Genomic DNA, 72,089 nt, shown 5'->3' with positions numbered 1-72,089 from the left:
GTAAGCTGTTAGTAGCCCATGTGCCTCACCCTATTAATTTGGTCCCTTTTTGCTTCATAATTTAGCCTACTGTTCTGACTTGGTGGTGCACATGTAACCTATAGCCTGTTTTAGAGAAATGTCATCGTCAAATATTGTAAGAGCTTTTATGTCAGAGTCGTGTGTTTAGGTGGCAGGGAAGTCAGGCGCAGGAGAATCAAACTGAGTGTAATGGAGTTATTAAATAACAATAAATGAAACATACTCCAAACACTAAATGTAACAATAAACAAAGTGGGTACGAAGACCCGTCGCGCACCAATACAAAAACAACACAACACTGAATAACGAACAATCTCTGACAAAGACTTGAGGGGAAACAGAGGGTTAAATACACAACATGTAATGAATGGGATTGAAACCAGGTGTGTGGGAAGACAAGACAAAACCAATGGAAAATGAAAAATGGATCAATGATGGCTAGAAGACCGGTGACGTCGACCGCCGAGCACCGACCGAACAAGGCAAGGCTTCGACTTCGGCAGAAGTCGTGACAGTACCCCCCCTGAAGCGCGGCTCCAGCTGCGCGTCGACACCGGCCTCGGGGACAACCCGGAGGGTGAGCTGCAGGGCGATCCGGATGGAGACGGTGGAATTCTTGCAGCATGGAAGGATCTAATACGTCCTCAACCGGAACCCAGCATCTCTCCTCAGCATCTCTCCGTACCCCTCCCAGTCCACGAGGTACTGAAGGCCCCTCGCCCGACGTCTCGAATCCAAGATGGATCGAACGGAGTACGTCGGGACCCCTCGATGTCCAGAGGGGGCGGAGTAACATCCCGCACTTCAGCCTCTTGGAGCGGGCCAGCCACCAAAAGCCTGAGGAGAGACACATGGAACGAGGGGTTAATACGGTAATTAGTGGGTATATGTAACCTATAACATACCTCGTTCACTCTCCTCAGGACTTTAAACGGCCCCACAAACCGCGGACCCAGCTTCCGGCAGGGCAGGCGGAGGGGCAGGTTTCGGGTCGAGAGCCAGACCCTGTCCCCAGGTGCGAACACCGGGGCCTCACTGCGGTGACTGTCTGAGCCAACTTTCTGGTGAAGTATGGTGCGCTGAAGGTTGACGTGGGCGGCCTCCCAGGTTTCCTCCGCGCGCCGGAACCAATTGTCCACCGCAGGAGCCTCGGTCTGACTTTGATGCCAAGGAGCCAGAACCGGCTGATACCCTAATGCACATTGAAAGGGATAAAGGTTAGTGGAGGAGTGGCATAGCAAGTTCTGGGCATCCTGGTTAACTCTCTCCACCTGCCCATTACTCTCGGGGTGAAAACCTGAGGTAAGGCTGACCGAGAACCCCAGACGTTCCATGAACGCCTTCCAGACCCTTGATGTGAACTGAGGACCCCGATAAGACACTATATCCTCAGGCACCCCATAGTGCCGGAAAACGTGTGTAAACAGGACCTCCGCAGTTTGTAAGGCCGTAGGGAGACCGGGCAAAGGGAGGAGACGACAGGACTTAGAAAAACGATCCACAACGACCAGGATCGTGGTGTTACCCTGTGAAGGTGGAAGATCAGTTAAACAATGCACCAACTGATGCGACCACGGCCGTTGTGGAACGGGTAAGAGTTGTAACTTACCTCTGTGCAGGTGTCTAGGAGCCTTGCACTGGGCGCACACTGAGCAGGAGGAAACGTAAATCCTCACATCCTTAACTAAAGTGGGCCACCAGTACCTCCCATCAAGACAGCGCACTGTCCGACCTATCCCAGGATGACCAGAGGAGGGTGACGTGTGGGCCCAATAGATCAGTCGGTCGCGGACAGCAGACGGAATGTACAGACGCCCAGCTGGACACTGAGGGGGAGAGGGCTCTGCACGTGATGCCCGCTCAATGTCCGCGTCCAGCTCCCACACTACCGGCACCACCAAACAAGAAGCTGGGAGTATGGGAGTGGGATCCATGGACCGCTCCTCTGTGTCATAACGTTCTGGGAGTCTGGTCTGTAAGAGAGGGTAAACACAAAATGAGTGAAAAACATGGCCCACCTTGCCTGACGAGGATTCAGTCTCCTCGCTTCCCGGATGTTCTCCAGATTGCGATGGTCAGTCCAGATGAGAAAAGGGTGTTTAGCCCCCTCAAGCCAATGTCTCCACGCCTTCAAGGCTTTTACGACAGCTAACAGTTCCCGGTCCCCCACATCTTAGTTTTGCTCCGCCGGGCTGAGCTTCTTCAAAAAGAAGGCACAGGGGCGGGTCTTCAGTGGCATATCTGAGCGCTGAGAGAGCACTGCTCCTATCCCAGCTTCGAATGCGTCCACCTCCATTATGAATGGCAAAGAGGGATCCGGATGAGCCAACACAGGAACCGAGGTAAAGAGCATTCAGGTGCCTAAAAGCCCTATTCGCTTCAGCCGACCACTGCAAGCTCACCGGGCCCCCCTTTAGCAGTGAGGTAATGGGAGCAGCAACCTGACCAAAACCCAGGATTAACCTCCGGTAGTAGTTGGCAAACCCTAAGAATCGCTGCACCTCCTTTACCATGGTGGGAGTCGGCCAATTACTCACGGCTGCAATGCGGTAGCTCTCCATCTCCACTCCTGACGTGGAAATCCGATGCCATAGGAAGGAGACAGATTGTTGGAAGAACAAGCATTTCTGCACTTTGCACACCAGGGACACATGCTGGGCACGTGTAGCGGAGTATATCAGGATATCATCGATATACACCACTACACCCTGCCAGTGCAGGTCTCTGAAAATCTTGTCTACAAATGATTGGAAGACTGATGGAGCATTCATCAACCCATATGGCATGACGAGGTACTCATAATGACCTGAGGTGGTGCTAAATGCCGTCTTCCACTCATCTCCCTTCCGAAAACGCACCAGATTGTACGCACTCCTGAGATCCAGTTTAGTGAAGAAGTGCGCCCCGTGCATTGACTCAATCGCTGTAGTGATAAGGTCTAGCGGGAAACTATCTCACCGTGATTTGATTGAGACCTCGATAATCAATGCACGGGCGCAAACCGCCATCCTTCTTCTTCACAAAAAAGAAACTCGAGGAGACGGGTGAAATGGAGGGCTGAATGTACCCCTGACGCAGGGATTCGGAGACATACTGTATGTCTCCATAGCCACCTTCTCCGCTTGCGACAGGGGATACACGTGACTTATGGGAAATGCAGCGTCTACCAGGAGATCTATCGCACAATCCCCCCGTCGATGGGGTGGTAATTGAGTCGCCTTCTTTTTACAGAAGGTGAGAGCCAAATCGGCATATTCTGGGGGAATGCGCACGGTGGAGACCTGGTCAGGACTTTCCACCGTAGTAGCACCAATGGAAACTCTAAACACCTACCTGAGCACTCTCGCGACCACCCCGCGAGAGCCCTCTGTGGCCAAGAAACAGTGGGGTTATGACAAGCTAACCAGGGTAGGCCTAGCACCACAGAATACGCAGGAGAATCAATAAGGAAAATACTAATATTTTCCTTGTGACCCCCCTGCGTTACCATACACAAAGGAGAAGTGGCCTCCCTGATAAACCCTGACCCTAATGGTCGACTATCTAAGGCATGAACAGGGAAAGGCATATCCACAGGAACGATGGGGATCCCTAAACTATGAGCTAAACTTTTATTAATGAAAATCCCAGCCGCGCCTGAATCTACTAGCGCCTTCTACTGGGAACGCGGGGAAAATTCAGGAAAAGTGACAGAGACAAACATATGTGCAACAGAGGGCTCTGGATGAGAATGGTGCCTACTCGCCTGGGGTGACGCCAGAGTGCCCTGCCTGCTGCCTTGATTCCCAGAGGAACCAACCCGGCACCGACCAGCAGTGTGACCTCTGCGACCACATATGGTGCTCGAGCGGATTGCGGATTGCCTCTTATCCGCTCGTCGTCCTCCTATGCCATAGTTTGTACATCTCAATTGTCAGTAGAAACCAAAACATTTTTAAGCAAGTCAGCCATATCAGCTATGTTTTTTTTAAAGGCAGTAAATGAGGCTGAGTTAACTGTTCTGCTGCCAGACAAGGCTCCGCTGACAGCCATGTGTAGTGGTTGTAAGGTGTTGGGACTGCTGTTGGGACAGCTTTATGTAGGCCATCACAGTTTGTGGGCACTGTTTGTCACCTTTATAGTCCAATTGATGGATTGTTTTGTGTTGTGTTGTGTAATGGCTTTGCTGGCTGGCATGCATATAAAAAAAAGACCTGCCACTGACCAAATGTGTCTTTGTTTTCCAGTCCAACAGGAGTGCATCCTTTAGACTGTCCAGTGCATGGACATCTTAGGCCAGTGTGAGCTTGCCCCACCAAGATTTACATCCTAAAATCACCACTGCATACAAGTTTTGCTCAAAGTAGCCAACTAAAGTAATGTAGTTAACTTTATCATGGGCACAGTGGGAATTTAAATCTGTGAGGTTCAAATTATATCTTACCCCTGTGTCTTACTTGCTGAAGGCCCCAGTCATCCCTGTCTGTACATTACATTGTTGAAAAACAAGTGAACAAGGAATAAAGATCATACAAACAATAGTTATATTACATTCAAGTTATATTACATTCAAGTTTTGCTCAAAGCAGCCAAAAGTCATTTAGTTCATGTAGATTCAATCACAAAGGCTGGTCTGAATTCACATTGTATTTTATCATGGGTACAGTGGGAATTTATATCTGAGATGTTTAAATTATGTCTTATCACCAGAGTGAGAGAGTACAGTACATCACCGCCAGCAGATCTCCCTGCTGAGGGTGTCGTTGATCATGCACGGCTTCTCGTGGGGTGAGCCTGATGTTCCGTATGTCACGCCTCATGTCTAAAACAAGGGAACATAAAGTCAAGATTTTGATGCATCTACAAATTCAGTGTTTTACACAATATTGTATCATATTTGATGAGTTACTGACCTGTCCGTCCACAGGCTCGATGTGCTGTAGTCTCCAAATCAAATCAAAAATCGAATCAAATTATGTTTGTCACATACGCCGGGTGGCCATTTGATGAATTGTTCAGCAGTATTATGGCTTGGGGGTAAGAGCCTTTTGGACCTCGACTTGGCACTCTGGTACCGCTTGCTGTGCGTTAGCAAAGGGAACAGTCTATGACTTGGGTGACTGGAGTCTTTGACAATTTTTGGGCCTTCCTCCGACACCGCCTGGTATAACTGGATGCTCGATTCACACTGGCCTAAGATGTCCATGTACTGGATGGTCTGAGGGATGCACTCCTGTTGGACTGGAAAACAAAGACACATTTGGTCAGTAGTAGGTCTTTTTCAATGCTGTATCATCATCTTTATCTGGACAGAAAACACACTGATTATCATAACATACGCACACCTTGGACAATGTGACAAGTGGTCCCTCAACACCCAATGTTAAATCATTGGAACCATACACAAACATACTCTGCAGATAAATATACACATGAATTGTTGTATCACATTTGATGAGTTACTGACCTGTCTGTCCACAGGCTCGATCTGCTGTAGTCTCTACAACTGGACGCTTGCGCTCAGATCATACTGGTACAGGATGTCATCACACTGGCACAGGATATCCATGCACCGGATGGTCTGAGGAATGCACTGGTAGGTATTTTTCAATGCTGTATCATCATCTTTATCTGGACAGAAAATGCATTGTTTATCATAACACAAACCCACCTCGGACAACGTGGCAAGTGGTCCCTCAACATGCCTCAAAGTTTGTTCTTGTTTCCCAATCAACAGTCTGGATCTTCCTCTTCTGCCATGGTGGATGAGCTTCCTTTTCTGGTAAAAATAGGGCCATTTCTCTTTCCCAACGGAAAATAGCAGCAGCAGACCCAGACTGTTGTCACTGGGCTTCCAGTCCGCCCATCTGAAAGACAAAAAAAGTACATTTTACTAGCTAGCTAGGTTCATTACTAAAACGATAACATCTGTTTTTAAATACTATAGTCATTTTAAAATAGACTGGGCTTTGGTCTATCTGCAGATCTAAAACCCTACTATGTGGATGGGACATTTCTGATGGGATGGAGGACTATTTTACTGAGTCAAATGTCTTTTCATGCATATGTATTTAGTGAATAAAGGTGATTCTGATTTAACTGCCGAAAATTCTGTTATCAAAGTAATTTCCTTTATGTAAAATTTCACTAATGTTTTAAAACTTTGTGTCCTGCTAAACACGCCTGTGGTCCACCCGTCCACCATGGCAACATGCACTCCCTGCACGTATTACTTACCGTCATTGACAACCACAAAGTATTTCTGGCCAATAGTCACATCAAATAGAATTTGGCCACACCCCTTCTTGTGCAGCTGGCAGCGAGCCAGTAGAAACCGTAAGTACTGTACACAATACACAAGTATATTTATCACCACTCTGTTACCATCTGGCAAACGGTATTGGAGTATCGGGTCTCGGACCAACAGCCCCCGAGACAGCTTCTACCACAAGGCGATCAGACATCAGACTGTTGAACACCTAACCCTAGCTGTCTATCAGCTCAGACCTGCACCTTAGAGACTATTTGCACTGACTCTCCACACATCCATCTCTCTTACACACACACACACACACACACACACACACACACACACACACACACGCGCGCGCTTACATAAACACACAATAGACACTGCACGATTCAACTGCACGAGGGTCATTCCATGAAGAGTGCCTTTTGCCCCTTTGATATTTGAAGTAGAAATTGCCTACCAATATTGAATTTAAAGCCTCTTTTATGAAACAAAGTGTCCTTTAATATAGAACACATGGAGAATTAAATATAAATTATACTTGCTAAAGTGCCAAGATTCAGCATTTTGACATCCCTCTATGTACCCTCTGTGACTTATAGGAAGATTTTAACTCACTTAATCCCAAAATTTGTCCAAGTTTTCGCCAGAATTGTAAAGCAATACAGTACTTCTTACAAAAACAAGTAGTGATGAGGTCAATCTCTCGTCTACTTTGAGCCATGAGAGATTTACATGCATATTATTAATGTTAGCGCTCAGTATACATTTAAGGGCCAGCCGTGCTGACCTGTTCTGAGCCAATTTTCCTAAACCCTCTTTGTGGCACCTGACCACATGACTGAACAGTAGTCCAGGTGTGACAAAACTAGGGCCTGTCGGACCTGACTTGTTGATAGTGCTGTTAAGAAGGCAGAGCTGCGCTTTATTATGGACAGACTTCTCCCCATCTTTGTTACTGTTGCATCAACATGTTTTGACCATGACAGTTTACAATCCAGAGTTACTCCAAGCAGTTTAGTCACCTCAACTTGCTCGATTTCCACATCATTCATTTCAAGATTTAGTTGAGGTTTAGGGTTTTGTGAATGATTAGTCCCAAATACAATGCTTTTAGTTTTTGAAATATTTAGGACTAACTTGTTTCTTGCCACCCATTCTGAAACTAACTGCTACTCTTTAAGTGTTGCAGTAATTTAACTCGCTGTAGTAGCTGATCTGTAATGTGTTGAGTCATCCGCATACTGTACATAGACACAATGGCTTTACTGAAAGCCAGTGGCATGCCATTAATTAGTAAAGACTGAATAAAGTAAGGGGTCTAGACAGCTGCCCTGGGGAATTCCTGATTCTATCTGGATTATGTTGGATATGCACCCTCTGTGTTCTGTTAGAGAGGTAACTCTTTATCCACAATATAGCAGAGTGTGTAAAGCCACAACACATACGTTTTTCCAGCAGTAGAATATGATCAATAATGTCAAAAGCTGCACTGAAGTCTAACAAAACAGCTCCCACAATCTTTTTATCATAAATTTCTCTCAGCCAATCATCCGTCATTTGTGTAAGTGCCGTGCATGTTTAATGTCCATTCCTATAAGAGTGCTGAAAGTCTGATGTCAATTTGTTTACTGAAAATAGCATTGTATCTGGTCACACACATTTTTTTCAAAAGTTTACTAAGTTGGTAACAGGCTGATTAGTCGGCTATTTGAGCCAGTAAAAGGGGCTTTACCATTATTGAGTAGGGGAATTACTTTTTCTTCCCTCCAGGCCTGAGGGCACACACTTTCTTGTAGGCTTAGATTGAAGATATGGCAAATAGGAGTGGCAATATTGTCCACTATTATCCTCAGTATTTTTCCATCCAAGTTGCCAGACCCAGGTGGCTTGTCATTGTTGGTAGACAACAGCTAACATGTATTGGATCAATAATTTGTTCACTTCCACACACACTTTTCGGAATCCAAAATTACAATGCTTGTCTTTCATAATTTGGTCAGTTATACTTTTTAAATTTTAATTGAACTTTTATTTAACTAGGCAAGTCTTGGATGGGTAATGTCAGCATTTGTTGCTGGCATGTCATGCCTAAATTTGCTAATCTTGCCGATGAAAAAATCATTAAAGTAGTTGTCAATATCAGTTGGTTTTGTGATGAATAAGCCATCTGATTCAATGAATGATGGAGCTGAGTTTGCCTTTTTGCCCAAAATTGTATTTAAGGTACTCCAAAGCTTTTTACTATCATTCTTTATATCAGGTCAGCTGGTTCTACTCTATTTGGCCATTTTCTGGTGTTTTGTGGAGGGAAACTGAGCGGGTCAAGCATAACAAGTCGACCATCTTATCCATAGACAGGCTAGAAATGATATAACATGTATTTATTTTTTGTGAAGCTTGCATTCAATTGCCCCTCCCTGTTGCACATAACAAGCTTCCATTCCCACGTCACCAGCGGATTCATGGCTGATTTAAGATGAAATCGTCAACCCTGTTACGTTCAACCCTGTGACTTTATTTGGCACGTAAACAGGCACTTACTATAGTATTCTTTTAAATTTTATTTAATCTCTTGAGACAGGTAAACATGTTTTTTATGAAGTGGAACGTGCTCTTTTTGACAGAATGTTAAAATTAGGCGAAATCAAGCGTTTTTTGGGACCAAGTTACACTTCTAAAAAGGCACCCATCTCTTACACACAAGGTCACCTACACACACACACAGATTATTGCAATTTCAAATCAAATCAAAGTTTATTTGTCACGTGTGCTGAATACAACAGGTGTAGTAGACCTACAACAGTGAAATGCTTACTTACAAGCCCCTAACCAATAATGCAAAAAAGGTATTAGGTGAACAATTTGCACATCATCCTGTAAATGTCTTTATTAGTACATCTATCTATACATGCACAATTCATATTGTATCTTATAGTGTAGTCTAGTTTTTTGCTTGGTGTTCATTGTGTACATACTGTATGTGGTTTGTGTAAATTCTGCGTCTATATATCCTGTCTCTATATTCTGTTTATTGTGTGCATGTTCTTTTTTATCGTGGCAGCACCATTTCACAGTCAAATTTCTTTACATGCACATGTATCTGGCGAATAAAGGTGATTCTGTTTTAACTTCCGTAAATTCTGTTATCCAGGTAAATTACCACCTTCCATCTTGGTTATGAACGCAGCATTAGTGAGCCACGTGGTGAAAGTCAAAATTAAAAACAACTGTTAGTGTTAAAAGTGGATCTCAAGTAAGTAGCCACAAATGAAAGGGGTTGTTATCGCAATATTTACCTGAAGTTCTCTTCTCTAAGGTTATCTACATTTCAAAAGACTGCAATGCATGATTCTGCAGCTAAACTTTCTAGCCCAAGTCTAGCTACAGTAGTTAGCCCCATGAAAGGGTGGGTCCCTGGCGGCAACAAGTTAACAATCTTCCAGCGAAGTAAACCTACCACCACTGGTGTTATGGACGTCTCCGTCTGTTGTGTTGGCAAGGTAAGGTCAAAACTAAAATATTATTGCTTTTGGAAACCCCTATGAAATATTGTAATATTCAAATCCGTTTCTGTACGCTGTAAGTCTTCGGAAGGTAGCGTGGCCGAGTGGTCTAAGGCGCTGGATTTAGGCTCCAGTCATTTCGATGGCGTGGGTTCGAATCCCACCGCTGCCAAAACATTTTGATTAAACGTCAGGTCTTAATTATCTCTACACTACACAGAACAATGTATTAGAGTAGGGCTGTCAAACAATATACAAAAAATTAAGAGTTAGTTGCAGGATTTGCTGTGATTAATCACAATTCATTTTCTCAAATTGAACTGTAAATTAAGATTTTTTTTATACAAAAAGCATTACAAGAATATTGAAGTCTAAATTGATAAAGCACACACATCCAAATATCAACTTGTTTTGACATCGCATTGTTGTTTTCAAGGCTTATGTATTTTGAATGCTTTCAGTGTATTTTGAACGCTTTCAGACAATACGATTAAAACAAATGAGTGCACTAAAATTGACTACAGCTCAGTGTTCAACACCATAGTTTCCTCAAAGCTCATCACTAAGCTAAGGACCCTGGGACTAAACACTGCAACTGAATCCTGGACTTCCTGATGGGGCGCACCAAGGTGGTAAGGGTAGGCAACAACCCATATGCCACGCTAATCCTCAATACTGTGGCCCCTCAGGGGTGTGTACTTAGTCCCCTCCTGTACTCCCTGTTCACCAACGACTGCATGGCCGAACACGACTCCAACATCATCATTAAGTTTCCTGACGACACAACAGTGGTAGTCCTGGTCACCGACAACGACGAGACAGCCTATAGGAGGAGGTCAGAGACCAGGCAGTGTGGTGCCAGGAAAAACAACCTTTCCCTCAATGTGAGCAAGACAAAGGAGCTGATTGTGGACTATATGAAAAGGAGGGCCGAACAGACCCCATTACCATCGATGGGGCTGTAGTGGAGCAGGTTGAGAGTTTCAAGTTCCTTGGTGTCCACATCACCAACTAACTATCATGGTCCAAACACATCAAGACACTTGTAAAGAGGGTACGACAACACATTTGCAGGAGACTGAAAAGATTCGGCATGGGTCCCCAGATCCTCAAACAGTTTGGTTGCATCACCACCTAGTATGGCAACTGCTCAGCATCCGACCATAAGGCGCTACAGGTGGTAGTGCGTACGGTCCAGTACATCACTGGGATCAAGCTTCCTGCCATCCAGGACCTATATACTAGGCGGGGTCGGAGGAAGACCCAAAAAATTGTCAAAGACTCCAGTCACCCAAGTCATAGCCTGTCCCCCCCCCCCCCCCCCCCATTTGTTTTTACACTGCTGCTACTCTCTGTTTATTATCTAAGCAGTCACTTTACCCCTACCAACATGTACAAATTACCTCAAATAACCTGTACACCTGCACATTTTTTAAATGTAAACTTTATTTGACTAGGCAAGTCAGTTAAGAACAAATTATTATTTACAATGACGGCCTACCAAAAGGCCTCCTGCTGGGATTAAAAAATATATTTTTTATATAGGACAAAACACATCACAACAAGAGAGACAACACTACATAAAGAGAGACCTAAGACAACACAGCATGGTAACAACACAACATGACAACAACATGGTAGCAGCACAACATGGTAGCAGCACAAAACATGGTACAAACATTTATTGGGAGCAGACAGCAGCAAGAAGGTAGAGACAACAATACATCACGGAAAGCAGCCACAACTGTCACTGAGTGTCCATGATTGAGTCTTTGAATGAAGAGATTGAGATAAAAAAAACTGTCCAGTTTGAGTGTTTGTTGCAGCTCGTTCCAGTCACTAGCTGCAGCGAACTGAAAAGACGAGCGACCCAGGGATGTGTGTGCTCTGGGGAGAATGTGACTGGCAGAACTTGCAGGAATGAGGCCGAAGCGGGTTTTATAAATAAGCATCAACCGGTGGGTCTTGCGACGGGTATACAGAGATGACTCGGTACCGGTACCCCCTGTATATAGCCTCGTTATTGTATACAGTCTCGTTACTTCTTTTTACTTTAGTTTATTTAGTAAATATTTTCTTAACTCTTTCTTGAACTGCATTGTTGGTTAAGGGCTTGTAAAGTAAGCACTTCATGGTAAGGTCTACCACCTGTTGTATTCGGCCCATGTGACAAAAACAATTTGATTTGAACTCTGACAGCCCTAATTACGAGTTAGAAAAGCTTGGTAATTCAGGTGAACTCTAAAACATGTCTGTTGCATAGACTGGTGACTAGTGGTGAAACTACAATAGCCATGACAAAGACCTTTACTTTACTGCCATCTTGTGGTGTTGCATAGTCATTACAAAGAGGAGTCCACTCAAGGGCATTGTTGACAATTCCGTAATTTATTAGTTAGAATGCTTACTGCTAAGAAATAAGTCTGTATCTGGAACATTATTTTGTGGTATTTAAATTTGCCGCAAATGGCTTCCAGTGAATCCCTCTAAATAAGAGATCCATGATCATGGGTGGCCAACCTGCAGCTTGCCATGGCTAGGTCACATCTACAGTTGAAGTCAGAAGTTTACATACACCTTAGTCAACTACATTTAAACACAGTTTTCACAATTCCTGACATTTAATCCTCGTAAAAAAATTCCCTGTCTTAGGTCAGTTAGGATCACCACTAGTTTAAGGATGTGAAAAGTCAGAATAATAAGAGAGAGAATTATTTATTTCAGTTTTAATTTCTTTCATCACATTGCCAGTGGGTCATAAGTTTACATATACTTAATTAGTATTTGGTAGCATTGCCTCTAAATTATTTAACTTGTTGCTCTTGAGCAGTGGTCTCCAACCGGTCAATCAAATCAAATGTTATTTGTCACATGCGCCGAATACAACAGACCTTACAGTGAAATGCTTGCTTACAAGCCCTTAACCAACAATGCAGTTAAGAAAATACAAAAAGAAGTCAGAAACAAAAGTAACAAATAATAAAAGAGCAGCAGTAACATAACAATAGTGAGGCTATATACAGGGGGTACCGGTACAGAGTCAATGTGCAGGGGCACTGGTTATTAAAGTGATTATGCATGGACAATAACAGAGAGTAGCAGCAGTGTGTGGGGCGGTCAATGCATATCATCTGGGTAGCCATTTGATTAGATGTTCAGGAGTCTTATGACTTGGGGGTAGAAGCTGTTTAGAAGCCTCTTGGACCAAGACTTGGTGCTCCGGTACCACATGCCGTGCGGTACCAAGGGAACAGTCTATGACTAGGGTGGCTGGAGTCTTTGACTATTTTTAGGGCCTTCTTCTGACACTGGTATAGAGGGGCTGGATGGCAGGAAGCTTGGCCCCGGTGATGTACTGGGCCGTGCGCACTACCCTCTGTAGTGCCTTGTGGTCGAAGGCCGAGCAGTTGCCATACCAGGCAGTGATGCAACCCATCAGGATGCTCTCGATGGTGCAGCTATAGAACCTTTTGACGATTTGAGGACCCATGCCAAAGCTTTTCAGTCTGCTTAGGGGGAATAGGTTTTGTCGTGCCCTCTTCTACTGTCTTGGTGTGCTTGGACCATGATAGTTTGTTGGTGATGTGGACGCCAAGGAATTTGAAGCTTTCAACTTGCTCAGTCCTTCTCCTGTAGTCCACAATCATCTCCTTTGTCTTGATCACGTTGAGGGAGAGGTTGTTGTCCTGGGCACAGGGACTATGGTGGTCTGCTTGAAACATGTTGGTATTACAGACTCAGACAGGGAGAGGTTGAAAAGGTCAGTGAAGACATGTACTGACATGGACGTGTACTGCGAGTGCATGCTCGCAGTACACGTCCTGGTAATCCGTCTGGCCTTGTGAATGTTGACCTGTTTAAAGGTCTTACTCACATCGGCTGCGGAGAGCGTGATCACACAGTCGTCCGGAACAGCTGACGCTCTCATACATGTTTCAGTGTTATTTGCCTCAAAGCGAGCATAGAAGTTATTTAGCTCGTCTGGTAGTCTCGTGTCACTGGGCAGCTCTCAGCTGTGCTTCCCTTTGTAGTCTGTAATAGTTTGCAAGCCCTGTCACATCCGACGAGCATCGGAGCCAGTGTAGTACGATTCGATCTTAGTCCTGTATTGAAGCTTTGCCTGTTTGATGGTTTGTTGGAGGGCATAGCAGGATTTCTTATAAGCTTCCGGGTTAGAGTCCCACTCCTTGAAAGCGGCAGCTCTACCCTTTAGCTCAGTGCGGATGTTGCCTGTAATACAGGGCTTCTGGTTGGGTTATGTACGTACAGTCACTGTGGGGATGACATCATCAATGCACTTATTGATAAAGCCAGCGACTGATGTGGTGTACTCCTCAATGCCATCGGAAGAATCCCGGAACATATTCCAGTCTGTGCTAGCAAAACAGTCCTTTAGTTTAGCATCTCCTTCATCTGACCAATTTTATTGACCAAGTTTTTGCTTATAAGCAGAAATCAGGAGGATAGTATTATGGTCAGATTTGCCAAATGGAGAGTGAAGGAGAGGTTTGTACGAGTCTGTGTGTGGGGAGTAAAGGTGGTCTAGAATAGTTTCCCCCCTCTGGTTGCACATTTAACATGCTGATAGAAATGAGGTTTCCCTGCATTAAAGTCCCCGGCCTTTAGGAGCGCCACTTCTGGATGAGCGTTTTCCTGTTTGCTTATGTCGGTGTACAGCTCATTGAGTGCGGTCTTAATGGTCTGTGGTCTTAATCGGTCTGTGGTGGTATGTAGACAGCTACGAAAAATACAGATGAAAACTCTCTAGGTAGATAGAGTATCTCATGATAAGCTGTAGACCACACTACCTCAGGCGAGGAAAAACCTTGAGACTTCTTTAGATATCGTGCGCCAGCTGTTGTTTACAAATATACATAGACCGCCACCCCTTGTCTTATCAGAGGCTGCTGTTCTATCCTGCCGATACAGTGTATAACCTGCCAGCTGTATGTTATTAACGTCGCTGTTCAGCTACTACTCTGCGAAACATAAGATATTACAGTTTTTAATGTCCTGTTGGTAGCATATAGTTCGTGCTTTTAGTTCGTCCCATTTATTTTCCAGTGATTGTACATTGCCTAACAGTATGGATGGCAAAGGCAGATTAGCCACTCGTCGCCTGATCCTCCCAAGGCACCCCAATCTCCTTCCGTGAAATCTCAGTCTGTTTCTCCTGTGAATGACGGAGATGAGGGCTTGTTCGGGTGTCTGGAGTAAATCCCTCCCGTCCGACTCCATTAATGAAACATTATTTGTCCAATTCAAGGTGAGTAATCGCTGTTCTGATGTCCAGAAGCTATTTTCGGTTATAAGATATGGTAGCAGCAACATTATGTACAAAATAAGTTACAAACAATGCGAGAAAACAAACAAAATAGCACGGTTGGTTAAAAAATAATTCAAACAGGGCCATGTCAGTGGAATCAGATCACAGTTTCACATTAATGTATTATGCAGTGTGTGCGTCTCATGCACTTCACTGCAGAATGTTTATTAGACTGTTTCACATACTTGTATTATTGTTCGGCCAGAGCTTTGAACAGTGAAAGATCATATAAGACTTGTAAAATAATCTGATCATAATGATGAGCACTTTCGCAAAAGTCAGATCTTCATAAGGTATTGTTATGCAACTCCATATGCTTGCTAAAACTCACCCATCATCTAATCTACTCAGATGACTGGCAGGCCTGAGTATTGGAAAGGAATCAGAAATAACCAGTAGGTGGCGCCACAGACCATGCATTTCACTCCACAAGCCCACAACACAGAAAGAGTTTATTGCCATGATTCAACTTCTCTTCAATGCAAGGCAAGACTGGAAAAACATCTATGCCATAGCTACATTATTCCCAAAGCAGTTGACATCTCATTCAGTCGTGTGGTTAGATGTGAGTATATATTTGATAACTGGTCATCAAGTTGTTGCTATCGTGTGGTTAGATGTGAGTATATATTTGATATTGGTCATCAAGTTGTTGCTATATGGAAGTAACGATTTGCCTTTTTAGCTGAGAGGAGGGTTTTCCGGTCAAAGTTTCCGTTGTGAGTCGGAAGTGGTGCACCACTAAAGCCAAAGGCTTTTAACCTCGTTAAAAACAATAATAGCGACAGTGATGAGTAGCTAATGAGAGAACGCATTAATTAAATCTTTAACATCACGACAAAGAGCAAGATACCTCGATATTACCACCGCGTGACTAGACTGACAGGTAGCTGCTAGCATCAGATGCTAAGCTAGCTATTTCTTGTAGCTAACATTAGCTGTCTGGAGCCGGGAGGTGGACTTGTCTAGTTTTACTGTTGATAGATTCGCTTAAACCACTTTTATTTTGCTGTTGTGGAGGTATTGGATTTCGTTATTCAATAGTTCTGCGTTGGACAATTTTCAGGTGAGCGCCCACTGCGTAGTTAACTAGCCTAGATACCGAGCCAATATGTCCACATTGGCACAATGACAATATGGGCCCAATGCGGGCAAAAATATTGGCCACATTTAGGCTTTCCACATTGGGCCGATGTGCCTTCGCTCATCGGCTCCACATTTGCCCCAAAGACATTGGGTCAGTGTGGGGGTGAGGGTAGCCCTCACTTTGCCTTGAAAATGTGCCCACGTTGGCAGGATGTGGTCCCAATGCGGGTTAACCCCATGAAGGCTGCCCACATTGAGCCGATGCGCCTTTGCTCATAGGCTCCACATTGGCCCCAAGGGCAGCCCTCACTTTTCCTGAAACGAGCCCACCCTCTTTGATCGGCTGCCTGTTACATTGTATCAGAAAGACAACAATGTTGTCATCATATATATATATATATATATATATATATCATTATCAGAGAAACTTAGTTGTCATATCTCATGCACTTATTGAACTTCTTTTTTTTACGGTCTTCGTCTTCGTCATTGACAATGTACAAGGTCTTTTTTTCTTTTAAAAATTCACTAGGAAGATTGCACAAAAATAAATATAGAGCTATAAGGTTCTATCTGAAAAATAAATGATTCCTAGATAATTGTCTTAAGTTCCAAACACTCATTGGTTTGAATGGTGTCTGCAATATTTTTTTCTCTTCACTTTAACATATTTGCAAACCACACCACTAACAATTCTAATGAGCCCCCACCTCTACATTTATGAAGAAGCTGGGCTTGGTGTGGGTTAACCTGTGTTGGACTGGTGTGGGAAAGCCATGTTGGGCTTGTTGTGGGTTGGGCTTGTTGTGGGTTAGCCCGTGTTGGGCTTGTTGTAGGTTAGCCCATGTTGGGCTTGTTGTGGGTTAGCCCGTGTCTACCAAATACTCACATGAGGTCATGTTTGCTGGGTAGATATTGTATTGTTGTCAAAGGGTATTGTGTAACAAGCTGTTAGCTATCAGCCATATGAGCCAATGACAGCTGTCGTGACATCTGTGGTTAGCCAAATCCACAGTTGGCTATTACGCTATCTAATCATACACATTGCCCTTGATATCGACATGTTAACAGCTATTGGGCCAAACGAGAGTATCTCTTCATCATGTTGCACCATACAGCTACATGCATAGCTACCTAAATAGTTAGCTAGTTTGTATTCATGTCATGAATGATCTGCATCATGCCGTGGTGAGTTTGCATACAATGATTGATGGATAGTTGCTAGGCCTATTTGTAGCAATGTGCTTGGACTAATGAAAATCTCTTTCCCTTCTTTTCTTTCAGCACTTTTCCCAGCTGTGTGCTGAAATGGAAAAACCATCCCATTTGTTTTCAAGGATTTAGCGGAACGGTTAAGTTCACATTTCTCGTTACAACATCCAGTCCATCACTCATCTCTTGTTGTCACAATATAGCTTAGCTAGATCTCCATTTACCTTCCATTGATGACTGTAACTCATAGATTTATCATGTCATACGTCATCACTGTGCATTTGTCCTCTGTGACAAGCTGACAATCAAGTGTAGCTGTTTTTCACTTCTAAGATGCAAAACCCACATTACAGCCAGGTGGGAGGTTTCCTGCTGTGTTTCTTTGTGAACGTGTTCAGAGCACATCTGCACAGACTAGTGTAGACGTGCAGTGGGAGGAATGCCAGTGAACTCACTGTCCCTCCCCATGCTATTATGTCAGCACAATGCACTACATGTTTCAACACCCTCATACAGGAGAGGTGCTGGGAAGGAATAACTTGGCTGCTCAAGGATTGTCATCAACTACATCGTGACATTGCCTTCACCTCCAAAATGTGACTGTTCTAATAATGCGTTGTTATTATGACAACTCCATATTCATTGTTATAAATGAAACAATTTATCCTCCGTAGGAAAAGTATTGAAATCATAGAAATATATAGATCATATTTACATTTGAGTCATTTAGCAGACGCTCTTATCCAGTGCATACATTTTCTTGTTTTCTTGTACTGGTCCCTTGTGGAGATCAAACCCACAACCCTGCCGTTACAACATACATTCCCATTCAAGTTGACATTTGACAGTGGGGGGACAAGCGGCCATCTTTTTGGAAGTTGGAAGTTAATTAAAAGTACATTTAATTGGTTTAGCAGCTTAATTGCAGTGTTCTGAAGGGATAGGTCCATTTTATAAGTTATATTTCTATGATTGAAGTGACGCCTACCCTGTATTCAAGAGTATGCGACGTCTCAACCGATGATGGGCACAAATCAAGCTTTATTTATACAGCACATTTCAGACATGGAATGCAACACAATGTGCTTCACAGGGAAAAAAACAAAATTAAAAACAGAAATATTTACTACAGAACAAACAGAGGATAAATAAACAAAAACTGACTGACTAAAAAGCACCCAAAGGAAAAGCAAAGCTAAAAAGGTGTGTTTTTAAGATTTATTTTAAATATGTCCACAGTTTTGGCCCCCCTCGGGTTCTCTGGCAGGCTATTCCAGAGGCTGGTGGAATTATAACTATCGGCTGCCTCTCCATGCCTCTTTTTCCCAGGCTTTGGGAGAGTTAAAGGCCAGTGCCAGAAGATCTGAGGGACCTACTGGGTACATAACTTTAAACCATGTCTGACATGTATTGAGGTGCACAATTGTGGATTGATTTAAAAACCAATAGAATAATCTTAAAACGAATTCTTAAACTCACAGGCAGCCAGTGCAAAGACCTTAAAACTGGTGCTCTCCATCTGGCCTTAGTCAGTACCTGTGCTGCTGCATTCTGTATGTTTTGCAGTTGACCAATGGCTTTCCTAGATGGACCAGACAGGAAACCATTACAGTAGTCAAGCCTGCTTGTAATAAATGCATGGATGTGTCTCTGTATCTGCCTGAGAGAAAAACGGCCGCACCGTGACAATATTCCTCAGGTAGTAAAAAGCTATGTTGGTCACATTCCTAATGTGTGATTAATCGAGTTCAGAATTCAAACTAACACCTAGGTATTATTCTTGTTTTTAGTTGTAATTTTTTTATTTATTATCATTGGTGCGGGTGGGTGTTAAGGAGTATGGTTTGGCGGGTCATCCATCCATCCACAATCCATCCACCTGACAGGTGTGGCATATCAAGAAGCTGATTAAACAGCATGATTAACACAGGTGCACCTTGTGCTGAGGACAATTAAAGGCCACTAAAATGTGCAGTTTTGTCACACAATGCCACAGATGTCTCAAGTTTTAAGCGAACATGCAATTGGCAGGAATGTCCAATGTAACTGAATGTTCATTTCTCTGCATATGCTGCCTCCAATGTCATTTTAGAGAATTTGACAGTACGTCTGGGGGGGTTCTAAGGAGTATTTCTGTCTAATAGGAGATTCCCCCCTTTTGTGGGGGAAAAACTCATTCTGATTGGCTGGGCCTTTCTACCGTCATGTGAAATCCGAAGATTATGGCCCAATGAATTTATTGAATTATTCTATTGATTTCCGTCTTTGAATTGTAACTGAGTAAAGTCTTTATTGGTGTATGTTGCGTTTTATGTTTTTGTTCAGTATAGTTCTCAAGGGCAATGGACAATAGTTCAGAGAAATCAGTAAATGAAGTGGGGCAGTGCTTTGGTGGCCTATACAGCGTTATGATGCTCAAGACCCAAAGTCGCCAAACAAAAAGTCCTTACAGCTGAGAGCATTAGTAAAAAAACAAACACCTCAGATTATGTCAAATAGGTTCTAAGCTATAACATTTGTGCATTTTTAAAAATAAATGAATAAATCATAGAATACTTTCACAACCATGTTTGTAAGCTTTGAAATAATAGCATTCCACAGTTTCTCTTTTTCAGTGATGAATATGGGTCAAATAGGAGCACCGCTATCTCGTTTCTGACCACTAGTGCTGACCGTTTAGTGCTTTTGGATGTCGTTTCGATTATTTAAAAAATAGTAACGGTTTTCCATATTTTTATTTTACATTTAAATGCACTATGCATTATGTGGGTTGAATGCTGTAACAATACAGCATTTTTAAAAGTCCCACGATGGTAGTGATTGCCCATTCACTGCTTGTCACTTATTAACCATCATTTATTCTAGGGCTGTCCCCGACAAAATAAAATCTTGGTTGACCGAAAGTCATCTGTTATTTGATTGGTTTAAACTCATTTTTCCATATACAGTACCAGTCAAATATATATATATATATTTTAATTTACATTGTGATGAATAGCTTTGTGACACACACCATGTTAGCCTAGTTGGGTTATACTACTGAATTATGACTCACATCCTCTACTGTATTGTGACATCACCAGCTGCACTAAAGTGTGGCCTACAATGAATCTTTCAATGACCTGTCTTGTTCTCCCACATAACTTAATTCTCTCCTAAGTTGACCTGTTTCACTGACTTTTTGAAGCTGTTTCTGCCTGTCAGAGGTCTCCTTCATGATAGCCTCAATTAGATCGGTGGGGAAACGACAGGGTGAGGCTGCCGCTGATGTCGTGATAAGATGAGGGTAGGGGTCTACAGTTATGCAACAGGAGATTGGATGATTAGATCAGACTTAATGTGCTGTAATAAATCATAATAAAGGTCGATTACATTTTGTTGTGGTAAATTCGGTGGAAATGGCTTGTGGTGTGACGGATCTGGAGGATGAAACTGAGTGTTTCTCTGTAGAAACCCTGTTGAGATTGATCAGACTATGTTTTTCGGTCCAGGTTTTTCAGTTGGGGTGTGTCGTCCGAGAGGAGACTGGACATCCTCTGGCTGCTGGAACACTCAGAACCACCACAGAAATCCTCTCTGCCCGCATGAGTATTATGGTTTTTCTAGAGCCAGTGCCAGGGAATCGCTCCTTACGGCCACATCAACACTTAGCTGAGAACCAGAGAGTACTGTATGCTGCCACACCTAGACAGTCATGGAGAGAGATGGATAGAGGGAGACGGCTAGGTATGGGAGACAGACAGATAGTAGGTTGAGATGTAGGCTAGGTAGTGAGACAGACCAAAAACATATCAGCAATAGCCTGAGCTGAACACAGAAATGGAGAGATTGATAGTGAAATGAATGGTGTGAGGGCAAGAATGAGATTGGGAGAGATCCTTAGACAACACAGCCTTATTGTTGGCCTGCTCTGTTGTAATGGCATTTCCTGCTGCACTCCATGGGTAGAGAAAACAAACAGAATTAAAGCTGCAAGCAGCATGGCCGGGGTTCATGACTTTGGGTCCCACGGGGTGCAGGGGTGACTTTGGGTCACACGGGGTGCAGGGGATGACCTTACAAAGTTAGCATGTTCAATCGCTTGTTTTAGCACAACCATGTGGCCAATTGGCATGGTATTGCTTGAGCGGATGTGGCCCTTGGGCCTTTACCATGCTAAATTGCACAAACAAAATAGAAAATAAAACAGACCGTCAATTTAGTGAATACTGTTGGTGGTTTAATATAAGGGTTTCTGCAATATAACTTCAGACTTTTACCACTTTTTCATTTTACTACGTCAGTATTTATTTGTTGTCAGTGTTTTGCCATAAAACTGGTGGCAGTTGTGAAAAATGTCAATAGTTAGATAGGGTTGCAGAGTTAATTAGGCTATTTTTCTCTTCAACCATATGTTCCATATACTAGAAACTCATGGACACAAAAAAATTAACACTGTGTAATAATATAAAAAAAATATTCAGGTATAAATGACTAAAGTTATTATGCATTGCCATAGATTTTCTGTTAATTACCAAAATTACTGAAGATTCCGGTGAAGGAAAACACAAAATGCCTATTCCTCCAGATAGTTGACACTATAATCCTTAGCCTGCAGATATGCATTCCTAAATTGTGTTCTGTCTGCGTCTGAATTCCAAAGTTTCACAAGAGATGCTCAGTGTTCCATTAGCGTGTTCCAGCCTGTTCCATGTTCTACCTCCCAGCCCTGAGCAACCGAGAGGGAGAGTAGGCTACATCTATCTACCCTAACACTCTGCCACTGTGTCTGCGTCAGTGGTTAGCAAAGAACAGGCCTCAGGGGAATCGAGTGTCTAGTTTATGTCAGCTGTCAGTTGAAGGACGACTTCAGATATTGAGTCACGGTTCTGGTTGCAAGTTTCTATAGACCGGGTCACGATAAAGGAGTTTGTGCAACATTTGTCCTGGACAGCCTCTGAGTTTTGTTCTAGCCCCGCTGTAATAAACACCTGATTTTAAACTAAGTGGTTTATATTGAAATCCATTATTAGCTGATAAGCTTAATCCAGTAGGCTTGGGCGGCATCCAGATTGTCATACCTTCATACCGACCTTGTGCCATACCGGGATATTTGAGATACCGGCACTGATCACAAAACCCCACCCAGCCTTTGTAATCCAAAAGTTAGCAATGTTAACAAGTACATGTCAAATCCCATAGAGAATGCTAACTAAATGCTAATGAGTGTATTGCGAACATTTTATACAATCTCTGACCTAAACTATATGCAAGAAGGATATCCTAGTTCATAAAGTCATCCAAGTTACTCAAAAATGCTACTCCGTTTGGCACAAAACAGATATTAGACAGCAAGGCTCTTGATCCAGGCGGGGTTTCACTGCTTTTACCAAGCAAAGCTTGATTTTGGAAAAGCTAACCACTTTGCTAGATAGCTAACTAGCTACTAAATTAGCTAAACAAATGCAAATTTAACTTAATAGTTATAAGATACCTAGCTGGCAAATATTTAGTTGTGAATTCTATACTGTAAGTAGATCACCTGGCGGGTGCTGCACAACAGTGAGTGACTCACAAGGCTACGGTCTCGTAGTTGTGTGCTTGTAAACAAACACAATGTGACTGGGAACTATCGTTAAGCTTCATAATGAAAGTTGTGACAGGTAAAATGAAGAACGCGTTCTTCTTTACTTACTAACTTATTGCGCAAGTTGACTGCAGGTGTTTACTGTAAAAGTAGCTACAAATATAAAAATGTATTTAAAACATTTCAATGGTATTGACTGTATTGAAAAACCATTCCGTGGCAATTTCCAAATACCCCGGTATACTGCCCAAGCCTAGAATCAAGTGTGTTATTGCAGGGGTGGATTAAAAGCCTATGCACCATTTCTCTTGGACCGGAGTACCCCACCCCTGTTGAAACCATCATTTCTGCATGCGACAATTTGCAAACCAAAGAAAACAAAGACTGACATTGTTTTTCTTTTCTTTTTTAAAATAATTGTATACCTCACAGGTATCTCTGTCACCCTGGCGACGCTGGGGCCACAGGGTGGGGCGGAGCTAAGTCCTGGCATCATGGTGGTTGCCGTGGCACCCGGCTCAGCCTCCAGCCCACAGAGCGAAGCAGTGACCAATGAGCTTCAGGAGTTGACTCTGCAGCCCATCTCCAACGACATGCCTGTGCGAGAGAGGAAGAACGGTGAGTTGGTGTCGAGGATCCCCCGTATGGATCCCCCGTACGAGGATCCCCCGTATGATCCTCCTCTTTCATCAACTATCAGACATACCATACCGTATCAAGGTAAAATAAATGACATCTTGAATATTGTACTTTCTGTTACGCTGTGTGCACTGAACTAACATGCATGATTGTGGCTAATACTCCGATTTTCAGATGAGAGGAATTAAACGGCCTATAATGCACACCACCGTGTCGCTCAACTCAACAGTGTGTAGCCTACTGTAGCTGCTAGCAAAGTAATTCAAAGCCTATACTTTATCACTCCGGATGTGATAACTTTCCAGTGCTACTGTTTTTGCCATGTAATGTTGTTATTAAAACAATATCAGACAACCCCAGGGTAGAATAGTTCACCGACAGAGCATTTGGAAAGTATTCAGACCCCTTGACTTTTTCCACGTTGTTACGTTATACCCCTATTCTAAAATGGATTAAGTATTTTTTTTCTTCCTCATCAATCTATAATGACAAAGCAAAAACTGGTTTTTAGAAATGTTTGCAAATCTATATATATATATTTTTAAATGCTGAAATTAGGGATGCACGATATATCGGTGAACATATCGGAATCGGACGATATTAGATAAAAATGCCAACATCAGTATCGGCCGATGTCTAGTTTAACGGCGATGTGCAAAACCGATGTCAAAGCTGCCGTGCATACCTATATAAAGTAGGTACATGATGTAATGATGCCACGTAAAATTTTGCGCTACACGTGCAACACAGCATTCTTAACCTAGCCCACACAATGTCTGCTGTGTGACTCGAGCAGTCAAGTCGAGCAGTCATTTGAAAGGGTAAGAAAATTTCAGCGAGACAACTCAAAAGGCGAAATCCATTAAAGCCAAGATAATGAAATTCATTGCCCTTGACAATCAACCGTTCTCTGTCTTGGGTGATGTTGGCTTTCACCGACTGGTCGAGCACTGGTGCATACTACCAAGTGCGCTATTTTTAAAATGTTGCCCTACCGGAGTTACACAGTGATAGCTTCACTGCTATTAGCATCATGACATACATGCTATGGAATGCCGTTTGGGTCTTTACGTGTCAAAAAATATACAGTTGCACTGTCAAAGCTGTAGAAAAAGTCTGCAAACAAGCAAACCCCGGACACGATGTGTTTACAATACCGCGTTGGTAATAAAGCATTATTTCTTCGACCGCAACTTCTGGGGTAGCTAGCTTTAGCTTGGTACCTAGCTAGCGCCAATACAACCAGCCTGAAAACAATGACCAGTAGAAACTGCAGTCATTTTCATTATTCTTAGCAATGATTTAGGAGTCTTTGTGAGTAAGTATTAGCTAGGTAGCCACTTGTTGTTCACCTAATGAAATTGAACTTCATGAAAATAAATAGCTAGCCAGCTACTTAATCCTGTTGCCCAAAGCTAACGTTATAAGCAGCCAGCTAGCTTCATCTGGCTAGTGAGGCTTGACCGGACCGGGTTATGTGTTGTGAAGCTAGCCACAATAAGGATTAGCATAATAGTCGAATTTGCGATTTGCCTTCAAAATAAAAGTATGTCATTGACAGTGATGCATTCTACTATTGTGGCTAATCTTTATTGTGGCTAGCTTCACACAGATGGGTCCGACCACCATTAATCAAATAAGAACTGTCTTATAAATTAGGGGTATTTTAATGACACCTAGCTGTATAGTTAGCTAGCTAACTATAGCTACTGAAACAGATTGTTGTTTTGCTGCGTTTTTGGGGAAGAACATTGTTTGCATCCATGAGCTAGCTAGCTTTTTTTTATGACCAGCACTGTAGGTGCGCGAGACAACTTTACCAGCATCATAGCATACTTATTGATGAATCATTGTGACATAGAAAATACGAGTGATAGTGTAATCAATGTGTAATAACTATGTAAAAAAGTTATGAACGCGTTAAATTATTATGTGACGTGCAGTCATATGCAGGTCCTGATTGGTCAACAAGCTTATTTAACACGTCAAATAGTGGTTTTTTTTGACACGCGTAGACACAAATGGCATTCCATAGAAATCCTGGTTGAGAATGAAACGACTGAACAAATGAACAACGAAACAGCACAGCAAGTTAGTAAAATAAATAGGTTTTGATTATGTTTTACTGGTAATGGGGACATGCGTAAATGCCAACAAAATAACTTTTTGGTCATTGTGGTGTGGGTAACCTTTTCTTTAACTAGGCAAGTCAGTTAAGAACAAATTCTTATTTACAATGACGGCCTGGACGACCCTGGGCCAATTGTACGCCGCCCTATGGGACTCCCAATCACGGCTGGATGTGATACAGCCTGGATTCGAACCAGGGACTGTTGTTACGCCTCTTGCACTGAGATGCAGTGCCTTAGACCGCTGCATCCGTTTGTGTGTGTGTTAACTATTTAACTGTACTAGAATGATTAAAAGGCCGCTCAAATTGTAAATATCGGTATCGTCTTTTTTTGGCAAGGAAAATATCAGATATCGGTTTCGGCAAAAAATGTCATATCGGTGCATCACTAGCATGAAAAGCAGGAGTTCGGTATGAGGTCTGTACAGCTCTCCCAGCCATATACAGTGGCCAGTTTATGTCTCCACAGGAGAGGGTTCAGAGAGATGGCGATTAGGGGGTCAGATGAGGGTGAAGGAGATGTAGAATGTCATAGAGGAGGGGGGAGTGAAGGATCATTGCTGATGCTGAGACAGTAATACTGTTCATGATAATGGAGTTGATGTATTTATGTGGAACTGCTGTTATCTTGAACAGGTCCTTCTTCTAAAATATGCCTAGATTGTATCTCAATGAGACATGATCAGCTTAATGTACGGAGAGTGAAACTGAAGGTGCAGCGAGTTTGCTTAACAAGATTTGCTTAAGAGCCAGATGGGAGTCTCAGTCAAGGCCAGGATGAATAGACCCTCCTTGCAAAGGGAATTACAAGGATAAAAGGTTGAGTTTTAGTGTTTAACCCCCACTCCCCCAGCCCAAGGGCACCACTCCTCGTTTTAAACACTGCCTACCATGGCTACTAACGCTTCATACAGGCTGGCTGCCAGTAGCAGACATGTTGTAGCAGGACCTTCCCAGTCTCTTATCTGACACAACATGGTGTAAACGAGACACAGGAATGTTAGCAAGGCTATCAGTCCATTACATCTATCTAGTCTACAACCATCTTAATGGCCTCTGCATGGTAGCTATGGGTTGTGTCCCAAATGGCACTATATTCACAGTGCTCTCTTTTTTTGACTAGGACCGATAAGTAGCCCAAGCAGTGCACTAAATGGGAAATAGGTTGGTACTCTCTCTCTCTCTATCTGTCTTCTTCCAGGGTAGAGTTATGCAATCTCTCATTCCACAGTACCTTGTTTTAGAGAGGAGGGCTGCTGAAGGTTTTTCAAGTGAATATTTACAGGCTTTCATGTCAGGGTTGAGTCGGGGGTCAGCGTTCAACGTGTGTGTGTGTGTGTGTGTGTAGGCATGCCTATTTGTCAGAGAAAGGAGGAAAGATAGAAAAAAAAGGGCAAATGTTGATTAACATTAGCCCTTTTCTTTATGATAACGTGGCCCTGAGTGAGAAGGGCGATAGCGACGTTTTCTAATCCACTAGAACTTTGTGGAGAGAGTATGAGAACATGGTGCAATAATGCCTTTTGAGGTCATTTACAACTTGGAGGTGTAGGGTGGTTTTCAATAGAGGGGGATATAGAAATATTGGAGGAAGAGAGTGGGGGAGGAAAAGGGGGAAGTCATCCGAAAGACGGAATTGCATAATTCTGTAGGATATAGAGAAGGAAGGAACGATGCAGACAGAGGAAAACAGGAAGAGCGAGAGAATGGAGGGCAGTAGTGATAATATTTGAGGCCAAAAGGTGATCTGGAATGCAGATCGGCAGGCACCAGTGTTTCCCCCATGTTTTCTCCTGGATTTTTACTTATTCTGCCCGAGCAACAACAGCAGTGACATTCTGCCTGCAGCTTGCCTGCCTTTCTAAAGAGAAAAAAAATGACACCTAGCGGGGAAAAAGTAGGTGTCGCCCCAGAGAGGTTAGGAACTTGGGCCTGGACTTGGATGGAATCCAAGGAGCAATGAGGAAGAAGAAGAAAAACTGACTGCCTCAAACACACACCCTTTCTGTCAGGGCGTGCACACACTCGCAGACAGGTACAACAGGCAGGGATTGAGCAGGCAGGGATTGGCTGTAGCCAGTGTTAGAAGAAGTGGGCTACACACACACTCACAAACACGCCGTGTTGTTTGTAGTTCTCGTGGAGAATTTATTCTACAGGGAGGGGTGCCGGGACTGCCGTGGAAAACTTTTTGGGTCTTGGAAACGCAACTCTGCCAGTAGCCTCTCCTGCTGTTCTCTTATGAGTATGGATCGCTAAACTTGGAGGAAGGTTGTACTTTATCCTTCCAGTGAATAGGGATATGGCCATACACTCAGGTAAAGTGTCTTTTTGCAGAGTATTTGTTTATTTCAGCTGTGGGTGTTGTCGCTCAGCTGTCAGTATATCTGTACCAGTAGGTCAAGTGTACGTGTGTGTGTGTAATGTCATAGCGGCAGTGTAACTCTAAAAGAGTGTTATTGTTCAATGGCCAGGCTCTCCGCCTTGTGAAGTACTTATTGCTCTGTGTTCAAGTTTCACAGCCGCTCTTTAATCTCAAGGCCAATTGAACAAAGAAAAATAACTAATCATTCTGTCATTCCCAACCCGCCAGCATTAGCATGGTTTTAAAACATATTCTGAAGCTATTATACGATTTTTATGATGTATATTCATTACATTTATTTCTGTTTCTGTGGGAATGAAAGGGCTGTGAATAAATTAATGAAACTCTGTCATGTGTGCCTGCAAGTTACCTAACAACTGTCTCCCTCCGTTGAAAGATCACGCTGTAAAAGTAGTGGCTCTTTTTTGTATTATTTTAATTCTTGACTCAGTGGCAGATATGGGAAGGCTGGGGTGGGGTGAGCTGGGCTGGAGGGTGGGAGGTTGGTGGGGGTGATGACTTTGACTGTTCTCTCTGAGACGACAGCGCCTCATTGAAAGCAGCTGGCTTGGCTGTTATGACTCCCATTCCATCAAGAGAGATTTGGGACACTGTCCTGTTTTCTCAGCTTTTTGGGGGGATTGGAAGAGTTGCTCTCAGATCAGCTGTTTGGAGCAAAGCACAGCGCTAGACCTGCAACCCCCAGAGAGGTTGATTGACTCGCTGTGATTGTCCTGGGTGTTGTGTTGTGGAGCCCAGCCCAGCTGAGTGCTTGTCATGTTAAACAGGCTGGCTCCAGTGTTGGCAGGGCTGGTCATCAGTCATGTCTATCTGTCTGTCAGTAAGGAATAGGAGAGACTTGAGACTGTTCACCTCTGCTACTTCCCAGACCACCACCAACCCCCACACCTGGCAACAAAGCACGGTGGGGTATGTTAATGCATGGCTAACGGTGTGGCTCTGATTCGTCTAAACTAGACTACTAGAGCAATGACAGAGAGCCTGGAGCCAATGGGGGAAATAGTCATGTGTTCATTCGGAATACATTCTGTCAAATCAACACCTCTTCTCCCCATGCAGTACAAACCTAGTGATTTTTCATGGTTAGAGGTACAACATTTATTTGAAGAGTATAGATCCTTGGCCTGCCTGCCGATTTAGAATATTCCTTTACATAGGAAAAAGTTACGTTTTCATTAGTAGCATTCCGGCTACATAAATAATTACGTAAATGTACACAAAACCACACATTGTATGGAAACTTGGAAAGTACCCTAGATGTCCCACTCCCATATTCTGTCCCCCTCTCCTGCTGCCTTTAGTGTGGGTACAGTGTGAGCGGAGGCGGCCTGTAAGCTGTGGCGCTTTCTAGCAGCAGTGGTAGGCTGTAGAGGAGCTGTGTGGTTGAGTTTATGTAACAGGGAGGGAAGAGTGCCAGCAGCCAGCCAGCCCAGCATACTGTAGAGGCTCCAGCACGCTCTCACTGGCCCTGAGCAGAGGGAGACGGTAAAGGAGGAGAGAAGAACAAAACGGGGACAGGAGAGCAGGAAAAGGTTGAGGAAGGAGGAGAGGAAAAAGGGGCTAAAGGGGCCTCCCTGTCCCTGCTTAGCTAATGTGGGCGAGACACACAGCTGTCTGTGACATTCACTCAGTTACAGCAGCAGCACACACTTCTATTTGCCCCCCTCTTTTCCCTCTTCCCTCTCCCCTTTCCCTCTGTTTGTCTTGATCTCTCCGTCCTTGTAGCGATTGTATTTTTGGCTCTCTGTTATTGGCTCATTTACATAAATACAATGCAGTCAAAACACATATACAGTGCATTCGGGAAGTATTCAGACCCCTTCCCTTTTTCCACATTTCGTTACGTTACAGCCTTATTCTAAAATTGATTAAATAGTTTTTTCCCCTCATCAATCTACACACAATACCCCATAATGACGAAGCTAAAACAGGTTTTTAGGGGAGGAAAAAAGGAGAAAAAATGTATTCAGCCCCTTTACTCAGTACTTTGTTGAAGCTCCTTTGGCAGCGATTACAGCCCTTAGTCTTCTTGGGTATGACGCTACAATCTTGGCACAACTGTATTTGGGGTGTTTCTCCCATTCTTCTCTGCAGATCCTCTGAAGCTCTGTCAGGTTGGATGGTGAGTGTCGCTTCACATCTATTTTCAAGTCTCTCCAGAGATGTTCGATCAGGTTCAAGTCCGGGCTCTGGCTGGGCCACTCAAGGACATTCAGAGACTTGTTCCGAAGCCACTAATGCGTTGTCTTGGCTGTGTGAACCTTCACCAAAGTCTGAACCTGCTCCAGAGTGCTCAGGACTTCATCCTGCCGCTGAAAAATCCTCACAGCATGATCCTACCATCATCATGCTTCGTCGTAGGGATGGTGCCAGGTTTCCTCCAGATGGGACGCTTGCCATTCAGGCCAATGAGTTCAATCTTGGTTTCATCAGACCAGAGAATCTTGTTTCTCATGTTCTGAGATTCCTTTAGGTGCCTTTTGGTAAATTCCAAGCAGGCTGTCATGTGCCTTTTTCTGAGGAGTTGCTTCTGTCTGGCCACTCAACCATAAAGGCCTGATTGGTGGAGTGCTGCAGAGATGGTTGTCCTTCTGGAAGATTCGCCCATATCCACAGAGGACCTCTAGAGCTCTGTCAGAGTGACCATCTGGTTCCTGGTCACCTCCCTAACCAAGGCCCTTCTCCCCCGATTGCTCAGTTTGGCCGGACGGCCAGCTCTAGGAAGAGTCTTAGGGGTTCCAAACTTCTACCATTTAAGAATGGAGGCCAATGTGTTCTTGGACCTTCAATGCTGCAGACATCTTTTGGTACCCTTCCCCAGATCTGTGCCTCGACACAATCCTGTCTCGGAGCTCTATGGACAATTTGTTCAACCTCAAAGCTTGGTTTTTGCGCTGTCAACTGTGGGACCTTATATAGACAGGTGTGTGCCTTTCCAAATCATGTCCAATCATTAATTTAACACAGGTGGACTCCAATCAAGTTGTAGAAACATCTCAAAGATGATCAATGGAAACAGGATGCAGCTCAGCTCAATATCGAGTCTCATAGCAAAGGGTCTGAATACTTATGAAAATAAGGTATTTCTGTTTTTTTCTTTAAAAAAAAATAACATGTCAAACAAACTACACATTTTTGCTTTGTCATTATGGGGTATTGTGTGTAGATTGATAAGGGGACAAAAATATTTCATCCATTTTAGAACAAGGCTGTAACGTAACAAAGTGGAAAAAGGGAAGGGGCCTGAATACTTTCCGAATACACTGTACATACTTACAAAATACTCACACGCACGCACACACCCAGCCAACACAAGGCTTGTTACTGTTGAGAAATAGACAGGACCTCACATGCACTGACTGATGGCACATATCACAGTGCCATCACCATCACACAGTGCAGTTACGTAATTACAGCTTCTATTTGTTATCCAATAGTCATTCAGTAATAAAAACTCTGAGCACAACTGAACAATCTCCGCAGCCTGTTGCTCTTTGCAACAGCAGCTATGAATACAGTGGAAAGATGCACAAACACACATTACAATGTACACATACATACAGTACTCATTCCAGGCGTTTTCTTTATTTTGACTATTTTCTACATTGTAGAATAATAGTGAAGACATCAAAACTATGAAATAACACATATGGAAGGAATCATGTAGTAACCAAAAAAAGTGTTAAACAAATCAAAATATTTTATACTTGAGATTCTTCAAAGTAGCCACCTTTTGCCTTGATGACAGCTTTGCAAACTGTTGGCATTCTCTCAACCAACTTCACCTGGAATGATTTTACAACAGTCTTGAAGGACTTCCCACATTGACTGGTACTGTAGATCAACTTTCAGCATACACATTGATAAATATTCACACCATTTATAAACATATCACACATACAATGCAGTGTCTATTTTCACTTGGAAACTATTTGATTTCTCACACTCCTATTATCTTTACACAAATGATGTGTCTGTCTGTATAGAATAGACTTTACCTAGTGATTCATAGTAAACACTGTCCTAAACGTTCTAGTTTATTAATCTCTGACTAAGAGGTCATTGTGGACATTGGTTTGTTATTATGAGTCATCCTGAAGGAAATTAATTGTGCTGATAACCGAGAGGTGTAAACCGTACCAGGCTAGGGCCTGTCCTCTGTAGACTTTCATTCTACTAAAAAGTAGTTGTATCTTATCTGTTAGTCTGTCACTGCTTTCACATGATCAATGTGCACAATCTCTCACCATTAAAAACTGACTGACACGCCTGTTTGCACTTCAGGTTGGTTCTGATGATGTAACTGGATACAGACCTTTATGATAACTTGGCCGTTGCCACAAGTTTAACTTACTGGTTTATTATTGTAGGCTCTTATGTGTTGTGTTAGCTTGATATACACTTAGTGGGATCTATTGTTGGTGAGCCTGTAAGGTTGGTACTTTGCCTTGTCTGGTGCACTGAACACATTGGAGGAATGAGGTTAGGTCTCCTGTATATCAGTTAGATTGTTTCCCCATCGCACTGATAGGTTAAGGTCAATTTAGCTTTATATGTTGGGGAGAACGGGCTTGTGTCTTGCCATTCCGTTCGCTCTGTTTCAGCCTTTATTATGAGCCATCCTCCCCTCAGCAGGCTCCACTGACATCAATCACAGTGTGTAAAGTCTTCCCATTGTTGCTGGACCAACACAGAGGGGCCTCTGCTACAAGGAAAGGAGGTGAGGAAGAATCCATCTGTTTAACCACAGAGGGGGTAGGCATATTTTGAGGAAGACATGACTTAAAAGAGACACAAATAACTCTTGCGGTCGAGTAATTTGATCCAAAATGTTGAAGTAACCACCACCAAATGAATCTCACTTTGCTGTTCTCTGTTTGACACAGCAGTTTTCTTTTCACACGAATCCTCCTTTTCTTTCTGAATGAATCAAACTATTCTTGTCTCTTCTACGCCACATGTAACAAGTTCCATGTTCCACACTGCACGCCTGCTGGTGCTTTAGGGGGTGGACTGTTTCCTTGAGGGGAAGGATATGGAATCTGTTTTCTGTGAAGTGAACTAGGGAGTTATGGGCTGCAGAGTAAAGTCATCTCAGATGTTCATCCAGAAATGTAGTGCCTGGAAAAGGAACTCCCTCCCTCCCTCTCACTCTACTCTCCCTTTCTTTCTCTCTTGCCTCCCCTCCGTCCCTCCCTCCCTCGTGCTCTGCTGCACCATATTAACAAATGCTAACAGCAGCCCTGAATTGGTAACCTTTGTAACCTTACCTCCTGTAGCTGTTTAGGGGGCTCCCGAGTGGCGCAGCGGTCTAAGGCCCTGCATCTCAGTGCTAGAGGCGTCACTACAGACCCTGGTTCGATTCCAGGCTGTATCACATCCTGCCGGGATTGGGAGTGCCATAGGGCGGCGCACAATTAGCCCAGCGTCGTTAGGGTTTGGCCGGGGTAGGCCGTCATTGTAAATAAGAATTTGTAGTTCAATAAACGTTAAATAAAATGTCCTTCTCCCTCTTTTTTTCTTGCTGACTTTCTTTGTCTCCCCCTCAGTGTTTGTCTCTGTCTGTCTACCCTGCTGTCTTGTGTCCTTTCCTCTCTTACCCACTCTGCTGAATAGTGAGGCGTGTTGTGTTGAGGAGTAAACAGTGTTGACACTTTTTTAATGTCTGCTTACTATCACACAATCAAACCCTTCTATTTACATACTTTGCCTACCTTGTGAAATAGCCCACTGTTTCTGTTACCACTCAGGTGAACAGACTTCCTCAGATATAATACCACCTTACCCCCCTAACAGGGAATGAACCCACAGGGTCTTTGTTTGAGTCTGTCAGGCCTGCCTAACCACATACAATCCCCCTCATCTGTTAGGACTGAAATCAATGGGACTGGGTGTGCCTCTGTGCTTTGGCCGATCTGTGGTTGGTTTACTACCCTAATTTAAGATGTGTGTTGTTGTTGCTCACATGGGACTGGATTTTTACTATACACCTGGTAGGTATCGTCTCCAGTGCTTCAGCCACAGGGTTTTTGAGATCCAGTCTGTTTAGTGAAGGATAAAGAGACTGACTGACTGAGGGAGTGAACAGAGAGACCTATAGTTTGTTTTCAGCTAACTTGCCCGTACCGCCTGACATGGTTCTAGCAATCCCACCCATACTAGAGCTGACACACACACACACACACACGCAGAGAAGTGTAAGGAGGGAAAGGAGGCTGGGTTGTGGGAGGTTATCAGTCTGGCTGTGTGTCTACCCAGGCGTTACAGCCTTCTCTCCAGGACTGGGGCAGGGCGACCCAGCAAGGTGACCTTCGTGTGGAGGAGTCAGTGCCTGGGTAGACCGCCTTACCCTGGATGTCTCTGAGCATTGAATTAGAACTCCATAAGAATACTGTATCCTGCTGTAACAACACGGAAAAGGGTTTCACTTGCGATGATGGTGTTATGTGTTTTATTTTTATATTTTTTGCCTGCCTTAGTTGAATGCGCTGGATAAGATCGCGTTCTTAATGGCTAAAACATGCTTAGCGGGGGCCCCGCCCTGCCTAATATTATGGTAGGAGAAGGTGGGAAACACTAGGCCTTATGGAATCTCTTCAATCGGCCCTAGTGTGAGGCTTCAAACTGCGACTCTTAAGACTATATCTCAGTTGGCTTCTAATGAACTGAATGGAAGTTGATGGCAGAATGACTGTGAACGCCTCAGACAATCTAACCCTAAAAATCTAACCTAACCCTCAAACCCAGGTACCATAAAACCTTGGGCAACAGCCCTGCTGTCACCACCCACACATTTGGCTGGGCTGCTCCTAAAACCATAAACCTTTACTACAACACTACCTTTCGTCTCTGAGGAGATAGCTGTGATAATAACAGTACAGTGATAATGGTGATAACGATAGTCAGGACAGATCATGTATTACTCAGTGTCTTTGGAGGAGTCTGTCAGTCCTATCTCTTGAAGGTAGGCCATCGTTGTAAATACGAATTTGTTCTTAAATGACTTGCCTGGTTAAATATATATATATATATATATATAACATTTATAATGACTTTTTTTTCTCTCTTCCATACTGTGAAGTTGTAGGCTAAAGCTAGGTGGACTTTGGTCCCGTTTTTCACACTGCTTCCTGTGAAGTGTGTTTGGTCAAGGTGGTGCTCTGTTCTCTATGGACAGTCTGTCCACCGGGGCCTGATCATAAGACCTACACACAAAGACGTCAGCAGCCTAAAAATGAATCCAAGTCTGTCCATGTATTTGAATGAGAACTGTTAGTCAGCGAGGGGCGAACCTATGGGTACACGCTGGATAAACCCACCGGCCGTGGAAGTTGAAATGATTGTGTGTTAGTGTGTGGGTGTCTGTAAGTAACTCTACCCAGCAGCCACACAGGTGATACTGAGCTGAATATAGCCCCCTATGGCCAGCTGTCCCTACTATTTAAAACACAGAGAGCGGGGGAGAAGGGGGGGGGGTTGGAGTGTTGGGGGGATCTCGGCAACATTCTGGAGCAGCCACAGACAGGACAGAAAAGCTTTGCATGCGTTCAGGTTGTGAACAGAACGTGTCGCCCCAAATGCAGTAGCTTTGACTGTAACCTGCATTGTCAAGATTGAAAGGTAGATTCTGTGATAATCTCTGTCACTGTGTTACAGCATGTGATGTAAGAGTTGCCTGCCGCAGCTCACTAAAGGGGTTGCCTGCCCGCAGCTCACTAGAGGAGTTGCCTGCCCGCAGCTCACTAGAGGAGTTGCCTGCCCGCAGCTCACTAGAGGAGTTGCCTGCCCGCAGCTCACTAGAGGAGTTGCCTGCCCGCAGCTCACTAGAGGAGTTGCCTGCCCGCAGCTCACTAGAGGAGTTGCCTGCCCGCAGCTCACTAGAGGAGTTGCCTGCCCGCAGCTCACTAGAGGAGTTGCCTGCCCGCAGCTCACTAGAGGAGTTGCCTGCCCGCAGCTCACTAGAGGAGTTGCCTGCCCGCAGCTCACTAGAGGAGTTGCCTGCCCGCAGCTCACTAGAGGAGTTGCCTGCCCGCAGCTCACTAGAGGAGTTGCCTGCCCGCAGCTCACTAGAGGAGTTGCCTGCCCGCAGCTCACTAGAGGAGTTGCCTGCCCGCAGCTCACTAGAGGAGTTGCCTGCCCGCAGCTCACTAGAGGAGTTGCCTGCCCGCAGCTCACTAGAGGAGTTGCCTGCCCGCAGCTCACTAGAGGAGTTGCCTGCCCGCAGCTCACTAGAGGAGTTGCCTGCCCGCAGCTCACTAGAGGAGTTGCCTGCCGCTGCTCACTAGAGGAGTTGCCTGCCCGCAGCTCACTAGAGGAGTTGCCTGCCCGCAGCTCACTAGAGGAGTTGCCTGCCCGCAGCTCACTAGAGGAGTTGCCTGCCCGCAGCTCACTAGAGGAGTTGCCTGCCCGCTGCTCACTAGAGGAGTTGCCTGCCGCTGCTCACTAGAGGAGTTGCCTGCCGCTGCTCACTAGAGGAGTTGCCTGCCCGCAGCTCACTAGAGGAGTTGCCTGCCCGCAGCTCACTAGAGGAGTTGCCTGCCCGCAGCTCACTAGAGGAGTTGCCTGCCGCTGCTCACTAGAGGAGTTGCCTGCCGCTGCTCACTAGAGGAGTTGCCTGCCGCTGCTCACTAGAGGAGTTGCCTGCCCGCAGCTCACTAGAGGAGTTGCCTGCCGCTGCTCACTAGAGGAGTTGCCTGCCGCTGCTCACTAGAGGAGTTGCCTGCCGCTGCTCACTAGAGGAGTTGCCTGCCGCTGCTCACTAGAGGAGTTGCCTGCCCGCAGCTCACTAGAGGAGTTGCCTGCCCGCAGCTCACTAGAGGAGTTGCCTGCCCGCTGCTCACTAGAGGAGTTGCCTGCCGCTGCTCACTAGAGGAGTTGCCTGCCCGCAGCTCACTAGAGGAGTTGCCTGCCACTGCTCACTAGAGGAGTTGCCTGCCCGCAGCTCACTAGAGGAGTTGCCTGCCCGCAGCTCACTAGAGGAGTTGCCTGCCGCTGCTCACTAGAGGAGTTGCCTGCCGCTGCTCACTAGAGGAGTTGCCTGCCGCTGCTCACTAGAGGAGTTGCCTGCCGCTGCTCACTAGAGTTGCATGATGTATTCCATTGCAGTTGTTCTACTAGATAAAGGTTGCAAATCTCCTGAAGGGCCATAGATACTCAGTGTATCAATATGTTCCTTTAAAGAATAACAAGTACAGTACTGAGAGAAATCTAAAACCGGTTGTACTTCGAGGTCATTGTTATTGCCGTCACTGATAACGTTTCCTGCATTTAACCATGAATGATGACTTATCAAAACCGTTGACACAATTACCAATGTTTTCTTTAAATGTGTCTCAAGAATGTCATCAGTATAACATGTGTGGAGTTAAATGTTTTTTGTTGTTTATCAACAAATCCCTTTTCTCTGTGGGGGAGGCTGGGTCTGTAGGTTGAGCTGTGGAGTGGGAAGGTATGTGGCAGATACATGAATGAATGGCAACAGCTGAGCAGGAGAACTCTATCACCAACCCCACCGTGTGTGTGTGTGTGTGTGTGTGTGTGTGTGTGTGTGTGTGTGTGTGTGTGTGTGTGTGTGTGTGTGTGTGTGTGTGTGTGTGTGTGTGTGTGTGTGTGTGTGTGTGTGTGTGTGTGTGTGTGTGTGTGTGTGTGTGTGTATGTGTATGTGTGTGTGTGTGTGGAGCTCCAACCAGAGCAGTCTCTCACTCTCTCTGGGCTCTCGTCCCTGCTGCTGCCCTCCTTTTTCTCTCCTCCCTCTCTCTTTTTCTTCTTTGGCTTTACCCTGTGGATTTCCACCATCTCATTGGACACCTTAGTAGAGCAGCTCTATCGTTCCTATCTGACTGTCACGACAAGAGAAAACGAGGGAAGGACAGAGAGAAAGAGAAGAAAATAGATTTTCTGACCAGGAAGACAGAAGACGGCAAGTTTTCTTGAGTCAAATCACATCCCCTCTTTTGAAAGGAATTTCAAGCTACTTTTTCTTAATCAACCTTTGACAAGCACAGTCAGAAGTCATCTGGACACGCAATGAATAAGACTAACATCTTCTCCCTGCCTCGACCTTAGTGAGAGGAAAACCAATACGTTCTTGGATGTCGTCTATTGCAGGCGAGACCTCTTTTTAGAGACCCATCGACTGCCTCCCACTCCGTAGTTTGGCCACCGCTATATCAGCATCTATTCAAGACTTGAACGACGACACCGCTATATGAAAATATATTTTTTTACAAAGATAATTAATAGCAAGTCTAAATGATCATGCTGGACACCAACCACTTCCTGTCCTTTGATCTCGCCCCCTTGGACTCTCCTCCAATGGGGGAAGAGCTGGACAAGCAGGACTTGATGGATTATGAGAGACATGCCTATCACAGCCTCAAAGAAGGTGGGTGGGGTTAGAAGACACCCAGTGGAGAGGGGAAAAACTGATCTGATTTGTGTTTTAGATGGAGCCTAGCCCTCGATTTTATCATTTACTAGTTTATGGTCTAGCCAACTTTGGGTTTGATTCTGTATGGTGACAGGACTTCTGTCAAGCTTTTGATACGTCCTCTTCCTGCTCCGTTCTTATTGATGCATTTGATGAACTGTAATAAGCTGTTCATTGGTCATTCCTCATGTCTGTTTGTCTGAAACTCCCTGGTTGTATTATGTAATGGTTAAGCTAACGTCCAAATGATGAGCTCACTGGATCATTACCGCGTGCTTTGCAAATAGACGTGTTCCAAAGGCTATGCCAAGTGTTAGGCTGCTGTTTGCGCCTGCGAGTTTATAAGGGAGACTTGTAGGTTGACGTGTGTGTGTGCACAGCAGGTGTGGGCGGTACTGTGCCAGGTCTGGGGCCCTTTGGGGACAGTGGCATTCAGCAGACATATTTATTAGACCTAATGACACATGAGCACACTGGGATTAGCCCAAGTTGGCCAGCAGTTGGCCCACCTCCCGCTTCTTTTCTCTCTCTGCGTTCTATCTTCTCTCTGCACTCTGTTTTTCTCTCGCTCTCCAGAGTTGGGCTTTGTCCCAATATTCTAATAAATAGCCCTACTTCCTATATGACCGCTGCAGATCCAGAGGGATCTTGTTGGTGAAGGTTACATGGTGGAAGTTGTAACTGTGTCTGTTACTTTCAGTGGTCATGAAGACATGGAAAGATGTGGGCTAGTATTTGGATCGGTGTAGGTCTGAACTGAAGGGTACTGTTATCTATGCCAGTTTGTCACCAAAATCTAAGTTTAGACTTTTCTAACATATACTGCCCAAATTTTTGTAAGAAGAGTGGAGATAAAATGAAAGCTTAATCTTGTGAAGTTGTATGACTTTATTTACAGCATTTATTAATAAGGCATAACAATATTTGATCAAATGTTTCCGGACTGGGAATAATCGGTTCCAAATGTACCTTTTTAAGCCCATGGGTGTTCCAAATAGTAATACATTAAATAATACATTTGAATGAATTTCAAAACGTACAAACTGACATTTCTTATGTAGAATTATATTAATATCCCCCAAAGTTATTAACATAAACTGATAATTACTATTCATTGTGAAAGTTAGGCTTTTGTTCTTGTCAACCAGTACACACTTTTTATTTCAACGAATCACACTTCAATCACGACATGATTAGTTGAATCAGGTGTGTTGTTGCTGGGTAAGAACAAAACGACTGCAGCCATTCTGCCTTGCACAAATAACATAACACAACTTTGAACCAATTATCTGAAAGCTGATTCACATTTGCTGTACTGCTATTCTTCTTAATTTGTTAATTAGTTCCTCATGTTCATTGACTATTGGGGATATCAACTCACTATCCCATGTGTTTCAAAGCACACTGGGCTGAATTGGAACAACAGTGATTTATGTTGAAATGGACCAACTAGCAATATCTACTCATACAATATTTGGAAACCAATGGTTTTGGGGTATAAATATTCACTATAGACTCCAATATTATACAAAGTTAGTATTGATCATATTGACCACTTTATTTATTTCCAATTCCATTCTATATAGAGGGAGTGCTTTTTGTGCTTCTTCACCCTATAAGCCCACCTGAGATAAAGCAAATGTTATTGATCACATACACATGGTTAGCAGATGTTAATGCGAGTGAAATGCTTGTGCTTCTAGTTCCGACCATGCAGTAATATCTAACAAGTAATCTAACAATTTCAAAACTACCTTATACACACAAGTGTAAAGGAATGAATAAGAATATGTACATATAAATATATGGATGAGCGATGGCCGAACGGCATAGGCAAGATGCAGTAGATGGTATAGTGTACAGTGTATATCCATATGAGATGAGTAATGTAGGGTATGTTAACATTATATAAAGTGGCATTGTTTAAAATTACTAGTGATACATTTATTACATCAATTTTTTGTATTACTAAAGTGGCTAGAGATGAGTCCGTATGTTGGCAGCAGCCTCTCTCTCTCTCTTGAGATAGAAGCTGTTTTTCAGTCTCTCGGTCCCAGCTTTGATGCACCTGTACTGACCTTGCCTTCTGGATGATAGCGGGGTGAACAGGTAGTGGCTCGGGTGGTTGTTGTCCTTGATGATCTTTTTGGCCTTCCTGTGACATCGGGTGGTGTAGGTGTCGTGGAGGGCAGGCAGTTTGCCCCCACTGATGCGTTGTGCAGACCTCACTACCCTCTGGAGAGCCTTACGGTTGTGGGCGGAGCAGTTACCGTACCAGGCGGTGATACAGCCCAACAGGATGCTATCGATTGTGCATCTGTAAAAGTTTGTGTGTTTTTGGTGACAAGCCAAATTTCTTCAGCTTCCTGAGGTTGAAGAGGCGCTGTTGCGCCTTCACCACGCTGTCTGTGTGGGTGGACCATTTCAGCTTGTCCGTGATGTGTATGCCGGAACTTAAATCTCTCCACCTGCTCCAAGACTGTCCCATCAATGTGGATAGGGAGGTGCTCCCTCTGCTGTTTCCTGAAGTCCACGATCATCTCCTTTGTTTTGTTGACGTTGAGTGTGAAGTTATTTTCCTGACACCACACTTCGAGGGCCCTCACCTCCTCCCTATAGGCCGTCTCGTCGTTGTTGGTAATCAAGCCTAACACACTGTAGTGTCGTCTGCAAACTTGATGATTGAGTTGGAGGCGTGAATGGCCACGCAGTCATGGGTGAACAGGGAGTACAGGAGAGGGCGGAGAATGCACCCTTGTGGGGCCTCAGTGTTGAGGATCAGCGGGGTGGAGATGTTGTTTCCTACCCTCACCACCTGGGGGCGTCCCGTCAAATCCAGGACCCAGTTGCACAGGGCGGGGTCGAGACCCAGGGCTTAATGACGAGTTTGGAGGGTACTATGGTGTTAAATATCAGCACATTAGTCTCATCATTTTACATAAAGCATGATCACTTATCTGAGAAGGTACTAAAAATATTGAAAATGTGTTTATCTGAGGGTCGCCTCAACACCAATGTTTTTCTGCAGCTTTGAACTTACACAAATGTCAACTGAATAATAAAAACATTTGATTGGCTTAGAATAAAAACTGTTATGAATATAACAACCAGATTCACTGGTTGCAACATTACATTTATTTATTTTGTGTTTGAATCCAGACGGAAGTGGACTTAATAGGCACATGGGCTTTATAGGTACATTTACCATAAACAAGGGTCGTTTTACAGTGTCATCTTAACACCAATACTGTCAGTGAGTATCAGATGTGTGAGGTATCAGTCAGATAGTGTTTCTGATCTCTTGTTCTGTGGATAGAAATAGTGCAGGGGGAGGCTTGGAGTGGGTGGCAAGGCAATGATGAGAGAGAGAGAGAATGAGGTAAGGTTATAGTGAGATACTAAATGTGAAGTTCCCCAGGGAAAGAGGAAGAGAGAAATAATTGAGAATGACCTGCCTCAGGGAGCCTGTGAAAGAAAGAAAGAAGCAAGGTTAGGAGAGAGGGTAAAGGGGGAGAGATGTGAGGAAGTGATGGGGACTCTCTCCCAGAATAGATCCTTCTCTTTACTTCCCGTGGGTGCCAAGTGGTGTGGCATGCCCTGGGCTGGCACGTTCCACATGTTTGTGTTATTGTCTGTGTATGTGTGCTTGTGTGCCTGCATAGTCACGTGAGTCAAGTGTATGTGTGTAACAGTGTGTTTATGTTACATACACGTGAGTCTCGAGTGCGTTTGTGTGTGTGTCAGCAAGAGCAGAGAGAGAAATGAAGTCCGTTGCTTACAGCAGGGACTCAGAATCCCTGATATGCTGTGAGATTGAAGACCAGACTCAGAACAGGTCTGTGCCCAAACAATTCGAGCTTCTACTTTTAAAAATTCACCTTTCCAGAAACAAATCTCTCATCGTTGCCACTTGTTACAGACCCCATTCAGCCCCCAGCTGTGCCCTGGACACCATATGTGAATTGATTGCCCCCCATCTATCTTCAGAGTTCGTACTGTTAGGTGACCTAAACTGGGACATGCTTAACACCCCGGCCATCCTACAATCTAAGCTAGATGCCCTCAATCTCACACAAATTATCAAGAAACCTACCAGGTACAACCCTAAATTCGTAACCATGGGCACCCACTTAGATATCATCCTGCTGGTGGTTCTCTGATCCACCTCTACGCAGGCGACACCATTCTGCATACATCTGGCCCTTCTTTGGCCACTGTGTTAACAAACCTCCAAACGAGCTTCAATGCCATACAACACTCCTTCCGTGGCCTCCAACTGCTTTTAAATGCTAGTAAAACTAAGTGCATGCTCTTCAACCGATTGCTGCCCGCGACTGGCATCACTACTCTGGACGGTTCTGATTTAGAATATGTGGACAACTACAAATACCTAGGTGTCTGGCTAGACTGTAAACTCTCCTTCCCAGACTCGCATTAAGCATCTCCAATCTAAAATTAAATCTAGAATCTGCTTCCTATTTCGCAAACAAAGCCTCTTTCACTCATGCTGCCAAACATACCCTCGTAAAACTGACTATCCTACCGATCCTTGACTTCGGAAATGTAATTTACAAAATAGACTCCAACACTCTACTTAGCAAACTGGATGTAATCTAACACAGTGCCATCTATTTTGTCAATAAAGCCCCATATACTACCCACCACTGCGACCTGTATGCTCTCGTCGGCTGGCCCTCGCTACATATTCGTCGCCAAACCCACTGGCTCCAGGTCATCTAAGTCTTTGCTAGGTAAAGCACCGCCTTATCTCAGCTCACTGGTCACCATAGCAACACGCACACGCTCCAGCAGGTATATTTCACCGGTCATCCCCAAAGCCAACACTTCCTTTGGCCGCCTTTCCTTCCAGTTCTCTACTGCCAGTGACTGGAACGAATTGCAAAAATCACTGAAGCTGGAGTCCTATATTTCCCTCTCTAACTTTAACCATCAGCTGTCAGAGCAGCTTACTGATCATTGTACCTTTACGCAGCCTATCTGTAAATAGCATACCCAACTACTTCATCCCCATATTGTTATTTATCCTCTTGCTCTTTTGCACATCATCATCTGCACGTCTAGCACTCCAGTGTTAATGCTAAATTGTAATTATTTCGCCTCTATGGCCTATTTATTGCCTTACCTCCCTACTCTTCTACATTTGCACACACTGTATATAGATTTTTTATATTGTGTTATTGACGATATGTGTAACTCTGTTGTTTTTGTCGCACTGCTTTGCTTTATCTTGGCCAGGTCGCAGTTGCAAATGAGAACTTGTCCTCAACTGGCCTACCTGGTTAAATAAAGGTGAAATAAAATAAAAAGAACAGCTGACTAGACTCAGACTGCCTGGCACTTCTGATGATGTCATGGTATCAGCCCTCCCTAACAGGTTCTCCTGCCCTTAAAGGACCCGGCGAGAGAGAAGGACACACACACACACACACACACACACACACACACACACACACATATATATATATATATATATATATATATATATATATATATATATATATATATATATATATATATATATATATATATATATATATATATATATATATATATATATATATATATATATATATATATACGCTCTGCATGTGGCCGCTCCACAGAGACTAGCCTACTACATAGAGACGGGAACTGATGACCAAGAAATAGTCCACTCCTAGAAATGCAGCAGTGGCTTGGGACTCTCCTGAGTGCATACAATAATTAAACCAGGGGTGAGTTTCCCAGAAAGCCTGGTTAACAAAAAGGTCACAACAAGTTACTGACACAGTAGCAGGATAGAGAGATGTGTATCTATTATAATAATAAATAGGTGGGTGCTTATATTTGGCCTATATGAATTGGAAATGTGCTTTTTGCTAATCCCAACTCCACAGAGACACCCTCAGAGAGTGGGGTCATGGCCAGGGTCAGCCATTATCAACGGCGACCCTGGAGAAAAGGGTTAAGTGGCTTGCTCAAGGGCACGTTGACAGATTTTTCACTTTGTCGGCTTGGGGATTCTGACCTTTAGGTTACTGGCTCAAAGCTCTAACTGTTAAGCTACCTGCCACCAGTGTGACTCATGAACACAGTCATTTAGGTGGTCAGTTGTTCTGATTGGAAGACTGATAAGGGTCTACTTACTTCCTTTAATTGTTGCAAGATTTGTAGTACATAATAGTTTGTACTGCAAATCTTTCAACAATTAAAGGAAGTATACCATAGCTGGCTTGATAATACAGGCTACTGTGAGGAATTAATCAATAGGTCATGCTAAGTGGTTAAACAGTGAGAAAACAGTCTGCTGACAGACAAGACTGACTGTGTGATTGTATCTCTGAGTCGTTATGTAAGAGATGTTTCCTGTTTTGAAATAACGATGTGTCAGGCGTACATGCAACAAGGAGTCTCTCAAACACACATTCTTCTGTGTTTTTATAAGCGCACTTTGAGTTTAGAAACAGGAAGTGTGTAATAATGTCACTGTACTCCGCCCTCCTTTGCAACAGCAACAAAAAAAACAAAAAAAAGAGCGAGGGAGGAAGTAAAAAAGAGTGAGGGTTCTGTCCATTGAGTCCTGCTCTATCCGTCTGCTCGTGTGTTTGTTGACATAAGGATACCCTCTCTGCCCTGCAGATGGATTCTTCAGTGTAGGATGGCAGTCTAGACCTGAAACTCTTGTTTTGAAGAGGTTGTTGTTGTTTCCATGCTGGCAGTTGCTGACTCTCCTCTACCTCTCTCTCACTGTCCTCATGCAGTCCTCCAGCTCAAACTACAGCAGAGACGCACCCGGGAGGAACTGGTCAGCCAAGGGATCATGCCACGTAAGTAGTGCCCAAACTCTTTATCCTTATCTCTATTGTCTAGAGCAGCAAATATAATAGAATATCACTCTGCATGCTTGACCAGCACAGTTTCTGTTCCGGTTCCATTGGACAGACAGGCCTGTTGTGTTGTGTTAGCGTTGTCATTTGCATTGTGTTGTCTTGTGTTTTGCGTTGTTGTGTTATCAAGTGGGCCAGCCAGCTTCCCCTTCTGTGTCCACTTCCTGTTCTGTGCTCTGTTTAGTAGCTGAAGAGACTCAGTGTTCAGCTGTAGGAAGGAGGAAGTGCATGGGCTATCTCTCGGTTCTTACTGGAGAGAGAAGCTGACTAACTCCCTAACCTGCACCCTTCAGAAGGACCCTAGCAAGGCCACAATTGTCACTGTCAGTGACAGCGTTGTCACTGACTCTCCTTGACAAGTGCACTCAGTCTGCACCCCGGTTGGGGTCTGTTCGATTTTCAATTCAGGATTTGCTTCTGTTATGACCTAGCCTGATCCAAGACCATCCTGACCGCGTCACTCTTGTTTCGCTTCACTTCAACAGAATGTAAGCTTGCGAGTGCTCCGGATGGTTGTGCTAGGCTAGTTACGATGGGTCACAAAGTGCAAAGTGGCTAACCCGGCCCTAAGATGGGCCTCTCCTCTGTGCTCCCACTCTTATTACACAACAACAACATGCCAGGGGAACTGTGTATCTACTGTGTATCTACACAGTTACCCTGCACAGACAGACATACATACAGGACTTTATTCCAGATTAGTCCAGATTACTGAGGATCAGGTTGTCTTCCTGTGGGGGAGGCATTACAACCCAACCTTTATAAGTCACTTGTTATGACTAAGGCCCAAGGCTATAGCAGAATACAGGGCCTTGACGGTAAAACCGTTGTCTGTTGACGTTAGTGCTCATGTCATGGATTTACAGTCAAGGTAGAGTTGGATATATAAATAAGAGTGAATTACAGAGTAGACAGGATCCTCCATGATCCATTTGCATGTATTTGGAGACAAATGTTGACTTGATATGAGTGGTTAGGCCAATATTTAGGCCTGCTAGTCTGTGACCCCATCCCCCCGGTTGACCTCCTAACCTCTGGCTTGACCCCTTCCTGTAAGCCAGCATTACGTCCCACAATGGACGGACACACACACACACACACACACACAGGTGATGTGATGATGAAATCTTCAGTGTCCCTCCATCATCCTCTTCAACTTTCCACTGTGTGTGTCTTGTACTTGTTTTGGTGTGTATGTTTGTGTGCTTACATGTATGTCCACATTTGTGTTTTGATCGGGGCTGCTGGGGTGAGATGCTTAGTGACACACACACACACACAGACAGACAGGGACATGCTGAGGACCAATACAGTTGAAGAGTGATGAATGTAGAAAGTCCCCCTCTCAGAAAGTCGTTCCATCACTCCTCTCTCTCATCTGTCCGCCCCTCCTTAAAGATCCTGTCTGGTCTGTTATTCAGATCTTTATTGATTGTTCTCAGACGTACACCTCTCTCATACTATAGCAGGCTGTTCCTCCTTCACTGTTCTGCTGAAACGAGTCAGGCACCAGTCAATACAAAAACACACTTCTATTTTCTCTTACTGTTTGGTGGTTATAACTCCTTTGACCTTTTCCTATAGAGTTCTGCTTTGAGTGTGTTCTCACACTGTCAATCTCCAGTGGTGGTGAAGAGCTCACAGCATAGTCTGTACTCCTTCGTTCATTCTCTCTTCCTTCGTCGTTTCTCCCTCTTTCCCTCACTGTCCACAGCACTGAAGAGTCCGGCAGCCTTCCACGAGCAGCGGAGGAGTCTGGAGAGAGCCAGGGTGAGTCTCTCCACGTCTGTCTTTCTTTCTGTAGTTCAATATGTGCACTCTTTGTTGAACTGCGTCCTCTCTCTGAGACAACACTCATCTCTCTCTCTCTCTCTCTCTTCTCCCACCCCCCTCTCCTCCCTTCCAGACTGAGGACTATCTGAAGAGGAAGATCAGGAGTCGTCCTGAGCGCTCAGAGCTGGTCAGGATGCACATACTGGAGGGTGAGTCACAGCGCCCCCTCTCTGATCACCACAGAACTACACCGTCACACGCTACTTCTCGACGTGGTTACATTGAGCCAACTATACCACGTCTGTTTGTGCTGCTCTATATACATAAGTATGTTTAGTTATGCACTTGTTTGTGGACTTTGTGTACCTAATTGAGTGGTGTCTGTACATCCTTGTGAAACCGTGTGTGTTTTTCTCTTCACACAGAGACGTCAGCAGAGCCGTCTCTGCAGGCCAAGCAGCTGCAGCTGAAGAGGGCCAGGCTGGCTGATGACCTCAATGATAAGATCTCCCACAGACCTGGTCCTATAGAGCTTATCCACAAGAACATCCTGCCTGTAGACCTGGACTGTCCTCTGCAACACTCACTACTGGGTATGGACACGCACTGTCTACTGCAATACACACACAGTTCAAATGTTCCTCAAAATGTTATCATTGCAATATCACAATGTCACAGTACTGAACTGGTGTCAGGACATTGTTATTGCAAAATCCTCATGGTGGAGACTGTGAGACCATCATTAGTCATTCTGGTTTGGCAATCTCCTCTTGGTGTATTGCCAATTACTAATCTCACAGTTTGAAATACAGATGTTTGTTGTAGTGATACTGAACCTCACAACTTACCAACTAGTTTTTGTAGAAGATCATTTGTTTGGTGAGAAGAACGGTGAAATATAGGTTTAATTAATCTCTCTACTAGAGGTCGACCGATTATGCTTTTTCAACGCCGATACAGATTATTGGGGGATCAAAACCGCTGATGCCGATTAATCAGACGATTTTTAATTAATTAATTTATTTGTAATAATGACAATTGCAACAATACTGAATGAACACTTATTTTAACTTAATATAGTACATCAATCAAATAAATTTAGCCTCAACTAAATAATGAAACATGTTCAATTTGGTTTAAATAATGCAAAAACAAAGTTTTGGAGAAGAAAGTAAAAGTGCAATATGTGCTATGTAAGAAAGCTGACGTTTCAGTTCCTTGCTCAGAACATGAGAACATGTGAAAGCTGGTGGTTCCTTTTAACATGAGTCTTCAATATTCCCAGGTAAGAAGTTTTAGGTTGTAGTTATTATAGGAATTATAGGACTATTTCCCTCTATACCATTTGTATTTCATTAACCTTTGACTATTGGATGTTCTTATAGGCACTTTAGTATTGCCAGTGTAACAGTATAGCTTCCGTCCCTCTCCTCGCTCCTCCCTGGGCTTGAACCAGCAACACAACGACAACAGCCACCATTGAAGCAGCGTTGCCCATGCAGAGCAAGGGGAACAACTACTAGAAGGCTCAGAGCAAGTGACGTTTGAAACGCTATTAGCGCGCACCCCGCTAACTAGCCAGCCATTTCACTTCGGTTACACCAGCCTAATCTCGGGAGTTGATAGGCTTGAAGTCATAAACAGTGCAATGCTTGACGCACAACGAAGAGCTGCAGGCAAAACGCACGAAAGTGCTGTTTGAATGAATATTTACGCGCCTGCTTCTGCCTACCACCGCTCAGTCAGATACTTAGATACTTGTATGCTTAGTCAGATTATATGCAACGCAGGACACGCTAGATAATATCTAGTAATATCATCAACCATGTGTGGTTAACTAGTGATTATGATTGATTGATTGTTTTTTATAAGATAAGCTTAATGCTAGCTAGCAATTTACCTTGGCTTACTGCATTCGCGTAACAAGCAGTCTCCTTGTGGAGTGCAACGAGAGAGAGGCAGGTCGTTATTGGGTTGGACTAGTTAACTGTAAGGTTGCAAGATTGACGAGGTGAAAATCTGTCCCTGAATAAGGCAGTTAACCCAACGTTCCTAGGCCGTCATTGAAAATAAGAATGTGTTCATAACTGACTTGCCTAGTTAAATAAAGGTATAAAAAAATATATATTTTAAAAAATCGGCAACTCTGCACCCAAAAATACCGATTTCCGATTGTTATGAAAACTTGAAATCGGCCATTCTGATTAATCGGTCGACCTCTGCTCTCTACCACACACAGATTCTCCAAAGGGTGCAGGAGAGTCCTCATTGGACGAGGACAGCAGTGATGCGTTTTCTCCGGACACTCTAGCCAATCACGACTCTCCACTGGGTGCTGTCTCCCAGCTGTCACCCTCTGACATGCTCACTCAGAACGGGGACATGTCCCCCTCACAGGTACAGATCATTCTAAAAATATGTTTTATTTTTGTACAGTACTTATAGCCACAGAATGGAGATTACATAGACGAGTAATCGCGTGAGTTGTCCCATTATTGGCGCTTCAACTGACCAATCAGATGTTTTCTTAGTTCCTTACCCAGGTCCCTCCTCCCCCTCCTCCGCTGTTGCTGAATGACCATGACTCCTTGCAACGACAGAAGCTGACCAATGGGACAGTGACGCCAGTTGCTTCCCGCCCTGTCAGTGGTCAAACCAAGGTGAGGGACATCCCCTGTTGTTAGTCTGAATATCTTGCTATGAAGGTTGGAATGTAATACTTTCTGTATACAATCATATTTACTTACTTACTCTTACCCTCCCTCCCTTGATCTCGCTCGCTCACTCTATCGATCCTTCCCTATCTCCCTGTAACTCTGTTCCAGTCCAAGCCCAGCTTGGAGCGCCTCTCCCAGAGGCCTAAGAAGTCAAAAGACGTGAAGCCCAAGGTGAAGAAGCTGAAGTACCACCAGTACATCCCTCCGGACCAGAAGGCTGACCGGGAGCCTCCCCCTCAGTTGGACTCCACCTACGCCAAGATCCTCCACCAGCAGCAACTCTTCCTCCAGCTGCAGATCCTCAACCAACAGCAGCAGCAGCACTACAACTACCACACCATCCTCCCAGCACCACCCAAGTGAGTGTGTGTGTGTGTGTGTGTTGGGATTGGAATTGGCAATGCTGTTTAATGGCATGTGGTTTTGTGTGTTAAAGCGACTGTGCCACCCTGTGTGCGTGGTTGTGTGCTTGTGAACTCACTTCTCTGTTTCTTGTTTCTCCTCAGACCACCTGCAGAGCAGCCAACTTCAACAAACCCCGGCCCCTCCCCTTCACGCAGTGTTCCCCCGACGACCCCGGCCCCTTCCAATCAGCATGGGCCAAGTCGTCAGAGCCAAACCCCTGTGGGAGGGGCCAAACCTTTGACGCTACCAGCCAACCTGGATGACTTCAAAGTGAGTAGATGCCAGATGGTGAAGCGTGATTCATCACGCGAGAGAATGCATTTCCACTGCTCCAGAGTCCAATGGCGGCAAGCTTTACACCATTCAAACGGACGCTTGGCATTGCGCATTGTGATCTTAGGCTTGCGTGTGGCTGCCGATGAACAGTTCTAGTGCTGACCTTGCTTCCAGAGGCAGTTTGGAACTTGGTAGTGAGTGTTGCAAACGAAGTCAGCACTCAGCGGTGTTGTTCTGTGAGCTTGTGTGACCTACCACTTCACGGCTGAGCCGTTGTCTCTCCTAGACGTTTCCACTTCACAATAACAGCACTTACAGTTGACCAGGGCAGCCCTAGCAGGACAGAAATTTGACGAACTGACTTTTTGGAAAGGTGGCATCTTATGACGGTGCCACGTTGAAAGTCACTGAGCTCTTCAGTAAGGCCATTCTACTGTCAATGTTTGTCTATGGAGATTGTATGGCTGTGTGCTCGATTTCATACACCTGTCACTAACGGGTGTTGCTGAAATAGCCGAGTCCACTAATTTGAATGGAGTGTGCACATACTTTTGTGTATATATATAGTGTACTTAACAAGGGGGTAAGGATCAGAATCATAACTCTTCTTCTCCCCTCCAGGTTGCTGAGCTGAAACAGGAGCTGAAACTGCGGAGTCTGACCGTATCTGGCACTAAGATGGACCTTATCGATAGGCTGAGAAACTACCAGGAGCAGAATGGTGGAGGTGGAGCTGGTGTCACTGCGATTGTAACCCCTAAACCCAGCCTACCAACCCCACAGCACGCCTCAACCCAACCTGCTGGCTTCACCATCTCTGCCCCCCCCCATGCCGGGACCAATACCCTCACCCACCAATCAGGAGAGGCAGGCGGGAAGATACCCGCTTTCTCATTGGCTCAGAGTGCTGCTCCAGCCCGTATTATGAGGTTTGGGAGTACAAACTCCTCCCCTCCTGTGTCTCCCACCCCGTCAGAACGGTCGCTGGCGGTAATGAGCCCCGATGAGACCAGCTGTAATGGAGACTTATTTGGGGAGATGGTGAGCTCTCCCCTGACCCAGCTCAGCCTGCACCCTTCCCCAGCCTCCATCAAAGAGGAGAACCAGGGTCACTTACCCACCTGCAGCCTCTCCCAGTCTCAGCTTTCACCCACTGCGCCTCAGCCTGCCACCCCACCTCAGGAGCCCTCAGGAGCCCCTGGGGCAGCCATGGAGGCCTCACCCTTGGACAAGGACCAGTTGCTCCAGGAGAAGGACAAGCAGATCGAGGAGCTGACACGCATGCTGAGGCAGAAACAGAGGCTGGTGGAGACCCTGCGCTCGCAACTGGAGCACGGGAAACAGACAGGATTGAAAGAGATGCAGGGTGTGGTGATAAACGGTTATGCCCAGGAGGCCCAAACCAAAACCACCTCCATCAGAGCCTCAACCATTCTCTATCCCACTCTCACCAATGGAGAGATGGTGAGGGTCAAGAAAGAGGTAGAGACGCAAGAAGAGATGGAGGGGTTGGACGAAGCTCAGCCTAAGGGACAGCCTCAGCCGACACAGTGCTCCCAGCAGACTCTGCTCAAACTGCAGCAGATCCACCGGATACAGGTTCAACAACAGACACAACAACTACTTCAGACACAACAACAACAGCAGACACAACAACAGCAGTCCCAACAGCTCCAGCAACAAAAACAGCAACAACAGACACAGCAGATGCAGCAGCAGAAGACATCAGCCCAGATGCTACTCCAGCAACAGCAGCAGCTGCAGCAGCTGATCATCCAGCAGACCCAGCAGAAACAGCTCCAGCTGCAGCACAAACAGCTGCAGGCCCAGCAGAGGAAGCAGCAGAGACAGGCCCAGAGACAGCAGCAGAACAAACAACTGAGTCAGACCGTCACCACACAACAGGTACATTCAGTCATTACAGATCTATATCGTACAGTCTATAGATCTACGGTATAGGTATACACACTGCAGACGGTCACCGCACATCAGGTACATATTTAACAGAATTAACCTTGTCTGAAACCATACATGCATTTTTAATGGAATAAATTTGTCTGAAACCCAAAGACTATTCTTGACCTCAGCGGGCAAAGACCTGGGTCTGTCTCTTCCCCATCTCTGTTGGGCTGTTGGTTTGAATATGTCTGTTCTCTACTCCTATTCTCTCCAGGTCACTCCAGTCTTCATCGGCCAACAGAATGGCACCCAGGTCCCCGCCCAGACCTTCTCATTGGACCTCCTCAAGTCGGGCACCACACCCACCCTTGTCACCGACGGCAACGGCAACCACTACCTGATAGCACTGACCAATCACAATGCAGAGGGCCAGAACGGCATGACCTCATTGGGCAAAACTAGTGGATCACAACGCATCACACTACAGGTACAGTTACGCTGGAAATCTGCTAATAAGTGTTACAGGTTTCTATGTTAAAACCTCTCTAGGCTAGGTGTAACGCTACTGTCCCACCTGACCAACATTCAGTGAAAGTGCAGGGCGCCAAATTCAAACAACAGAAATCTCATAGTTAAAATTCCTCGAACATACAATTATTATTCACCATTTATTGTTATACACCAACTTCTTGTTAATCCAACCACAGTATCCGATTTCAAAAAGACTTCACGGTGAAAGCATACCATGCGATTATCTGAGGACAGCACCTAGTCACAAAAAACATACAGCCATTTTCCAGCCAATGAGAGGAGTCACAAAAAGCAGAAATAGAGAGAGAATGAATCACTAACCTTTGATCTTCATCAGATGGCACTCATAGGACTTCATTTTACACAATTACATGTGTGTGTTGTTCGATAAAGTTCATATTTATATCCAAAAATCTCAGTTTACATTGGCGCGTTATGTTCAGTAATGTTTTGCTTCCAAAACATCCGGTGATTTTGCAGAGAGCCACATCAATTTACAGAAATACTCATCATAAACGTTGATGAAAGATACAAGTGTTATACATAGGTTTCAAAAGAAACTTCTCCTTAATGCAACCGCTGTTTCAGATTTCAAAAAAGCTTTACGGTGAAAGCACACCATGCGATTATCTGAGGACAGTGCTGAGCCCCCCAAATAAGCCATACAGATACCCGCCAAGTTGTGGAGTCAACAGAAGTCAGAAATAGCGTTATAAATATTCACTTACCTTTGAGGATCTTCATCGGGATGCACTCCCAGGAATCCCAGTTCCACAATAAATGTTTGTTTTGTTCGATAAAGTCCAAATTTATGTCCAAATACCTCCTTTTTGTTCGCGCGCTTAGTTCACCAATCCAAATGCACAAGGCGCGGGCACGAAGTCCAGACAAAAAGTAAAAAAAGTTCCATTACAGTTCGTAGAAACATGTCAAACGATGTATATAATCAATCTTTAGGATGTTTTTATCATAAAGCTTCAATAATATTCCAACCGGACAATTCCTTTGTCATTAAAAAGGAAAGGGAACGGAGCTTGTGCTCACGGCCGCGCGCGATAAACAACTCATAGCTTTCAGCTGAGCCATCTACTGTGAGTGGTCTTATTCGCTCCCCTTTCACAATAGAAGCCTGAAACAACTTTCTAAAGACTGTTGACATCTAGTGGACGCCTTAGGAAGTGCAGTCTGACCCCATTTACCCCATATTGGATAGGCAATCACTTGAAAAACTGCAAACCTCAGATTTCCCACTTCCTGGTTGGATTTTTCTCAGGTTTTTGCCTGCCATATGAGTTATGTTATACTCACAGACATCATTCAAACAGTTAACTTCAGAGTGTTTTCTGTCCAAATCTAATAATAATATGCATATCCTAGCTTCTGGGCCTGAGTAGCAGGCAGTTTACTCTGGGCACGCTTTTCATCCGGACGTGATAAATACTGCCCCCCTATCCCAAAGAAGAAATTATTGTGAAATATGGTAGCACGGTGCAGTAAACCACTTCGGTTGGATGTCCGTGGCCTCGTGGAAATCGAGTTAGCATAATACAAAAATCCACAATAAACTCTGTCAGTTTAAGCTAGAGACATGTTTTTTTGCATCAGATGCGTCTCAATCCACCACATCCGCCAATTGCACTTCTGCATCGATTTTATACACCTTTCAGCAACCAATTGTGGCTGAAATATCCAAATCCACTAATTTGAAGGGATGTCCACATACTTTTGTATGTATAGTGTATCTCTCGGATATAGGACTGACACTTCAGAACAAACTTCCTTTAGATTTGTTTTGGGGGCTATCTGTTGTTCCATGTAGTGAATCCGTTATTCAATGCTTTTGTATGGGCTAATAGCAGTAAATCAAATAGCTAAATGACCTGCTTAAAACAATTCCATATAGCTTAGTACAGTGGTCACCAACTCGATTGACTGGTCAATCTCCAAGCCATTCGTAGTCGATCACCAAACATTTCTGTAAAAAAAAACAACGATAAAGCTTTGCGTTCCTATTTTTTGTTATTCGTTTCACACTGTTGAAAGCAGGTGCACTTGATTCAACAGCCCTAGCGCCGGGAAGGCAAAGTGTTCCAATTTTGAACCATTTCATGTCTGAAGGTAGAACTCTGCCTACCCACCAGGCCCAGAGAGCAAATCAAGTGCATCTATAGGCCTACTGCTGGCCAATCAGATAGCTCGGATCAGTGTCTGCAGTTTCCTCGCAACATAAACTGTATAACGAAGCTATGTACGCACAGCAATGTTGATCATGTGAGATTTCAAAACTTTGAAAACCATGGCTAGAGAGAGACTCAACAAATACAGAACCTTTTGTTTTTAATTCTGAACTCAATATAGTCATTTCAATCAGAAAATTAACAGAAATGGCATTGACAAAATTGACACCCTAGACTTTGGTCAAAATAACTGCAATTAAGTGCTTCCTATAGCCATGGATGAGCTTCCTGCACCAATCTTCCATCAGGTTTAGTCTTGCAGCCACGTCCAGGGAGGTTTCAAAGTGGTCTGAGAAGAACAACATTGGAAGGGCAATTCAAGCATTGCCAATGTGCAGTGATAATGTATTGGGCCTATAGCCTACTGCACAAACCTCATTACTACAGAAGTGTTTTTAATTGGTTAATGTTGCGTAGGCTTATGTTTTTCAAGTCATGTATCCCATTTCTTTTTTTGTCTGAGCGGGAGATCTCTGCTTGCATTTTGACTCAGTGATTTTGACTCTCCCAGTCATATTGTCAACAAGGCAGCCTTATGTATCGTTCAAAAACCTACCTTTTCCATAAAATATGTTAGTTTTCATTGGGAAGGCACATAAAGCGTTTTTATCAAAAGCCATCACTTTTGCATGTGAAACCCTACTCATTACTCCACATGCTTAACCTACGTCACTTTTGTTTTTTTCTGCCGATTTCAACGTCGGCCAGAGCGGGACTCACACCAGGGATGCAGCCCGGTCCAAAACAAATGCAATCCTTTTTCACCCGGGCCAGCTTAATCAAAATCCATCCATGTTTAATGGTGAATTCAATCTCCCTATTTTGTCCTCTAGCGATTGCAGTCAACTCCAGGCAAACTCCCCAGCCAATCCCCAGCTGAGATACTCAGCTCTGACACTCAATCAAAACAACAGTTACAACCAGGCCCTGTCAACCAGCCTATCAAAAAGGTATGAGAATTACAACTAATCAAGGCATATACAAAGTCTGCTCTTACACACACACAATTTTAGCTGTCACTGTCTGGCAATACTCTTAAAATCATCACTGTCTTTTTTCTCTCCTTCAGGAACAGAAGGCGGTTCTACATCTGGAGACCAATGGCATGACCAATGGAGTAACAGAGCCAAGTCAGTCTGTCTCCGCTCCGCCCAATCTCCATCCTTTCTTTGACGAGGTGTCAAACTCGTCTGAAAGCCCAAGCACAGCTTCCCCCTTCCTCAAGGTAAGACCAATTCTGCAATGATCATTCATGGCATGTCCACTGTCATCCCATATTTGGCTTTTCATTCATCTGCAACTATATTTTTTACTTGCATTTATTCTTTCTTTGTAGCCCTTCCCTCATCCTTTCTTTATTCTCTCCTTCCACCCTTTCAGAGAGAAGTGTGTCCGACCTTTGACCGGCACACATTGTTCACCCCTCCCTCTCCTAAACAGACCTCTTTCTCCTCCACTCAACGCCTCAAAGTATGTCCTTCACTCCTGCCATGTCCTTCTGCACATGTCTATCCATGTCTTTCCTGTTCATTATTTTTCTCTTCCATCTTTCATTTTCTCTGTCCATCTGTTAGCATTGGTCTTATCTCAAATTTGCTCAGTATGTTGTTGATTTTATAGTACTGTACATCATTGCCGGTTTTGTTAAACAGCCGTGAGTACTGTAAACTGTACTAAATGTCTTCTCTGCCCCCAGGAGAACGGCCTGAGCAGTCAACAGATGGACGACCTGTTTGACATCCTCTTGAAGAGTGGAGGTAATCGAACAGAGCAGTGTACACACAACACTCACACAAATATCTTCATAATGTCTTACATGCTGACCACACCGCTCGCGTCGCGTGTGCCAATGAGAGACTGCGTTGCCAAGCCCTAAAATAGAGGTCGGTTCTCTTTGTAACGCTGAACGCGGTGCAAGTCCTGCTTCTCCCATCTCCTCATTTGGTTTATAGAAGCAGATACCCGCGTGGGTGATTGAAAGATTAACTGAGTTTGGTTGGTTGTCATGGTAACTATGAAAGTTAGATGCCAATCACCATATAAAGTCCAAACAAGAAAAGGCCTGGAAGGAGGAGAGATGACTTGAAACAATTCGGTTGACCGTTTTATGTGTGGATTAATTGTCAGAGTAGAGGACCTTGTGCATTTCAGGTAAGATAACAACTCAACGTTTATATCCCAGGACAAATTAGCTAGCAACAGCAGGCTAGCTAGCTAAATTTCCATAAATGTTTAATGATTTTCAACCTGTACCCAAATAAATATATTTCAACCTGCTTGTCATGATCGCGTTTGGTGTGGGGGGACAAAATCAATTTGCGCACGATGGCCGATGCGCGTGGCCGGTGTGGGTACGGTGTTACTGCCAACACATGAGCGCCAACCCATTTGTTTGATAATTGTTAATATTTATGCTTTTTCTTTCTCTTCCCCACCCAGAAATCTCTGGATTCCGAGCAGACCCTTCCCTGGCCCTCCTCCACTCCAACCCCCCCACCCCTCCCTCGTCCCCTCTCCACCTGTCGCCCCCCACACCCCCTCCGGAGCCCTCCCTACCCGCCCTGCCCTCCCAGCAGCCATTGCCCTGCCCAGGAAGTAGTCGTCTGGAGGATTTCCTGGAGAGCACCACCGGCACGCCCATCCTGGGAGTGGAGCCTGACGGTGGCCTGACTTTAATTGACGACCTCCACAGCCAAATGCTGAGCACCTCCAGCATCCTGGACCATCCCCCCTCACCGATGGACATGGACACCAGTGACCTGGGCTTCTCCCCCCACCCAGCAGGGCTTGACTTCGGGGACCCAGCCCTGGACAGCATGGACTGGCTAGACATCTCCATGGGAGGTGGAGGGGGAACGAGTCTTGCCCCTCTGGGCCCCCACACGCTCCCTAGTGTGTTCTCAGTAGACTTTCTGGACAGCTCGGACCTCACTCTGCACTGGGACTCCTGTTTGTAGCTTCTACGGAGTGAGGAGTGGTAAAGACTCACACACAAAGACACACGCTCACGCATACTGCGTACAGGCTCTTATCTCTCTCACGCAAACACTCTTACTTGATAAGCAGGTCCACCACTCTGGAGGTTACCTGGCCCAGCCACATTCACTGAGACCGGGGGCCTTGCCCTGCATTCACTCTAGTTGGACAGGCTGAAGAGCAAAACTGACTTTAGATCAGAGGCAGTGGGTGAGAGGTGGTACTGCATTAGTGGAGCTTGGTCTATGACACACCCTTATGGTGACAAAGGGTAATACACGTGGAGGGCAGACCCAAAGTGTCAGTGGTGCCTGCACTGATTGGTGGAAAGCTGTAATGAACAAACCTCATTGGTGGAAAATAATGAATCGAACCTCATTGGTGCAAACCAGAGGAGCTTTTACAATGGTATTTAATGTTTAGCTCAACGGAAACTGCACTGTACTGAACGACCAGTGGAAAAGCGGGTTGATTATGGTGGCCCAGAGGGAGGTTGTGTATGGTGTGTGCTGCACGAGTTAATACGATTTTCAAATGGTCACACCAATATTGATCAACCACACCTCGCTGCACTATCCGAACAGAAGCAAATGTACGGCAAAGGCTGTTGAACGGTACACGCCATTTTGGGGAAGCGTGTCCGCCACGCAACGTAGCAAACGTTGTATTGAATTGAACGCACCCCAATTGGTGAAATGAACCTCATTGGAGGAGGCAGTTACTGGAGGTGTTTGCTAGACCACTATGCATTTCTGTATGTGGGGGGTGTATTATTGATTGTCCATGTTTTTCTTCCCAGTTGCATAGAATAGCAGGTGGGGAATAAAGTGGTCATGGCTTGGTTTCCAAACAACTTGGACCATGTCATTTTATATGAAAAAAATATATATAAAAAATGCAATAAACTTGAAAATATGTGTGTTGTTTTTATTATACCATAACCATTTGTAAATGCACACTGATTTGGTGACTGTCTATATATACCTTGGTACAGTTTTTGTGGCACTGGACATAGCCACTGGAGGGCGACATTATCATTGACAAAATACTGCTTGAGAGTTACCCATCACAGATCAACTGCACTTTTTGTTTTTAGGCCAAGTTAACTGGTCTTTAACCTAAATTAATGTGTACATTTATGTGAGAAATCAGCATTTGAGGACTGCTTTGGATGCACATGTGCCCAGAGAGATGGCAACCTTATCTTAGGTCCAGCATTGTCTTGATTACATTGGGTCGGCAAGCCCAAGTTGATTATTATGTTCAGATGGTGACAGAAACAAACTGATTAAAAAAAGGAAAACTACAAACCGGCCTAAACTAACCCAGCAGCCTCACGGCTTATCAACTGGGACACTGACTGAACATCACATTAATTGGCAGCTCTTGTGTGCTTATCAGTCAGGCTCAGCACTTGGACACGGTTGCTGCTGCCCCCTGGGGGAATTGAGTGGAAGTGGTAGTCTGCAGTCTAACATATTCCATAACACTATACAGTGCACTACTTTTGACCCGAGTCGAATAGGCCCAGGTCAGAAGTCATGCACTATATAGGGAATAGGGTGCCTTTAGGGTTAAATGGTGGGAACCTGGTTACTGAGATGTATGAGGATTTACCACCCAAAACCATTCCCTTTTCCCTGGATAAAAAAAAAAAAAACAGAAAAAACGGTCAATTATTTCTAAGAACAGCAAGACGTGAAATGGGAACTTAAATTATATACAATGCCTAAATCTGTCTTCTCTGCATGATCAATCAATGCTCAGGGTGGGGACAGACAGCCCATCTCAGTATGGAGCGCAGTTCACAATGTAGACTAATCTAATCATTTGTTTTCTTGTGACAGGTAGGCCTGCATTTGCTGCAGCATAGTCTATGCTACAGTAATATAATATCATTTGCACCTGGTATCTTTTAGTTGTAAAGATTGTACTTTTTCTAAATTTCAGCTACAGAGTTTTAAAACAGCCTGTAATGTTAATATCGTTGCTTTACAGCAGTGCATGCACAAGCACTCTTGCAGCCTTTCTCTCTGCATCCAAAATAGATAATACTGTTCTAGTTTGATATATATAGCCCTATACAGTGCATTCGGAAAGTATTCAGACCCCTTCCCTTTTTCCACATTTTGTTACATTACAGCCTTATTATCTAAAACGGATTAAAGAATTTCCCTCCCCTCATCAATATACATACAATACCCCATAATGACAAAGCAAACATGTTTTTAGAAATGTTAGCAAATTTTAAAAAACAGAAATACCTTATTTACATAAGTATTCAGACCTTTTTCTACGAGACATGAAATTGAGCTCAGCTGCATCCTTATTTCAATTGAGTTGTTTCTACAACTTGATTGGGGTCCAACTGTGGTAAGGTAAATTGATTGGACATGATTTGGAAAGGCACACACCTGTCTACATAACGGTCCCGCAGTTGACAGTGCATGTCAGAGCAAAAACCAAGCCATGAGGTCGAAGGAATAACCATAGAGCTCCGAGACAGTTATGTGTCGAGGCACAGATCGTGACCGTGGCCTCCATCATTCTTAAATGGAAGAAGTTTGGAACTACCAAGACTCTACCTAGAGCTGGTCGCCAGGCCAAACTGAGCCATTGGTGGAGAAGGGCCTTGGTTTGATTGAACTCTTTGGCCGGAATGCCAAGCGTCAAGTCTGGAGGAAACCTGACACCATCCCTACGGTGAAGCATGGTGGCGGCAGCATCATGCTGTGGGGATGTTTTTCAGCAGCAGGGACTGGGAGACTAGTCAGGATCAAGGGAAAGATTAAGCAAAGTACAGAGAGATCCTTGATGAATACCTGCTCAGACTGGGGCGAAGGTTCACCTTCCAACAGTACAATGACCCTAAGCACACAGCCAAGATAACGCAAGAGTGGCTTCGGGACAAGTCTGAATGTCCTTGAGTGTCCCAGCCAGAGCCCGGACTTGAACCCGATTGAACATTAGAGAAACCTAAAATAGCTGTGCAGCAACGCTCCCTATCCAACAGAATCAGCAGGTCAGGATGTAATTGGTCCGGTAGCTAAAACATGAAGGGTGGGTTCCATAGCTAAGGCGAGGTGACACAACAACCAATGGTTGCGTTGTGTGTCATCGACTGACCAACGGGGTTAGCTGATACTTAAAATGCCTATCCAGCCTATGTAAGGCCTGTCAGGCGTCAGCAACGTCTAAGCATAGGACATTTTTGGACCTCCCCAACACACAAACACACATTTTCCCCACCCCCCTATTACTTCATGCAGATACTGTATTATCCACATCGCTGAATTTCAACTAATACTCCCAATTTCTCCCTCTGCACATACTTACGCTGTCTGCTCTCTTAGGGAAACCCTGTTTCAGGGGACAGCTTTGAGTCCTGAAAACACACACCACCCCTCCCTCTGAGTTCACACTCGCTGTGTTTTGATCCTGGGGCTTTTTAGCTCATAAAGCCTCAGGGAGTCTGGTCTGAATCACCTGAGTCCTGGGAGGTGCTGGAAATTGACAATAAGGGGAGGGAGATAGACAGGGGCTGCCCAATCTTGACATTTTTCTCATGATCTTATTCAGTATGATAGTTGCATATTCACAGCAGTTAAAATAATGCTATGAATTTTGGACATACTGCATTGGTGTACTTTTAATGTCATATCGAATGGATTAGTAATGACAAAAACGATATCCATTTCCTCAAAGGATTAATCAGTCAAACACCTCCACTGTGTTGACTGAGGTTTTGGATGGTGTAGCTTAAAACCAGAGTTTGTAAAGGTTCAAAAAGTACTCCAACCCGGTCGTCAATTTAGTGAGTTGGCTCTGCCAAGAAATGACCAGTTAAGCAAGTATGTCTTTATCAATGTGACCTCTGGACAGTTAAACTGTATGAGTTACGCAATGCTCTGACTTAAGCCAGATTTAGATTATTTTCATTTAGTTCTCTGTGTGTGTGTGAGAGAGAGAGAAGAGAATGTGGGGAGGGAGTGAGGGGGGTGGGGAGGGAGTGAGGGGGGTGGGGAGGGAGTGAGGGGGGTGAGGAGGGAGTGAGGGGGGTGGGGAGGGAGTGAGGGGGGTGGGGAGGGAGTGAGGGGGGTGGGGAGGGAGTGAGGGGGGTGACGAGACACTTGCGCATACATACGCACAGAGGTAAATTGTAAATCTGGGCTGCTGTGATGGAATGAGAGGGGAGTGGTGTGTTGCATTCTGCTGACAATGACTGCAGAGTTACACTACTGTAGCGTCACCATGGTACATCTATGAATATCCATGAGCATATGGGAGAACGATAGTAAACTGACCGGCAGGTAGACTGACAGCTAGGTATAGTCTACGATACTGTATAGACATGTAGAGGGTAGATAGGCACCCTTGCACAGTTAATTGTCTGTTTAAAGTTAGGGTTATGACTAGGGTTAAGGTTAAAGTTAGGGTTATGACTAGGGTTAGGGTTAAAGTTAGGGTTATGACTAGGGTTAGGGTTATGACTAGGGTTAGGGTTAAAGTTAGGGTTATGACTAGGGTTAGGGTTAAAGTTAGGGTTATGACTAGGGTTAGGGTTATGACTAGGGTTAGGGTTAAAGTTAGGGTTATGACTAAGGTTAGGGTTAAAGTTAGGGTTATGACTAGGGTTAGGGTTATGACTAGGGTTAGGGTTAAAGTTAGGGTTATGACTAGGGTTAGGGTTAAAGTTAGGGTTATGACTAGGGTTAGGGTTATGACTAGGGTTAGGGTTAAAGTTAGGGTTATGACTAGGGTTAAGGTTAAAGTTAGGGTTATGACTAGGGTTAGGGTTATGACTAGGGTTAGGGTTAAAGTTAGGGTTATGACTAGGGTTAGTGTTAAAGTTAGGGTTATGACTAGGGTTAGGGTTATGACTAGGGTTAGGGTTAAAGTTAGGGTTATGACTAGGGTTAGGGTTAAAGTTAGGGTTATGACTAGGGTTAGGGTTATGACTAGGGTTAGGGTTAAAGTTAGGGTTATGACTAGGGTTAGGGTTATGACTAGGGTTAGGGTTAAAGTTAGGGTTATGACTAGGGTTAGGGTTATGACTAGGGTTAGGGTTATGACTAGGGTTAGGGTTAAAGTTAGGGTTATGACTAGGGTTAGGGTTAAACCGGGGTGTGGACATGAAGTTAGCGTTAGGGTTCAGAACAAACGAGAACGTCTGGAAGCCGAGGCTAGGGTTAAAAAGCAGTATCCGTTCATTACCGAATTACATAATCACAATTCAAAACACATCCCTACCCACAACCCAAAATTATTGCATCACCGTTACGGTGAATTCTCATTATTGTAATTCACTCTCATGGTAATTAATCTAGAATCAATGCATCATTTGGAACCTTCATTTAGAAAGGCCATGGTGAGATTTGGGTTAAGAAGGAAGGTGTCATGATTTTAATATCAGTTAATTGACTCTTGTGTCATTGGCATAACGCTCCTGGGCTCCAACCCTAACACAATGGGACAAGGTGGAGATGTAATTGGGAAGATTTTGTGAATCAATTATGGGAATTACTAACTATTAATTGATTGGGATCCTACAGGATCACAACGATGTCCATGGGCTTGAACCAGGAGAGAAATCATCTGTGGTTAAACAATATGTAGGGTTGAACTGTTGCCAAAAAACCACACATGGTGGTAAAGTCTTTACATTTTGCTGGTCATATTCATTGATCTCCAACACCTGAAAATGTGAATGTATTTTCCTCTATAGTTACAGTAATTCCCATCCTCCACTAACAACTACTAACTCCATCACCACCACTTCAGCACAGACAACACGAACCCTGAGTCTCTTCTTTACTTTGACTTTGTGACGTTTTTCTCAAAGCTGCGATCGTTCGTTATTGTCCTCATTATCAAAGCATGTTAAGGTCTGGTGGGGCTGAGGGAGTTGGTGATTGGATGGGAGAAGCTTAAGATGATGTTCTTGGTCATATTTGGGGATGTTTCTTTGCTCCTCTCGCCACTCCCAATGCACACTTAAGGTGATTTACTTACAGGGCTATTCCTCTTCTCCTCCTACTCCTCTTCCCTTCCTACTCTACTTCCCCTTCTCCTCTTCCCCTCCTCCTCCTCTTCTCCTCCTACTCCTCTTCCCCTCCTACTCCACTTATCCTGCTACTCCTCTTCCCCTCCTACTCCTCTTCCTCTCCTACTCCTCTTCCTCTCCTAGTCTTCCCCTCCTACTCCTCTTCTCCTCCTACTCCCATTCCCCTCCTAGTCTTCCCCTCCTACTCCTCTTCCCCTCCTATTCCTCTTCTCCTCCTAGTCTTCCCCTCCTACTCCACTTATCCTGCTACTCCTCTTCCCCTCCTAGTCTTCCCCTCCTACTCCTCTTACTCATATTCCCCTTCTTGTCTTCCCCTCCTACTCCTCTTCTCCTCCTATTCATCTTTCCCTCCTACTCCTCTTCCCTTCCTACTCTTCTGCTCCTACTCCTCTTCCCCTCCTATTCCTCTTCTCCTCCTACTTCTCGTCTCATCCTACTCCTTTCCCTCCTCATCTTCCCCTCCTACTCCTCTTCACCTCCTCCTCCTCCTCCCCTCCCCACCCTACTCTCCACCTCCTACTCCTCTTCCCCTCCTACTCCTCTTCCTCTCCTAGTCTTCCCCTCCTACTCCTCTTCTCCTCCTACTCCCATTCCCCTCCTAGTCTTCCCCCCCTACTCCTCTTCCCCTCCTTCTCCTTTCCCCTCCTACTCCTCTTCCCTTCCTACTCCACTTCCTTTCCCCTCCTTCTCTTCCCGTCCTACTCCTCTTCTCCTCCTACTCCTCTTCCCCTTCTCCTCTTCCCCTCCTACTCATCTTCCCCTCCTTATCCTCTTCCCTTCCTACTCCACTTTCCCTTCTCCTCTTCCCCTCCTACTCCTCCTACTCGTCCCTTCCTACTCCTCTTCCCCTCCTTCTCCTCTTCCCTTCCTACTCCTCCTACTCTTCCCTTCCTACTCCTCTTCCCCTCCTTCTCCTCTTCCCTTCCTACTCCACTTCCCCTTCTCCTCTTCCCCTCCTACTCCTCTTCTCCTCCTACTCCTCTCCTCCTCCTACTCCTCTTCCCCTCCTAGTCTTCCCCTCCTACTCCTCATCCTACTCCTCCTCTTCCCTTCATTCTCCACTTCCCCTTCTCCTTTCCCCTCTACTCCTCTTCTCCTCCTACTCCTCTTCTCTTCTCCTCCTACTCCTCTTCCCCTCCTACTCCTATTCCCCTCCTAGTCTTCCCCTCCTACTGCTCTTCCCCTCCTACTCCTCTTTCCCTCCTAGTCTTCCCCTCCTACTCCTCTTCTCCTCCTACTCCTCTTCACCTCCTCCTCCTCCTCCCCTCCTACTCTCCACCTTCTACTCCTCTTCCTCTCCTACTCTTCTTCCCCTCCTACTCCTCTTCCCCTCCTACTCTTCTTCCCCTTCTACTCCTCTTCCCTTCATTCTACTCTTTCCCTCCTACTTCACTTCCTACTCCTCTTCCCCTCCCACCCCTTCCCTACCTACTACTCTTCCCCTCCTTCTCATCTTCCTCCTTTTCCCCTCTTCCCCTCCTACTCTTCTTCACCTCCTCCTCTTCCCGTCCTAGTCCTCTTCTCCTCCTGCTCCTCTTCCTGTCCTCTTTAGATGAGTATAGATGTGTTCCTCTCCAGGTCCTCCTGCTGGTTTCATCTGTCCTTACTGTTCCTGCAGGGGTTCAACCTCTCCTCTTCTCTATTTCTGTCTGTCTCTCTCTCACTCTGCCCCTTCATCCCCATCTCAGTGGAGTATGCCTTCTCTCTCACTGTGGCTGTCTGGTATTAAACTAACTTTGTGTGTGTGTGTGTGTGTGTGTGTGTGTGTGTGTGTGTGTGTGTGTGTGTGTGTGTGTGTGTGTGTGTGTGTGTGTGTGTGTGTGTGTGTGTGTGTGTGTGTGTGTGTGTGTGTGTGTGTGTGTGTGTGTGTGTGTGTGTGTGAGTGAGTGAGAGAGAGAGTCAAAAGGGTTCTAATGCTCCTCCCCTCCCCATCCTACTCTCCACCTCCTACTCCTCTTCCTCTCCTACTCTTCTTCTCCTCCTACTCCTCTTCCCCTCCTACTCTTCACTTCCTACTCCTCTTCCCCTCCTTCTCCTTTCCCCTCCTACTCCTCTTCCCTCCCCTTCCTACTCCACTTCCTTTTCCCCTCCTTCTCTTCCCGTCCTACTCCTCTTCTCCTCCTACTCCTCTTCCCCTCCTACTCATCTTCCCCTCCTTCTCCTCTTCCCTTCCTACTCCACTTCCCCTTCTCCTCTTCCCCTCCTACTCCTCTTCTCCTCCTACTCCTCTCAAAAGGGTTCTAATGCTCAGTGCTCATTCTGGCACACGTACTCCAGCGCAATGTTAAACTGGGAGGGAGGAGAGAGGAGTGTGTGCATGCGTGTGTGTGTGTGTGCTGACAGGGCATCCTGCTGACACAGACTACCATCCCTTGCCTCTCGGTCACCCCGGTGTGTGTATGTGTGTGTAGGTCTCCGTGCCTGCATGTGTGTTTTATAGACTGGTGTGTGTATGTGTGTGTAGGTCTCCGTGCCTGCATGCGTGTTTTATAGACTGGTGTGTGTATGTGTGTGTAGGTCTCTGTGCCTGCATGTGTGTTTTATAGACTGCGCATTAACCATCACTCGTCAAAAGCCTGAGAGAGACAAAGAGATGGTTACCGTGTAAGCATTTTAGAGAGAGAGGTTTGGGATATGGATATTGGGCATTACCATAAAATAGCAGCTAATGACATTCAAACAGCGTTCCTCAGAGATGGAAGATCATTGACAGGAGAAAGAGAAGGAAATAGAAGATGAGCGAAAATGAAGAAAAGGAAGAAGGGGTCCTAGAGAAGTCTGAGTAGAGGACATTGGGAATCTACTCTTTACAGTGATTATATCTGTGGAAACAGGATTGCTTCAGGACTGACAGAAAGAGATGCTCCCTAGTAATAACAACCAGTCCAGCTGTCAGTCTACTACTTCTGATTACCATTGCAGATTCAGGAGACAATGTATCTTTGGTCAAAAGTAGTGCCCTAAACTAATATTTAACCATTCTTAAACAACTTTCAACCCTTTATAAATGAAACTATAGTGTACACTGTACAGAACAGCAGAGTCACAGTGTTGATAATTTGCTCTGTGACTTTTGCCACAAACTAAGATAAACAGCAACCCAAACATATCACATTAAGCCTGCACACTGCCAGAGACCAACTGACCTTTACACGCGCACACACACACACACACACTAAACATATTTGTTTGTGTGTTTTAAAGACATAGAGAGCTAGAGATAGAGCTTCCTAATTCACTATGACATCCAGTCTTCTACAATGCCTCCTACTAAACACAATCACCACTCTCAGTGCCCTGCTCTTGCTTCTGTCTACCTCTAGAGTAAAACCTCCTGAATACACAAAGCCTCTCTCTACCTCTAGAGTAAAACCTCCTGAATACACAAAGCCTCTCTCTACCTCTAGAGTAAAACCTCCTGAATAAACAAAGCCTCTCTCTATCTCTAGAGTAAAACCTCCTGAATAAACAAAGCCTCTCTCTACCTCTAGAGTAAAACCTCCTGAATACACAAAGCCTCTCTCTACCTCTAGAGTAAAACCTCCTGAATACACAAAGCCTCTCTCTACCTCTAGAGTAAAACCTCCTGAATACTCAAAGCCTCTCTCTACCTCTAGAGTAAAACCTCCTGAATACACAAAGCCTCTCTGATGATGCCACAGCTCTTAAACAGTACAGCTTAGGCAGGAGTCAATACCCCACACAAATCATTAGTGGTCAATGACTTCATACTGTATCTGAATTATCTCCTCCTTTCAACATCTAACTTGTTGTTCTGCCTCCCATTCACTTTTTTTACCCATTTGCTGTGTTATCACACCCCCTCGCTCCACTCCCCATCCCTCTTCTCTCTACCCCATTTTTATCTTGTTCACTAGTTCTCGTTCAACTTCCTGTTCACAAGAGTTGATGTTGCTGGGAGGCACTCCAAATCTCTACTTGTGATTGTCACAGCAGGCGTGTGTGTGTGTGTGTGTGTGTGTGTGTGTGTGTGTGTGTGTGTGTGTGTGTGTGTGTGTGTGTGTGTGTGTGTGTGTGTGTGTGTGTGTGTGTGTGTGTGTGTGTGTGTGTGTGTGTGTGTGTGTGTGTGTATATGCGTGTGTGGTGCGGTGCGTGCGTGTGTATGCGTGCATATTAGTGTTAAGCTTGACATCAATGACTTAACTGTATAAATCTTCTACACTGATTTTGTGAGTTAGAGGTACAGTTCGAGAAGTTCATAGAAATGGTACCTTATGCATGTCATGTTGTGGTAGATGTGTAATTTTATACCTAAGCGTATTAAAGCAACAGATGCAGAAAAGAGGAATGAGGAGAGAGAGAGAGAGAGAGACAGAGAGACAGAGAGAGAGAGCGAGAGAGAGAGAGAGAGAGAGAGAGAGAGAGAGAGAGAGAGAGAGAGAGAGAGAGAGAGTGAGAGTGAGCGTGTGTGTTCGCCAGTGGAGTTGTAACCACTGATTTTCTGTGTGTTCTCATTGCAGTATGACTCCCATTTCCTATCTACTCCCAGCCCACATTTGAAGTGGTATTGCATGCTGAGTTATCTATCTCATGCTTGTTATTCTGATTATTCTTAGGACATCAAACCAACTGAGACAAAAGCCTGGCTTTATTATTTTTAGATGGGGAAGGAGGGATTTCATTTTGGGGGAAGGGATGTAATGGGGAGGAAGAGGGACGGAAGATTTGATTTAGGCTTATTCCGGTTATTTAGAGATGGGTTAAGTAGCGGTGAGGAAACTGAGAAGAGGATGGAAGAACCTGACAAGTAAACAGACACATAAGTAGGCTACACACACACACACACACACACACACACACACACACACACACACACACACACACACACACACACACACAAACTGTGGTAGTGTGAAGTCGTTTGAACCAGAGAGACTGCGACAGACACACACACACATTAGGCAAATGTCAAAAAGACTACCAATAAGTTCTCATCGTTACAAAGTTAGACACAAACAACAAAATAATGTCACACTTCATTCCAAACACTGGTGTGAAAGAGAAAAAGGGGGAGGGGGAAAGGAAAGTAGAAAAGACGTTAAGGAGAGTAAGACAAAGAGCAGCGGAAAGAAAAAAAAAAGAAATATATCGTGAAAATCCACTCTTCATTTAGAAACAGACAAAAACATAGTTTTAAATTCAGGGAAAATGAGCCTCACTGTCCACCTCACCATTCCCCCAACAGTCTGGTTTCACATGGCTCGATGTCCCTTGGTGCAGAGAGGTGATACACACAGTTATACTGTATGATGTGTTGGTACCGGAGCCAGGAAGAGATATGATTGGTTGGTTTAAAGAAGTCCTGGACACGGACATATTGAACTTTAAAATAGATTTTATGCCTTGCAATGTTTATTTTATTATTATTTTCCATTTTAAAGTCTTTCTCAATTCAGATAAGTAATGCAAATAAAAATAAAAATAATTTGCATTATTCAAAGTGCTATTTGAACCCATAAAACTCCACTGCAGTGGATAGCAGACGTCTTCTGGGCTCCTGACCAATTCTGCTATTTTTTTTAAGCTTATCTTAACTTTTTTTGTGTATAATGTCTCCTCCATCATTTCCTATGACAGAAAACAGCCTCTGAACATCAGAACAGCGATCACTAATCCCGAATTTGGACAAAAATGTCTACTTCAACGAGTTGCCAGCACATGACATTCTGCTTACTCCGGACCAGGCCCTAATCCCTGGGATTTGAAAGAGGAAGCCACTGTGAAAAATAGGCATGCGAGCCAGCAGCCTCACAAGACTACGTCGGCGAGCTGTCACGCGGAATGATGCTGGAGGGACGAAGCAGGTACGGGGAGTAAACATTTAATAAACAACTGACATAGACGAGACAAGTACAGCGTCAGCAAACAGAAACTAAGACAAAAAACAATCAGTGCAGCAGCAGGGAACAGAGCAAGGGAACAGACAAATATAGGGGAGGAAAATAACATGTGATAAGTGAGTCCAGGTGAGTCCAATAACGCTGATGCGAGTGATGGGGGGAAGGCAGGTGTGCGTGACGGATGGCAGGAGTGCTTGATGCAGGGTAATCTGGCACCCTCAAGCGCCAGGGGAAGGGAAGAGCGGGAGCAGACGTGACACGAGCAAATAGACCGCCATTGCCCTCTGTTCTATTGGCGAACGTGTCATCACTGGAGAACAAACTGGAAGAGCTCAGTTCAAGAGTATCCTATCAACGGGACCTGAAAAACTGTAGTATCCTCAGAGTCATGGCTGAACGAGGACACGGAGTGCATTCGGAAAGTATTCAGACCCCTTGACTTTATCCCCATTTTGTCATGGTACAGCCTTATTCTAAAAACGATTAAATCGTTTTTTTCCCCTCATCAATCTACACACAATGCCCCATAATGACAAAGCAAAAACAGGTTTTAGAAATTTTAGCAAATGTGTAATTTTTGTGGGGGGGAAATATCACATATATAAGTATTCAGACCCTTTACTCACTACTTTGTTGAAGCACCTTCGGCAGCGATTACAGCCTTGAGTTTCATTGGGTATGACAGTGGAGGCTCGTCAAAGGAGTAAGGGGAGGACCATCCTCCTTAGTGAATTTCGTAAAACATTTAAAAAGTTATACTTTTTAGATAAAACTATACTAAATATAACCACATGTCACCAAATAACTGATTAAAACACTATTTTACAAAGGTCTACAGTAGCCTCAACAGCACAATGTTGTAGCACCATGTTGTAGTCGGAGGACAGCTAGCTTCTGTCCTCCTCTGGGTACATTGACTTCAATACAAAACCAAGGAGGCTCATGGTTCTCACCTCTTTCCATAGACTTATACAGTAATTATGACAACTTCCGGAGGACTTCCTCCAGCTTATCAGAGCTCTTACTGCGTGAACTGACATGTTGTCCACCAAATCAAAGGATCAGAGAATTAATCGAATACTGAAAGCACAAGCTACTGCTAGCTAGCACTGCAGTGTATACAATGTGTTGAGTAGTTGACTCGAAATGTGTTGAGTAGTTGACTTGAAAGAGAGAGAAAGACAATAGTTGAACAGTTTTGAACAAATTAATTTCTTACAAAATGAAGGAGAAGCCAGAGAGAAATAGAGATTATTTTTCACTTACAGTACTTACCTATCAAATGCATCTATCTAGTTTAGCCCATTTAAACACCCTGCTCAAACAGAGGGATGCTATGTTAGCAAGCTGGCTATGACTATCCAACACAACACTGGAACAAGGTAAGCTTTTGGTATTACTAATTTATTGCCACTGGGGTAACTGCTTACTGACTGTACACTAACGTTACTGCATGATTGTGGTTGGTTTACCAACGCATTAGTTCTATTAGTTATGCTGACTATGACGTTAATTTAGCTAATATGGTGACAATAATGTGGGCTGTATGTAGCGGTTTGGCTTGGCAAGGTCACATACAGCTAATGTGCTGTGCATTGAAGTCCACAAGCGAAGGAAGGAATACAACGTGGCCGTTATGAGAGTGAACTCTGTTTACGCGTGATCAGGGGTATTTTCATTCAGCCGATTCTGTTGAAAAACGTCCTTAAACGGAAGCAAATGGAACAAAACGGGGATAAACATACCTGAATTTGGCCAATGAAACTCTCGTTTGCAACTATTGGACTAATGATTACACCCTATATCAGCTAGATGCAGGCAAGCGGTATTGAATGTCACTGTCTGAACCTACGTTGTAAACTTTAATTCATAGGCTAGGTTGTAGCAACCACATAATGGTTATAGGGAAAATTTGAGTATAATGTAATA

General features: G+C 44.5%; 1 protein-coding gene, 1 long non-coding RNA gene and 1 other non-coding gene across 10 annotated transcripts; 2 read left to right on the top strand and 1 right to left on the bottom strand.

Moving 5' to 3' along the window:
- Positions 1 to 4,545: 4,545 nt before the first annotated feature.
- On the bottom strand, positions 4,546 to 5,867 carry LOC110499589 (uncharacterized). Its single transcript, XR_002469984.3, has 3 exons — positions 5,468 to 5,867; positions 4,914 to 5,241; positions 4,546 to 4,822 (listed from the first exon to the last, which is right to left on the bottom strand). It is a non-coding gene; the product is annotated as an uncharacterized LOC110499589 (long non-coding RNA).
- A 3,982-nt stretch (positions 5,868 to 9,849) lies between these two features.
- Positions 9,850 to 9,931, top strand: trnal-uag (transfer RNA leucine (anticodon UAG)). The gene has a single exon. It is a non-coding gene; the product is annotated as a tRNA-Leu (tRNA).
- Positions 9,932 to 15,523: 5,592 nt separating this feature from the next.
- LOC110499104 (myocardin-related transcription factor A) lies at positions 15,524 to 59,148 on the top strand. Of its 8 annotated transcripts, none has more exons than XM_021576006.3 (18): positions 15,524 to 15,650; positions 17,456 to 17,522; positions 23,382 to 23,567; positions 45,296 to 45,361; positions 47,136 to 47,191; positions 47,328 to 47,403; positions 47,620 to 47,787; positions 49,434 to 49,591; positions 49,726 to 49,854; positions 50,020 to 50,270; positions 50,418 to 50,586; positions 51,214 to 52,497; positions 52,766 to 52,978; positions 56,093 to 56,209; positions 56,329 to 56,484; positions 56,640 to 56,729; positions 56,956 to 57,016; positions 57,699 to 59,148. In XM_021576006.3, exons 3-18 carry the CDS (start codon positions 23,444 to 23,446, stop codon positions 58,214 to 58,216), a joined length of 3,636 nt encoding a protein of 1,211 aa, XP_021431681.3. In that variant the 5' UTR covers positions 15,524 to 15,650; positions 17,456 to 17,522; positions 23,382 to 23,443; the 3' UTR covers positions 58,217 to 59,148. The 8 variants fall into 8 exon arrangements, with proteins under 8 accessions (XP_021431681.3, XP_036811855.2, XP_090068316.1 ...); XM_036955960.2 differs by having other exon boundaries at positions 23,382 to 23,669; XM_090212190.1 differs by lacking the exon at positions 56,640 to 56,729.
- Positions 59,149 to 72,089: the final 12,941 nt, after the last annotated feature.

The sequence above is a fragment of the Oncorhynchus mykiss genome, chromosome 20 (genome assembly GCF_057628025.1).
Source record: "Oncorhynchus mykiss isolate SJ-2025 chromosome 20, ASM5762802v1, whole genome shotgun sequence".
Taxonomy (NCBI): Eukaryota; Metazoa; Chordata; class Actinopteri; order Salmoniformes; family Salmonidae; genus Oncorhynchus; species Oncorhynchus mykiss.
Note: the sequence above shows the minus strand (reverse complement) of the source record. Positions and strands in the feature narration are given on the sequence as shown.

Excerpts from the sequence above, each read along its gene's own strand:
- LOC110499104 (XM_036955960.2), top strand. The coding sequence starts at position 23,444 with ATGGTGGTTGCCGTGGCACCCGGCTCAGCCTCCAGCCCACAGAGCGAA. Across the intron at positions 47,404-47,619 it reads CAGGATGCACATACTGGAGG|AGACGTCAGCAGAGCCGTCT; the intron begins GTGAGTCACAGC and ends CTCTTCACACAG. Across the intron at positions 56,730-56,955 it reads CCTCCACTCAACGCCTCAAA|GAGAACGGCCTGAGCAGTCA; the intron begins GTATGTCCTTCA and ends CTCTGCCCCCAG.